This window comes from Dipodomys spectabilis, unplaced genomic scaffold (genome assembly GCF_019054845.1).
Source record: "Dipodomys spectabilis isolate Male_0828 unplaced genomic scaffold, ASM1905484v1 ptg000049l, whole genome shotgun sequence".
NCBI classification, from domain to species: domain Eukaryota; kingdom Metazoa; phylum Chordata; class Mammalia; order Rodentia; family Heteromyidae; genus Dipodomys; species Dipodomys spectabilis.
The window spans coordinates 1,737,910-1,809,998 of NW_024870726.1; positions in this window are offsets into that span (position 1 = coordinate 1,737,910).

Below are 72,089 nucleotides of genomic sequence, written 5' to 3' on the forward strand. Positions count from 1 at the left end.
GGAAGACCGGCTATGACCTGTGTCTGACGCACTGTACGGGGGCCACCCACAGTTCACGAAGCATGGGACAGGCCCAGGGCTGGAGTGACCTCAGCTTGCACACACAAGGTGCCAACTTACAGGACCCCTGCAGCTTTAGGGGCAGAATCACACCCACTGGTTGGGCTAGCTTCCCCCAGTGACAGCAAGACTGCCTGGCAATCCCTACAGTGCACAAGGCTGCTCACAGGAGCGAGTCTGGGTCCAGAGCTGGCTAGAAGGTGGACAGTGATGTTGTTTGCTTGCGACACTGTAGGAGGACTTCCCATCTCCCCTGCCCCCTTCCCGTCCCTCTCAGCTCCTTCATCCTTTCAAGGGTCCCTAACTAGCCCCTAGTTCTCCTAAAGCAATTACAGCACTTCTTCTTTCGCAAGGAAGCACCACACGCCTCAGTCCCTGGCATTAGAGCCCCTACGGGTCCACCCGCCATCCGAGTGGAGCTGTGGTGTGGTCTCCACCCCACAGGAGCTGCCGTGTGAAGGAGACCCCCCCCTTCCCTCCCCATCGGTGCATCTCAGGTATAGCTCTGGAGTGGCAGGAACACTTGATTGTAGGGCTGGGAAAAGAATCTTCTTAGATCTGGACCTATTGGGATACAACGCTTCCACCTTATGAATTTCTGGGGACCATGAGTCAAGGGAGATTGAGCAGAAAGACGCTCAGGGGCCGTCCTTGGGGGATGGGCAGGGGGCGCGGAGTGGGGTGGGGGACTGTGCATCTGGAAATGTCCTGTTGGGCTCCAAGCACGTGGGGTCGGTGGCCAGCCAGGCTTGGCCCTCTGCTCAGAGTTGAAGTACATCCAGAGTTTTCACAGCCCAGAAATCCCAGACTGAACTAGAGACTTCCAGACAGGGGCCTCAGCTCTGCCTGACAGTTCCATCCACAACCTGACTCTCCCAAGGACCAGGAATCAGACAGCACTCTGTTGCTTCTGTCCCTGGCCTTGCGGGGGCCGTCTGTCCTTCTATCCTGAGGACTCGGCAGCCACCCAGGCTGCAAGGCTGACGGCTAACTCAGCGACCCTCCCTCTTCCCCTGAGAGCTGCAGATAAGCTGCTGCTTATTCCAGCTTGTTTGCTCCTCGGAGATGTACTCCGGCTGGATTCATCACTTATTTACAGAGATAAAGCCTCAGAGGACTCTAAACGATGCTTTGAGGATTTAGTAACGTTAAAAAAAAGTTACAAGAGATTTTAGGGAATTTTAAAACTGATGTCAAACGCATTAGTATGTTGAACCTAGGTTGCCCTCACCTTAACCCTCACTGTAAATCTAACCCTGACACCAGCCTGAACCCCAACTTGAGGCCTGTGGACTTAAGTTCAGGGAAAAGAAAACAGAATTGTCCTTCTGTCCAGTGACATTTTTACAAAGCATCAGGGATTGTCTGCAATCTGGCATGTCACCCTATGAAAATAGATCTCCAAGCCAAAAAATAATGGTTTTGTCTTATTTTTCCAGTGAGTGGGTCTCAGAAAGCCAGGAGGAAATTCCGTCTTTAACACTCTATATTTTCCTTGGAAAGGGAAAAGGCCTCTCTAATGGGTGTCCTTGAAGGCAATTAAAGGCAAGAGAATGCATTGCCAGGTCTAATAGGGCATATTCCAAAACTCAACACCAGCAAATTGTGTTTAGGAACAATGCCCACTGCCGCAGAGTTATTTACTGAGGGTTGACATCTGGGGTCTCTGCATCATCTGAGCAATAGAAGAAACAAAACAGAATGAAGCTATACAGGAAAGGGAGGGAAAAATATTCTTCACAGGTCATCATAGTTCAAAATATACGAATGCTACTGGGCACTGGTGGCTCACGCCCGTAATCTTAGCTGCTCTGGAGGATGAGATCTGAGGATTGGGATTTGAAGCTGGCCCAGTCAGACAAGTCTGAGAAACCCTTAACTCTAATTAACCAAAGAGCCAAGAGTGGGTAGAATCCCAGCCTTGGGTAAAAGAGCGAGGGGACAGTGTCCAGGCCCTGAGTACAAGTATTGGCATGAACATACATGCTCAACACACACACACACACACACACACACACACACACACACAATATGAATCAAAATAATTGAATAACTGTGAAAGACAAAGTTGTAAAATACTAGTAGCATCTGAGTGAGAATCTAGTTGACGGAAGTTTCAAAATATCAGAGACATAGAAGTGATTTTGAGAAAAATAGATAAAATATAAATCAGACCTCTACATTCTATAAAAATCATAAAAGACAGTCAATTTGACAGGAGGAAAATATTCCTAGTTGTGCAGATGAATACTTCAAACAGTATTTTTATAAATTTGGCAAAAATAACTTTGATTTTTCTCCAAAAGAACAATTGGCTTGGATTTCCAAAAGACAATCTGAGAATTAAGAGAGTATCTGGGAAGATGTTTTGCAGTGCTAGCAAATATTAAAATATACTTTGAGAACACTAATTAATCTTGGCTTAAAATTTAAGAGTGAGGCAGAAAAAAATACACTATGTGGCCTTGAGCTAAGGCAATTAGGTACAAGACTAGAGATAGCCACATGGCAGTTTTACATTTCCCAGTGGTCACATTTAATATCAGTAAATAGATGTAATCAAGCTGATTTTAATAGTGTTTTTTATTTAACCCGATACATATAAAAGAGCATTACTTCAGCATGTAATCAATCAAAATACTATCAGCAAGATACTTACATCTTGATGAGACGTTGAAATTTGAAGTCTACTTTTAAGCCTTATAGCTAGGTGTGGCCAGTGGCTACCCTTCTTCCCAGCATAGATCACAGGACAGGGACTATTTTTTTTAGTGCCAGTTCTCAGGCTTGAACTCAGGGCCTCATGCTCTTGCTTAGCTTTTCCACTCAAAAGTCGGTGCTCTACCACTTGACCATAGCTCCATTTTTGACGCTCCGGTGGCTAACTGGAGAGAAGAGTCTCACAGACTTGTCTGCCCAGGCTGTCTTTGAGTCCTGATCCTCAGATCTTAGCTCTGATTACAGGCATGAGGCACCAGCACCAGCAAGACAGGGAGTTCAATTACTGAGCAGCACCAGGAAAATAATGAAGGAGAAGAATTGGTGTTGGATAAGTGGTGTGATGTCGGATTGGTGAGTGACATATCCAGAAGCATATCACAGTGAATCAAACCATACCATAAGCAATTGATACCATCTGGTCTGTATGAAGTAGATTATATGCTAGCTTTTAAACAGAAAAAAATGGGAAAGGCAACAATGAGATGTGTGATGTCATGGCTGGATGGCTCTGAGTGAAGACCTGCTGGTCCCAAGTCGGGAAGGAAGAGATGTCAGGATGATGGAGTGGAGCCGTCTGTGGACTTGGTTGGGCCCAGGGAAAGGGTTTTGGAGTCCACTGCCAGGACCCAAAATGTAGACACCCCAAATCCACGTCCAAGGTGATTCAGACAGCTTTGTGCCTTGGGCAGCCTGATGGGGTGGGGCAGTATACCGAAGATTCCAGGCACTGATCCAACTTGGAAATCCCGGAGGGTGTTGGTCTATGCGGAAATCTGTCCACAGAGGCCAGGGCCCACCCACGGAAGCTCCACCAAGGACAGCAGGGCTGTGTCCTGGGGAAAAGGCCACGGTGGGGTCAGACTGTCCCCAGAGGCCTCAGGGTCTGCCACATGACCTCAAGCCCTGAGGAAAGGTGGGATGGCCCCAGGACCCCAGACATGCCATCTTGTTAGGATCCCAGTGTGGGTCAGTGCCTGGGAATGAGACATGGGAATGGAAGCCATGTTGTGGGCTGTGTCCTCTCAAATTTCTAAGCTGAAGGTCTAACACCCAAACCTTGGGTGTGCTGTGTTTGGAGTCAGAGCCTTCAGAGAAGTGATGGGGGTGAGCGCTGGAAGGAGAGGAGAGGAAGGTGGAGAGGAAGGTGGAAGGTGGTGCAGAAGAAAAATGAGGCCCCAGAGAGAAGCCAGGCACTCCAAGCCCGCAAGAGGGGTTCAGAAAGTAGCAACAGGCTCCAGACCCCCATGTCAAACTTCTAACTGTAAAATTGTGGGGGAAATGGGTGGGTGTGCCTTGGTCTTTTCCATCTGTCATCCTTTACCACAGCAGTGTGAGCAAATGAATTCAGATCAGAAGCCAACGAGTGTTCAGCAGGAGCGCTCAGCCTCCACACCCCTTCCAGCCTTCCTGCTGTGAGAGATAGCTCCAGCCTCTTGGGTAGGAAAGCCACGGTCCAGGGCATAGCCCGCAGGACGTGCTGCTGTGTCTTGGTGGACCTGACCCCCAATGTTAATCCTGGCTGGAGAGGCCTAGCCTGGTATGAGCTGGAACCAGCGCTTGGTTGCCAGGTGGAGCACAAGGTCTCCATTTTGACCTGAGCCATGGTGTTCTCAGTGTTTCCCAATATTGCCAGGGGTACGGGGAAGGAGCCAGTTGGACTACAGATCAGGGAAGTGTCAGTATCTCAGTAGCCAACTAGGTAAAGGTTGTGACCAAAAAAAGAAAAATTATACCAAAGGACCTGTCATTACCATACAGCCAAAACTCTGGAAGTAGAAGTGTGGCTCAAGTGGTTGAGAGTCAGCCTGGAATAAAATAGCCAAAGTGCAAAGCCCTCAGTTCAAGCCCTATGACTGGCACAAAATGAAATTAAATGAAATAAAAATAACACTTAAAAAATGAAAAGCCTAAAGTACTTAAGCAAGCAGAGAACATGGCTCTGCTGCTGCTTTCTGGGGGTAGAAACAATTCACAATGTGTTTATAGTTTTTGATCCAAAAATAATCTCTGGGACTTTTTTTATTGTTTCTGGTGGTACTCGGGTTTGAACCCAGGGCTTCAAGTTTCCTAGGTGGGTGCTGTACCACTTGATTCATGCCTCCTGCATGATTTTGGGTTTTATCCTAAACCAGCGATTTAAAACAAAGGTGGAAAGATAAGATATTGTACATTAATCAATCATAAAACAAATATAAAAGTAGGAGTGCAGTGGAGTAATGACTGAAATGAAGAAAAATAAAAGAATGGCTCCTGTACTTACCCTTTACAATTTCACTTGGGCTGTTAGCATATTATTGTTTGTGGCCAAATATCAAAATGAAGAACCGTGTTTCCTCTTGGGCCCCCAGGGCGAAGGTCCAGGGCGAAGGCTGAGTGTACCCTGTGGGGATTCTAGGTGTCTCCTCACACAGGGAGGGAAGAGTCCTGGCCTTTCTGAAAGAGCTCTGAGGACTTCCGACTCGCTCAGAGAACAATTCCATGAAACTTTCTCTTTATCATCTATGTTTTTACATTCTTGGCTATGAGATTTTCTCTGGCTGGAGGTTCAGTGTGCTTCCCAGAGAACTGCTTCCGTTCAGTGAGACAGTGGTTTAAACTCTGCAGGAGGGACTGGGTCTCCCAGAGTTTTCTGAACTTGGGGGTTGGTTTTCAGTGGTCAGAGTTGGGGAGAGGGCAGGGGCACGGCAGAGGTTTTTAAGGCACTGGGTGCAGCACCGTCAGAAGGGATTGATGCTGGACTAGGGCAGGCTGGTGGAAAGCAAGGCCACCCCACGCAAGTGGCCCTTTGTGCACAGGGCTGGTTTTCATTTCTCTTTTACAGCAGGCTGTGAAGCAGCCAGTGAGTCTTCTCAGAGGCCAAAGATGTGGCCACTCAATTTTGCACGTTCAGTCGCAAAGCTATAAGCTAAAGAAACCTCTCTTCTTTAGAATGTACCCAGACTCTGCTGTTTGTTTGTTTGTTTGTTTGTTTGTCATAGCAAGAGAGAAACATCTATTCTGTACTTTTAATAAATGATTCTTCACATAGTCTTCTTCTAACCAATAGCAAAAAAACTATATGAACTATTATGATAACATTCTTTGTGTGGTCTGGGATAATCTTTTTTTTTTTTCCCCAGGTCCTGGGGCTTGAACTGAGGGCACTGTCCCTGAGCCTCTTGGTGCACAAAGCTAGTACTCTACCACTTAAGCCTCAGCTCTACTTCTGGTTTTTTGGTGGTTAATTGGACATAAGACTCTCACGGCCTTCTCTTCCTAGGCTGGCTTCTAACTATGATCCTCAGATCTCAACCTCCTGAATAGCTAGGATTACAGGTGTGAGCCACCAGCACCTGGCTGATAATCATACTTAATTGTCATTATGTCATTATCCAACATTAATGAGGAGCAAGAGAGGGCTTTGGGGTCCCAGAAACATCTAGGTTTCAGTTCTAGAATAGATAGCACCAACCATTACATGAGCAGGAGGAGGACAGTACGCTGCGGGCCAATCGAGTGGACCTATGGGAGCGGTTCCTAAAAACGTGTTAATGTCCAAAGGCACTGAGCCCGATGTGTGTGTGTAGACATGGAACAAGGAAACTTGGGGAGGTGAGGGGTTGGTGCCAGGGAGAACAATGGGAGGCGTGGTGCTGATCAAGATGCACTGAACACGTAAAACTGATATGTTGACTTGAAACCCTTTTGTTCAACTAAAGATAGTTTAAAAATAATGTTTTTATAAAAGCATAGCACTCTTTGCTGAAGTTCTCAAAGCTTTCCCCACTGTAAATTTGGGAACAAGAGAGCACTCATGTCCAACGTGGGCTCCTCACAACGAAGCACTGTAGATGAGTGGCTCAAGCCACTGACACTTGTTTTCTCCTGATTCTGGAGGTGAGAACTCCATCTAGGTCTTGGTAGGGCTTGGAGACAGGCATCTTCTCCCTGCTTCCTCCCATGGGTATCCCACTTATGAGGTCACAGGCCATAGTGGATTACAGCCCCTCCTGCTGTAAGGTCCTCTCCTGGAGAGAGGAGTCTGGCAAGCAGACTCCACCCTCCTCGCAGCAAAGTCTCCACCTAGTACCTGCGTTACCTAGGCAACTGGGACATCTGAAAGAGGTCACATCTGAATTTGATGTGGCCACACCTTTCTCCACTCATACCCTAGATAAGGCCTAGTCCCAGGCCCAGAAGCTCTCTCTCTGCTCTTTTCTAGCTCTTTCCTCTCTTTTCCTCTCTTTTTCCCAGCTCTCTCTTTCCCACCTCTCTTTCTCAGCTCTTTCCTCTCTTTTCTAGCTCTTTTCAATCTCTTTCCCAGCTCTCCCAGTTCTCTTTCCCAGGCCTTTCCCCCCCTCCACGTGGAGGACCAAGATGGCCTGGTGCCAGCCAGAACGATGAATAAATCTACCCCTTACCTGAATACCACGTGTGTGGTGTGTTCTTACTTGGCTACCTCTTTCTAAAAACCTAACACTGTGACCTCATTTTAACTTAATTTCCTCTGAAAATAACTACATCCAAATCGAGTCTCATTCTAAAGACGGGTTAGGCCTTCAGCTCAAGGACACAACTCAGCCTACAACAGGTCACGAGAAAGGACACGACCTCCTCTTCCTGGCTCCGAAACTGCACAAAAATTCCATGTGTGTTATAAAAGAATCCTAGCTTTTCCTGGAAGCAAGAAAGTTACCAAATGTGCCGCCAAACACCAAAGCATGCTTGTTCCAAGGCCTGCCTGGCCTGTCCTCACAGTGACCACATCAGTGCCTCATGCCTTTCTCTCCGGATTCCGGACATTTCTGACTCAAACTGGACGTTTCTCCTGGGAAGGGGTCCTGAGCTCAGGGCACCCGTGAGAGCCTTGCCAAGGCCTATAGGCACAGCCAGAGCCAGAGTGTCAGCACTATCTCCCCCGACCACACCCAGGGAGGCTGGGATGGAGTTATCCTCCGAGACATCTGGGGATGTTACATAACATTTGCAGCAGGGAGAAGAAACTAAAACTCCCAAGAAGCTGCACAGTTCCTTCGGCCTGTCAGCCTTGGCGGACGGGTCAGGGCACCATCAGCCTCGGGATGCAGGGAGGGCAGAGACAGTTCTATTTGCCTGTCAGCCTCTGGGTACAGGGCAGGGCACTGTCAGCCTCGGGATGCAGGGAGGGCACTGTCAGCACGGGACAGGGCAGAGCACAATTCTAGTTACCTGTCAGTCAGCTTTGGGGTACGGGAGGGCACTGTCAGCCTCGGGGTACGGGCAGGGCACTGCCACCCTGCAGAGTATACATATGATATAAAGCCTTAGGACGGTGGCATCGTGGTCACCGCAAGGCCCACCATTCTGCTGAGGTGCCAGCCACACCACAGATGTCTTTTGCACAACTAGATGCTGTCCACTCCTCCCTCTGAGCCTTCTGAGTGCACACTTGCAAAAGCATGACGTGTGTCGCCTGGGCCCTGTGGCTACACAGCAGTCCTCCACCCGACCCGGACGTGCTACCTGATTCTTCCAAGGTTGGGCAGGGGGCCTATCACCTGAGGATGGGCACTCGACCAAGTGCCCCAAAGCCGTCAGGGCTGAGGAGCCACCACCTGGCAGCACTGGAGTCTCAGTGCTGGGTGCCTGCCGCCGCCTTCCTCCAGGCTCCTACCTGCCCAGGACACACGGCTTACAGCAGGCCCCGCCCACCTGCCCAGGACACACTGCTCACAGCAGGCCACGCCCACCTGCCCAGGACACACAGCTCACAGCAGGCCCCGCCCACCTGCCCAGGACACACTGCTCACAGCAGGCCACGCCCACCTGCCCAGGACACACTGCTCACAGCAGGCCCCGCCCACCTGCCCAGGACACACAGTTCACAGCAGGCCCCGCCCACCTGCCCAGGACACACTGCTCACAGCAGGCCACGCCCACCTGCCCAGGATACACAGCTCACAGCAGGCCCCGCCCACCTGCCCCACCCACCTGCCCAGGACACACAGCTCACAGCAGGCCCCGCCCACCTGCCCCGCCCACCTGCCCAGGACACACAGCTCATAGCAGGCCCCGCCCACCTGCCCAGGACACACGGCTCACAGCAGGCCATGGCCTGTGCTCCATGCCTGGAAACTCAGCATACCCTGGCGGGTTTCCTTCTTTGAAAAGTGGTCTCCCCATCTGTTAGAGAAGAATGCTGGGCTGGAGTCTGCCTGAACTTCTCAGAGAAGGCACACACAGCTCTAGGAAACCTGGGAGAGCCGGGCACTTGTTTATCTCAGCATTGCACTAGTTATTACGCTAGAATAAGTATGTGTGCACACATTAGGTAAATTAAGGTAAGCTCAGCTCCTTGCAGGCTGTCATTGCCTTTCCCCAGCTCTTGGACACACACACACACACACACACGTGTGCAATACACACACAAACTGTGGCTGAGGATGCTTGAGTAGAAACATCTAACAGATAGAGCCTTGCTGGCCTCACAAGTGGGGCCCAGGACCATGCTCTGTCCTCAGAGAAGTTCGTGCCCTGAGCTTACCACTGCTAAGGCTCCTGGTGCTCTCACCCCTGTCCTGTCTCTGTCGGTCTCTCCCTCCACCTAGCACACTGTGTCTCTGCTCTCTTAGGAATAAAGCTTGAAGGAAGGCCGTACCTTGGCACCTTGGCTTCCAGAGTGGGCATGAAGCTCTGGGGCATCTCAAATTCACCAGAAGGGAAGCACCGTTTCCTGCAGGAAGCTAAACTAGCTTACCATGCCTTGGGAAGAGGCTTGGCCGGCACAAAGCCTTGCCTTTCTATTGCTGGTAAAGAGCAGGCTCTGGGAAGGGCCGTATCCACTACAGTGGCCGAGGGTGGCTCTGCACCTGCAAATGGTGGTACAGCAAGTGGTCTGGGTTACTCAGCCTCCTTCCCTTCCTGTTCTCCAGGTCCTGGCATGCCTCCTGTTCTTCAAAAGGCCAGCCCAGTGATGGTTCAGGTAACCTCTCCCCTAGGACCACAGTATGAAGCAGTAACCAGATGGTGAGCTGGCACACTTCGGTCACTGGGGACAGCGTGGTTAAACACAGATGGCTGGGCAGCACCCCCAGAGTTCCCGCCTTAGGAGGCCCAGGGAGGGGTGAAGTTCATGTCCAGCACACAGGTCCTTCCAGAAGGGGCCAAGGGCATGTCTGGTGCTCAGGTCCTTCCTGGAGGGCCCAGTAGACCCCTTTCTTGCAGAAGCTATATTGTTCCCTCTGCTCCTTGCTGCTCCACACAGAGCTTGTCAGACATTCAAACCTCGTTCCCACTTCAGCCATGAACAATCAGAGTCTGGATGTGAATGAGATTCTAGGGGCCCAGCTCCCAGAAAAGCTTGAGGAGACTTCTCCAGATTGAGATCCTGCGAGGCTTCTCTGGAAGGTCTGGAGGTCTCAGGACCTGGCACAGGACCGGATGAGGCGGAGAAGCTGGGCTGGGGCTGGGGCTGGGGCTGGAGCAGGCATTGCAGTGGTCACTATATCCATCCTGGTCATGTCTGTCTTCACTGGCACTGTTGAGGCCTGAGCAGGGTGCCTTGTCTGTGCATGCCGGACTTGCCAGGATGCCCTTTCTTTTTTTTTTTTTTGGTCAGTCATGGGGCTTGAACTCTGGGCCTGGGCGCTGTCCCTCAGCTCTTCAGCTCAAGGTGAGCACTCTACCACTTGAGCTACAGCACCACTTCCGGTTTTCTGGTGGATTATTGGAGATAGGAGTCTCACGGTCTCTCCTACCGGGCTGGCTTTGAACCGCAGTCCTTAGATCTCAGCCTCCTGAGTAGCTAGGATTACAGGCGTGAGCCACCAACGCCCGGCTCCAGGATGCCCTTTCCCTGGGTTATCAGAGAAACCTCTCCAATTACCCACTGAGTCCAAGAGTCTCAAAAAAGTGATTCATCCCACCCCCCATTCTCCACTTTTTTGTTGGGCTTGAACTCAGGGCCTGGGCTCTGTCACTGAGCTCTTTCACTCAAAGTTAGCTCTCTACCACCTTGAGCCACAGCATCACTTCTAGTTTTTGAGTGGTTCATTAGAGAAAAGAGTCCCATGGGGACTTTAGTGCCCAGGCTGGCTTTGAACTGTGATCCTCAGAGCTCAGCTTCCTGAGATGTGCCATCCCTTTTGGACCCCAGGATGCAAATACATCTCTACCTGTGTTTGTGCAAGTAGAGTATTTCAGGTGTCTTCACACATCACTTCCTGGAGAACTGATCTTCAAGTGATGCTTGGGGTCATCTGCTCAAGGCCTAACAGGGAGTCCACTTTGTTTACCTGTGCCAAAACTGAGCTCAGCTTTCCTTGAACAAGGTTTCCAGTATTATTTTGTTGATATTATTGCATATTGTTAGGCCTGCCAGACACCAAGAACCGACCACCACAAAACAGAAAGCGTAGTGGAGACACTGACACCTACCCAAGTCACCTCCACCTAATTATGTCTGGTGTGGAGCCCTGCTGTCCGGACGAGCATGGCCATCATTGTGAGCTGCTTAGCAGCAAATCAAGTCCAGGTTGGTGATGGTTGTTTGGGCAGGCATAACGGAACCCCCGGCCCTCTCAATGGAAGACCCTGGAGCACGGTGACCAGAGCCCATGCATTGTCACCATGCCACTCCTTCCCTCAGGGACTCCGGTGAGAAGAGGAAGAAGTTAAGCTTTGCCCACAAAGCATCTTGTAACATAAACAGGTGGCTATGGCCATATTAGAGTCTTCTTACCATGTGCTGGGATATTGTCACCATTGTCCTGCAGACAGAAAGTGTCCCTTCCCTTGAGAGAACTCACAAATCCTGCCAGCACAACTTCACCTCCATGCATATGTGTTGTCCCCTTCCATTTCTGATACATTAAGTAATTATTCCTGAAATATATACTGTAAGATAGAAAGGGGGGAAGAATTACCAGATAGGAAGGTTGGTGGTGGTGGTGGTGGTGGTGGTGGTGGTGGTGGTGGTGGTGGTGTATGTGTGTGTGTGTGTGTTTCAATATTGGGGTTTTTAGGTTATTTTACTTCTTTATTTCCAATCTCTTTTCTTTGTAGCCACCACCAGCCTTGGAGGAGCTTGCTGGCCTGGGGTACAGACAGTCACCTACCTCTTATCTTTTTTTCTTCTCCAAGTTTTTTCTTCTCCCCCACCCCCCACGCCACTCCCACGGGGACAGGAGGAGAGGTGGACACCTGTGCACTCTGGCCTCTTTCACTTTCGTTAGTCCAAGCTTTGCTGCGCTGAGTATGTCAATTTAGGGAACTCTCCTTTGGTCCTGAAAAGTACAAGGTGTTCTGGCTTGGACTCCATCTTCTCTCTACACTCCCTCTCACAGGATGCTCCCCGGCCTTGCCTTCCCATCTGCCCAGCTGCTTCGCCGCAGGACCGGGGGCGCAGGGACACCCTGTGTAACACTGGGGCCCCAGTGACTGTCCCAGCTCTCTTCCCAGCCTTCTCTGGATTTGTTTCACAGCCACTGACAACCAGTGTCTTCTGTCTGTCTTCTGGGGTGGAGGAAGTGACAGCCTTGCACTGGGCTCCAGCTTACCCCTCCTGGTAGAATGCTCTTCACTCTTCCACCAGGATTGTGATCACAGTACCCTGACCTCTGCCCACAAAATGCCCTGCACCACACTTCCCTCCTGCTGACCTTCCAGAAGCTCCCTGGAGCCCCTGGAGCTTCTCCACAGCCGGCTCCACCCTGCATTAATCAGCTCTTCCCAGTCCCCAGCTTGCTGAAATCCCCACGGCTCTCCCCACCCTGAGGTCCGTCTTAGTCACCGGTTCACAGATGTCACGAACTTCCCCAGCTCAGGCGTGTGTCAGCACCCGTGTCCGAGTTCATGTGTCACAGCGCGGCTGGTGTCTCCCTCCCATCTCTGCCTCTCCCAGCTCAGCTCAAGTGGCTTCCAAACTAGTAGGTGATTATAGCTTTGGCCTTTGTGACCTCCTCAGCATGCCTTGCTGATGTTATTCTCATAGGACTGGTTTTTTGGTTGTTGTTGTTGTTTTCTCATTGGATAATGAAAGTTGAAAAGTTGTGGGTTGGTTGTTGTTGTTTCCAAATCAGAAAGCAAGTTGTCTGGTAAAGGAAAACAAACTGTCTTGAAAAAACTTGTATCATGACTTATATATTTTGCTGGCGTGTGTGTGTGTGTGTGTGTGTGTGTGTGTGTGTGTGTGTGTGTGTGTGTGTATTCATCTGTGTTGTCTTCTCATTTTAGCCATATGGTGACATCGTTCTAGGAAGGAATAGTGGGCTCTGGTTTGGCAACCCCAACACTCATCCTCAACCCATTTCTCACTCTCCTGTCTAGAGACTCCTATCAGAGGGGTCAGTCTTGTGTGTAGTTCTGGCCAATGAGACCATATCAGCCAGTACATATAAGACTATGCTAGGATTGCAAATTAATCCTGAATTCAGTAGCCTAACACAATGGGACTCATTTTTGCTCACAGGTCTGGGGACAGAAAGAGAGAGAGAGAGAGAGAGGCAGAGACAGAGACAGAGACAGAGACAGAGACACAGAGACAGAGACAGAGAGACAGAGACAGAGAGACAGAGACAGAGACAGAGCAGAGACAGACAGACAGAGACAGAGCAGAGACAGACAGACAGAGACAGACAGAGAGACAGAGAGACTGTAGTGGGCCCTGGAAGCAAAGGAAGCACTCCAGATACATGACTGTTCAAAACAGAGTCAGCACAGGATCTATGCTGTTGTAACCATGGGAGTCTATGAAACCAGACTTGTCTTCATTAAGATCCTTCTCTGTAAGGACAGGCCTGGGCCCCAGAACTAACCAAAACACTGGTAGGGAAGTTCCTGAGCCCTCTTTGTCAACTGTACCATCATAGCAGTCTGCTAAACCATAAGAACATGTCATTGAGGGCCCATCTTCCCTGCAGATGGAGATGACACTGATTTGACCCACAAGGCCCTCCTACACCAAGTGAAGGCCTCCATTGAGTTCATCTGATTGAATGAGCATGCTAGCCAGCAGGTCCCTCCCCCGCACCATGTTTATCAAGAGGACTCCAACTCTTTTCTCTCAGTCTACACTGCGCCCCCCCCCCCCCCACACACACACATATACAGTCTTCCTAAAAATCCAGGTTGGTGGCTTTTGCACAGACTGGAAATTTACCAGCCAGGTTTCCTAATGTCTTAAAAATACTAGAATTTCCTTTAGCTAATGATCCATTTGACCATATCTTGGCTATAGGAAACAATGCTTCTACGAACATGGTTGTGCTGGTAGCTTTAGTGTGGCGTTGTTTGTGTGCTAATGGATAAATGCCCAGGAGTGGAATTGCTGGGTCATAATGAAGTTCTATGTTTAATCTTTTGAGGAACTTCCATACTGCTTTCCAGAGTAGTTGAACAAGTTTACAGTCCCATCGGCAATGTAGTAGTGTTGCTTTTTGGCCACATCCATGCCAGCATTTTGTTGTTACTTTTCTTGATAATGGCTATTCTAGTGGGTTCGGTGGAATCTCAATGCTGTTTTGATTAGCATTGCTTTTATGGCCAGTATGAAATCAACCCAGATGTACTTCAGTGGATGAATGGATGGAGGAAATGTAGTATATATACACAATGGAAATTATATGTTTCCATCAGAAAGAATGGCATTGTACCATTTGTAAGGAAATGGGAAGACTTGGAAAAAATTATATTAAGCCAAGCAAGCCAGGCCCAATGAAACATAAGTTGTATGGTTTCCCTCATTTGTGGTAACTAGAATGTGACTATAAATCTGCAAGTACACACACTAGATGGCAAAAGGAAAAAAAAACACCGGAACATGATAAATTATACAAGTCTCTAGACATTCACACAGAGTGAGAGCAAAGGAGGATATTCTGAGGAGAGGATCACATAGGTGCAATAGCTATGTGCATCTGAGCATGCCAAATAATAATAAGCTGACCATATAAAATAATGAACTCCAGGAAACTGAACAAGAGTTTTATTTCTCTTTGTTGCTTTTTGTTTTCAATGTTGTTTGTTTGTCTGTCTTTGGAAGGGGAAGGGGGCACAGAAATGTTGGGCAAAGGGTGAACAAATGCAGCAGTGGTACTCACTAGATGCTATGTTGAAAATGATCTATGTAACTTGTGAGTGGTGAGAGAGAAAAGCTGGGAGAGAAGGAGGGAAGGGGTGACACTGCTCAAAAAGAAATATACTCTTTTCCTGACTTACGTGACTGTCACCCCTCTGTACAACACCTTTACAATAACAGTAAGCAATTAAAAACAATCCATTTGGCCGGGCGCTGGTGGCTCATGCCTGTAATCCTAGCTACTCAGGAGGCTGAGATCTGAGGATCGCGGTTCAAACCCAGCCCGGGCAGGAGAGACTGTGAGACTCCTATCTCCAATAGACCACCAGAAAACCGGAAATGGCGCTGTAGCTCAAGTGGTAGAGTGCTCACCTTGAGCTGAAGAGCTGAGGGACAGCACCCAGGCCCAGAGTTCAATCCCCACAACCGACAAAAAAAAAAAATAATCCATTTGTCTGATTCTGAAGCTTATGCTCCAAGTTTGTCTTAGCTTCTCTTGTTCTCTCTCCCTCCTCCTCTTTCTCTTTGTCTCTCTGTCTCTGTCTCTCTGCTGCCCTTCTCCCTTGCTTCCAAGGCAGAGGCAGCCCGGCCCTTGTTTCTTTGTCTCTTGATGCTCAACTCCTGAACAAGGACAAGACAAGGGGAACAGCGCTGTTGGCTCTCTACCCCACATGCTGGACCCACTCAGCCATCCCAGCCTCAAGTAATGGTGGCAACTTCAGACAAACATCCGGGGCTTTGCAGGAGCTGTGACTAGGGACCAGCCCCGGTTCTCCCTCTGTTTCACAACACAGTGTTCCACACTCACGTCCTCCTCTCTGGAACACAGGTGTGTGCTTCCCTGGGCCTCGCAGTTGGTGGAGGCATTCGTGTCTTTTCCGCATGGGGCCTTGTGTCTCTGAAGGCTGCCCTCTCTGCCTTAGCCGCAGGTAGGAGATGCTGAAGGCCCCCACGTAGCCCTTTGAAGCAGGAAACCCCCCAGAAAAGCCGCTGAGCCCGCCTCTCCCCTGCAATCCCCTGTCTGCTGAGCAAGTGACAGGTTTTCTTTTTCTTTTTTTTAGGCGACTGGGACTTGGTACCTGATGCTTTTGCTCACTGGCTGGCACTCTACCAACTGAACCAGGTCTCCAAAACCCAGGTGACAGTTTTCATTTCACCTTTCAGGATCACTTTCCAAAGATTAGCCAGGCAGCAGTCAAGGCCAAGAGGGGTGATTTGGAAAGGGACTGAGCTGGGGCTGAGGAAGCCTGGGCTTAGGGGTGCTGCCTTGCTACACCCCAGCACACCAACCATGCCAGCGCACCTCATCTTTTTGGGTCTCCATCACTTCATTTAACTAATAAAATTATCTTCACTACCTAACACTAGTTTATTAACAAGTGTCTCCTTTCAGAAGGAAAGGACTTTTCCCTGATCTCCTGAGAGTCTTACTAAGATGCTAGAAGGTTCTAGGATGTTCCCTTTGTCTCTGGCGACGGACCCCACTGAGGACCCGTCTCTGGGGTGGAGGAAATACCACGGTATCTGGGTTTCACTGCAGTTGTGCTGCACTGTGGCACACACACCACTTTCTGTTTTGTTCTTCATTCAGGAGTCACCGTGGAGAATTTCAGAGAGATGAAAGAGGAAAGTCTCCCTAGGCTGCTGCTCAGCACAGACGCAGGCTGTAAGCCTTTGGGTGTTGCTTGCCAGCTATCTGGTACAGACATTGCAATACCTTGTAAGGAAGGCTCTGAACAGTACCAACAATGTGTCCTGCCCCTGAGGACAAGGGGGCTGCCAGCGATCTGCCCTCTCACCTGTCTCTACACGCCTTGATTCCTTGGGGCACGATCTCTTCAATTTACACATCTCTAAAGGAAATTAATCTCTATCCTGTAGTAGAAGCCGGGGAAGGTGAGGTGAGGAGAGGCAGTGTCCAGGGCCCAGGGAGTAGTGGAATAAGCTTCCTGTGTGTGGAACAAGCTGGAGAGACCCTCTCCCCCTCAGAGATGCCTCCTGCCCTCCAGCCTACAATAGAGCAGCCGATTACTTCCTTTCCAGCACACACAGTTCCAAGGAGACCAGACGTTGGGCCTGGCAAAAATCACTTGGAAAAACAAGAGGCAACTCGTGAAAAAATCAGTGTGAAGGGAATTCTCAACTTGAGAAAACGCATTGAAATCAGGATAAGAGTCCCTCCTCAATCAGGATATGGCAATAAAAGCATCTTGCAGGGTAATCTACTCTGGAGGAGTCTGCCCTCTGAACACAGCCCCAAGAAGCCACAGAAGCAGGGTCCTAGCCAACATCTTCCCAGAGTAAATAGCAAACACGCTGGTGGTGGTTGGAATCCACCACGTTTAGGGGTGGTTGCCACACAGAGAGGGACAGACAAACGTTCTGCTGAAGAAAATTCTAGAATAAAGGGACACAACCTTTGCAAACAACTCATCTTTTATTTCTACACTTGCCCAATTTTAATCTAATCACATGCTTGCAGTAATAAGCATGTTGAAAACATGGCCAAAGCACATGCAAGTTCCTTCCTTGGAGAAGTCTGACTGTTTTCAATGTTAACCATTTTAGTATCCATATAATTTCTATTCTAGCAATGCAGGAAAGAAAATGTGTCAAATATGGATACATCCACTTGGCCTAGAGTCAGTTTTTGAAAAGACTGTTCTCTACACACTGCCCTGCAGAGCTTCACTTAGCATGCCTTGGACACCACACGCATCCTCTATTTCTGAATGGACTATTCTCTTGCCACTGGTCATCCTGTTCATCACAGTCTCCGTGCTAGCTGAGCACCTTATTGGCTCGTGATGGCTGGGGACGTGTGCTCCTCTTCTTCAGGCTTGTCTTGGGGTTCTTGACCCTCTGGATTTCCGATATTTTAGAACCAACATGTCATAATCTCTTTTAGGTTGTGATTAAAATTCTTTTGCGACTATAGATGTCTAAAATGGATGAGCTTTTTACAATATGATTTTTTTCTATCAATGAACATGGTATAGTTCCTCCTTTTAAGTAAAGGGGTAGTTTTATTTTATTTTATTTGGGTCCAGTCGTGGGGCCTGAACTCTGGGCCTGGGCGCTGTCCTTCAGCTCTTCAGCTCAAGGCTAGCACTTGAGCCACAGTGCCACTTCCGGCTTTTTTCTTTTTGCTTATGTGGTGCTGAGCAATCGAACCCAGGGCCTCAGGCATGCAAGGCAAGTGCTCTACCACTGAGCCACCTTCTCAGCCCAAAAGGATAATTTTAAAACACAGGTCTCTTCTAGTGCTCCAATCTGACAGGCTTACAAGAAGCAAACCCCAAACTCACACATGAGAATGAAGAACGATATTATGTTACACTGAAAATGGACCCTTTCTTTCAAAAGTGAAATGTGGAAGCTAAAGGAAAAGCCTGAAATCCTAGGAGGGCCAGAAGTCACTGGAACCCCATGGACTCGTTTCCTCTTTAAAATCCCTCCAATCATCAAACCTTTCAACTTCTTTATTAGCATTTATTAAGTGCATAAATAATGGGTTTATGGTGATATATTTAAATGTGCACATAAAGTACTTTGACCACATTAATCCCCCATTGCCCTTCCTTCTCCTTTCTTCTTCTTCCCCCATTCTCCTTCCTCTTCACTGAAAGTCCCCTTCCATGAGCCTGATCTCCCTTCCCCACCAGGTTCCACACAGGAGAGGAAATGTGATACCTGCCTTTCTGAGTCTGGCTTATTTCACGTCACACGATCATCTCCGATTCCATCTGTTTCCCTGGAGGTGTCATGATTTTGTTCTTTTGTTTTATGGCTGAATAATGCTCCTGTGTGAATTTACTCCATTTATGTCCTTCAACTTTTCAAATGTCGCTAAGCTATACACACCCATTCCCCTCCTCAATTCTCTGTCCTCTAACTGTAGGATCTTGACCTGAGTGACTAAGACATCAGAGTCCCTGCCTCCCCAAACTAAAATGTGCTACTATAGTGTTAGGAAATGGAGTTCCAGGGAAGCAGCAATCAGTAAGGAGAGGGCAGAGGCAGGGAAAGAAAGAGAACCTATCTGAGGGTGGGTGGTCCCAGTAAGGCCCGCAATGGCCTTTCGGGCTGGATCTCGGGGAACAGATTTTCTGGGCATACCATGGATGTTTGCATCTCAGAACAATCCTCCCTGAGGAAAGAAGGGAAAATGAGTTCCTCCCAGCTCTCTGCTGTTGCAGGGAGTTCGCGGCATCGGTCTGCCTTGTTTGCAGGGATGGGCAATGAGGTTCTGAGGTGAGTAGGGAGGCACAGGTGGTTTGTGTCCCTGGGAGCCAGCTGAATCGGTGCAGAGCTGGTGGTACAGAAGAAGTATCCGGAGGTCCCGCACACAGGTGAAGAAGAAAAGAATCGTCCGGTAGGTACTAGTGTCTCTCCTCTGCGTGGCTGCAGGAGCTTTTCCACATCCCATGCAGTGCCGAGCCTTAGTAAGGCACCCAAGGGACCTGCTGAATGGCCGTGCTGTTCTTCTAATCACAGCACTATCCACAGTACAGGAGTCCTGCTGACACTTCCGATGCCATCTCTCACCTGAGATCCTAGAACAGGAACGGGGCCAGGGTTTGATCCGCAGCCCAGATATCAATTGTATCTGTTCTTCACCGGCTTGGCGACCACAGGTGTCTGTATGAAACAGGACCAGCGTAGCTCTGCCACACGCGGTGTTGTGAGTGGTGAATGAGCGTGGGCACAAGCAAGGTCCTCAAGGAACACCTCAACGCCCTCCTCCCCGACGCCCTCCTCATTCTCTCCAGCACTCCATCGTCGTCACTATTTCCTGCCCTAGGACCCTGCCGCCCTGTTCTCCGCTTTTCGGTTGTGTGGTGTGCTGTCTCTGCACAGACAACAAACGTCTTCCTAAGACTTTCGGCAGAATGGGGCAAAGCAAGTTTGTGAAGAAGCTTTATCAGCGACGGTGCCCTCCGCATGACTTTTCCGCAATGGCCGTGCAAGGCCCGGCTCTGTAGTGTGTGAAACATCGGTCCCCTGGGAAGGGAGAGGAAGCAAGAGTTCCTGGTGGGAAGGAGAGGGAGATGCGAACATTCTGATGGAGACGGAGTCTCTGCACCACACGGGGTCTCTGGAGCACCCCTCGCCTCACCCCACCCCCAGACAACTCTCCAACACTGACCTTTTCATTTAACCTTGCTCTGCAAATAAGGAAAAGCAATGTTAGTGGAACAATAAAACCCATCCCAAGACCTCAGGCCCCGTAAATCACAGAGCCTTTGTCTGTGGGAGGCCCACCCCACGCTGTCCCAGCCCAACACCTTCATATTGCGAATGCTCTAAATCTCTAGATTCAAGCAGCTTCTTTTGCACACTTTGGAAGCCAGCAATGCATTCTGGGTGCTCCTGCAGCAGAGAGAACTCCACAGCTCACCTTGGGTATCCGTGCAGAGCATCTGGCTTCTACCTGGCCAGAGCTGTAAGTCAGTCAGTCAGTCAGCCTAAAGGCCCCTGGGGCTCTTAAGATACAGAAATCCAAGTCATAAATAGCAAAACTGTTAAGAGCAGATTAAAGTTGCCAAAGTGACTCGGGCCGAGTGAGAAAAGTGGACCCCCCTAGAAATGATCCGCTTCCAGCCAACAGTAACAAAACCCTGGAAACAAAGCCCCGGGTTTATTATTCAACAAGAAGAACACGTGTTTAGGAAGGAGCCGCGGCCAACGTCTAGCATCAGCAGAGGATGGGGAAATGTGAGCTGCACTTAATTTATTTTTCATTCTCTCTCTCTCTCTCTCTCTCTCTCTCTCTCTCTCTCTCTCCTCTTCCCTAATAAAATGACCGGCTGGGGAATTCTCTGACTTTTGACATTGGAACTCTACAGGGTCTGTCTGGGAGGTGACAAATGAGAATGCAATCCAGGAGCCTAAAGCTTGTGGTCTGAGGGAAGAAAGAGAGGCAAGTCCAAATGTGATAAAAAGAGGAATTAAGTAGGGAGGGAGGAATGAGAGGAGGAGGAGGAGGAGGAGGAGGGAGGGAGGGAGGGAGGGAGGGAGGGAGAGCAGGGGGAACTGCAGGCACTGGGAGACAATCCCATCTCCACGTACCTTTTTTCTTACAACTTAAAAACCAGAAAATAAATACTGGGAGGAAAGCTCCTTTTCTGGAGAATCGATTCTACTTTCTGAAAAAAAAAAACCCGAAAAACAAAAACCAACAAGCCCAGTCTGTCCTGACACGTAGTGTTTGTCATTGGTAAGACCTCGCGTGAAGCTGGGGTGACACGCCCTCAAATTCCTCTACAAGACGCTTTCATTTCAGCAGGTGAAGCAAACAACCCCAGCCATGCACACCCTCTCCCTCTTCTATTCTTGCTCCTTCTGTTTACCTTTGTTTCTGAAGAAGCCCTGGAACGTGGGGACATTCTTAGCAGAGGAGGGCAGCAACTCTAATCCCAGAACCAGGTGGGTGGCGTGGTGAGGCATTATTCAGACACCTGGGGTAACGCCCCCGGATCGGGCGGTTCTGTTTGTTTCTCTTTTCAGTTTGCAGTTTGTATTGTCACTAGCATTATGTGTTAGAAGAGCTAGGGCACTCAGCAGATGTGTATTGAATTTTTGAGTCCTCAGCCACAAGCCAGAAGAACCCCATGCTCCACCCGCCATGTAAGCAAAGGCTTCAAGCAAGCAGGTTTATGTTTGTTGGGAACAGCCTTTCTGAGTCTCTTTCTCTGTCTCTCTCTCTTTTTCTCTCATCTATGTGTGTATCTGTGTCCTAAAAGCTAAAAAAAAGTCCTCTTTCAGTCTTCCTTCTAGAAGAAAGCCTTTACAATAAGAAATCATGTCATTTTTGTGATTCCTAGGCCTTTGTCTCCTATGCTAAATAATATTTTTTAAAAAATCAGCTTATTTCAGGAATTGCAAAAGGTAGGAAAACTGATAGCAAACAAGAGTTCTTGCTTTACAGGAATCCTTGCCTCTGTGGTGATCATTTAACCTTGTGGTATGCTATTGTCTTGCTTTCCTTTCTTTTTCTTTTGGTGCTGGTATTTGGACTTGAACTCTTACCTGGCTTTTCCACTCAATGCTGGTGCTTTACCACTTGAGCCACACATCCACCTCTGGCTTTTTGCTGGTTAGTTGGAGATAAGCATCTCGGGGATTTGTTTGTCTAGCTTGGCTTGGATCTTCGACCCTCAGGTCTCGCTCTTGTGAGTAGCTAGGATTACAGGTGGGAGCCACCGGCGCCCAGCTTCCCCCTCCCTCCTCTGTAAGGACTCAATGTGTCTCATTACTCTGTTGTTGTACATTTGTATGAAGTATAAATGCAATTAGTTTCAAGGACTTTTACGGGCCTCTGGAAACAGGTGGCTTATAGCACAAATGCACTTTCCCTCACCTCCCTTTGTGTGTATATTTGTTTCTTTCTCTTGGATATTGGAGAAGAGACACCCTGTTCTGTGCTTACTCTGGGACGGTAGCAGTTCCCTATGACCAAAACACCCTCCAGCTGTGTCCTGTGGAGCAGAGACGTGACCTGCTGTGCTGTCCACCCTTCTTGGAGGTGTGCCTTCCACATGCAGTCCAGCATACAGCCTGCCAGCCCTTGGTCAGGCCGCAAATATGTGCAGGAACTGTGACCTGCTGTGGCTTCGTGCTGTCTCCTAGACCTCAGTCCCTGGGACAGAGGCCACAGCACACAAAGGGGGGCCTGAGGCTCCCAGGCTGCCCTAACCACCCCCTCAGCAGCCCCCACTCTGATGCTAATTTAAGAAGTTGACAGACACAATTTGGCCCAGTGGCTGGAAACTGAAGAGAGTAGGAGGATGATAAGCAAAGCTACGCCTAATTAAAAACACATTTGCAAAAGGTCAGGCCTGGCAGAAAATGACAAAGACAGTTAAAGTTTTAAAAATCAAGTCATTCTCTCTTGAGAGATCTCTCGCAGACCTGGGTGGATTCGGGATGCTGGGTTTTCTCTTCCAGCAAGAACCTGCCCAGCTGGGTCAGGGTGAGCCAAGGGTTAGCTCCTCGGTTGTTTCCAAGGGAGTAGGACTTTTTCCTCCCAAAGAGACTCCAGCTGGAAAGTGCATGGCAGGGGAGAGGCAGAGCCCTGCACACACCCAGTCACCATGCCAGCCAGAAACCCTGGCATGCGGGAAGCTCCCCGAGGCCGAGCGGGAGCAAGGTGCTCCTTCAGGCGATCACAAGGCCGGGGTTCTGTGGCAAACAAACTGGGTTCAGATGGGGAAATTCTTAGAACTGACTTGACATTTCACATCTATTTGTACAAAAAAAAAAGGACCAGACACGCAGATCTGGGGCCAGTGGGGAACCCACAGGAGGGTGGATTTCTGCCTAGGAAACCTTCCAACAACTGACAAGCACTGTTGTCATGGGGGATGGGGCTGTGGACCCGGCCTGTCCTCCTGGAGGTGTCAGGGAGGGGCTCCAGCAGCCACAGACAGAAGTGCGACATTGAGTTAAAATCCTCTGCTTCTAGATTATTGCAGGGCTCTCCGTAGAAAAATGTCTATTGCCCCGCTCTCTGGGAAACGATGGTTCTTGTGTGTCTTCACACGCATCTGTCACCTCCATTAGTGAATGAGGGTCCCCCCTCGAAGCAGAAACATTTCCCTGATCTCCACAGGCCCCAGAGCGTTCCGTTTCCTCTGTGAATCATTACAATGCAAGCACATGGATGACAATCTCGCTCCTGGCGCCAACAAATGCAATCAGCGGAGAAGAGTGTGTCTTAAATAAAAGTGGTATTTGCAGTTGGCAAAACATAGATTATTTTTGCTATTAGAGAAATTGATCTCTGAAGACATGATTAATTATGTCTGTAAAACAAAAATCTATCAAAGACAAAATGTTTCTCCCTTCAGAAAACACTTGCAAATTCCTACCATGTCATGGACTAAACATGACGCTCTATTTATGGGCACTGTGACTCGGAGGATGAAGTCAGGCCGCTGGCTTCCCACTGCACCCTCCCCAGGCCCTTCTGAGATTGATGACCTGTGATCACACCAGGGCAGCACTCCATGCCTCTCTCTGGGCTTTTGAGAACAGAGATGAAAGCCCTGCCAGAGCTGGCCCCTCAGAGGGGAGCAGGTTCCCGTGTGGTGTGAGAGGGGCCTCTGGGCCTTCCCCGGGGCAAGCCGGCCTGTGGCAGCCCCATGATTCCCAGCATCTTCCACCTGGGGTACTGAAGTCTTCTCCCTGTAAGCCAGGATCCCCGCATCCATCTGCTCTTCTCCCTTCATTCTAACCACAGCACCCAGAGTGATCCAGTTTAAACTACAGTCTGATATTGAGACTGACTGGTACCGCTCCATCTTTCCAAGGGTCTCTCATCTCAGTAAGAGTAAGACTTCCCACTGGCCTCAGCCCTGGCCACTCCCCTCCACCCCCCAACTCCTCCCCACTTCTCTGGTCCATCCTAGCTCCACTGATCTGGCTGGGTCTGTTTCTAGCATGGCCTCTGGATCTGGCTGTTACTGGATCTTCTGCTAGAAGAGTTTCCCCTTGGGCAGCCATCTTCTTGGCTGTCTCTCTTGCCTTCGTGAAAGCTCCAAGTCAAACATTATCTTCTTAGAGACAGCTCCCACTGTCTTTAGAGCTTTAGTTGCCTCCTCCTGCTCCCCCATCCTTCTCCCTGGCTTCTGGCTTCCAGGAATCCTCACTGCTCTGTAAACACACTGTGACTTATCTACCTGCCTCACAGGAAACAGCATTTCAGATTGTAGCAGGTGCTTAAGAGCTGCTCTTACTGAAAGGCATTGACCCCTTACTGGGGACCACAAATTAATTAAAAGCAGGAGAAAAAATAGTTATCCCAGCCTCTATTTTGGATCTATGACTTTTGTCCTGATCTGTTTCCCCCTCAACCACTTTGCAGGCATCTTGGAACCTAGAAAGGAGTGGAGAGGAGACTGGATTGCCTTCCAGGGAGGTGTCAATGACTGCTAGTGTAACAGGGCCTTTTCCAACTAATCCTGAGAAAACCTAATTTCTGACCCCACCACTAACCATCTCTGACCACTGGAACTCATTTGTGACTAGGAAAATCCAGCAACTCCCCTCCCCACCCCCGCTGCCTGTAGTTCTTTGTCTCTTTAAACCTATAGTTCAACCTATAGTTTGTGTCTGTCATAGGACAGGGGTAAGGATGGGCTCAAATGCTGTCTTCCTGTGGTATGCATGACAGGTAATACATTTTTTCTGTCCTTCACCATGATTTGGCATATAGAAGTGAACACCTAGAGTTTGGGCCTAGGGTTTAAAACTCTGGTTTCATGCTGGTGGGATTATTATCTCTGTTGCCCACTATAGGATCCCCACTTTCTAGAACGTGTCTGATACATAGTATACTCATGTAATCTTTGAACAAATGACTTTGTGGTTGGGTGGATGATAGAGAGGGGGGAGGATGGGTGAGTAGATTGTTGGGTAGATGGATAACTAGATGGATAGATGGATGAGTAGACAAGTGAATTAAGAGAAGGGGGGTTAATAGTTGGGTGGTAGGTGAATGAATGGACTGATGGATACACCAATGGATGGATGAGTAGATGGACAGTGGATAAATGGGTAGGTGGATAGATGGAGAATGGGCATATATATGTGGATAGGTAGAGAGATGATGTGTGGATGGGGATGGATGGATGGCTGTTTTGTGGAGATGAGTGGATGGATAGGAAAATGTATAGATGGAAAAACAAATGGGTATGTTGATAGGCTGATGGATGGCTGGCTGGTTGGGTGGATGGCTAGAAGGATGGATGAGTAGATGGATGGAAAGATGGATGAGTGGGTGGATGGACAAATCTCCATCTCTTAGGAGATGTGGGAGGCACAACTGGCTTCTTGAGAAGGGCAAACCTTGAGAGTGCTGGGACTACTGGTGGGGAATGCAAGTCTGCAGGCTTAGCACAGGGCCCAGGAATCCTCTCCCCAGGGTTTGTTCTGTACAGTGATGGCTGAGTTTAAGAGATGACACAGGAGTCTGCAGAGGCTTTCTCTTATCCTGAACACCTGGCAGATTGATAAGTAATGCACAAACTAAGCACGCAGGGAAAGATTCTATGGGAAGAGCAGGGTTTGAGAAGCAGCCTTCTTTTGTCTGAGAGCCCACCATCTGTCATCTGTCCACCTGCAGGCGTCTTCTGACGGTCCACAGGTGACTCGAATCCTGCCTGCAGTCAGTAGAGCAGGAGCTCTTCTAGCCTCTTCCTTCAGCGGTGGAAGTCCACCACTTATGCCCCGCTTGGGAAAATGGAAGCAGCCCAGAGTCCTTGTAGCCTTCGACCCGCCTGCTGTCTGTTAGTGGCATCAAGCTGCCTGGGAAACCTGCACCATTACTGCTCTCAACTGGCCACCGAGTTTTTTGTTATCTGTTCAGGAGTCACACCATCCATGTCCTGGCTGTTACTGTCGAGCTAAAGGATGCTGGCCCTTAGCCACACGGTGTGATGCTTTCCTGTTTCCCAGCACCACTCCACACAGCGCCCTGAAGACCAAACACCAATGCCCCTTCGTTTCCCACCAGCAGATCCTAATGTATGTAGGTGAATGTTCCCTGCCGTCTACACAGTGTGAAGAAAGGGGCGGGGAGGGCAGGAGAGAGGGAGAGCATCTGTCACAGAGAGGTGCCCCTGTGGTGACACAGAGGATGACATAAAGCACCAATTTAACAAGGAAATGAAAACACTAGCAAGAAGCCATCACGGACCGCCAGTGTCACCTGAGCACCCCGATTTACGGGTGAGCCGTGCGGTGACCAAGTCCCCGTGGTCCCTCTGCTCTGGCGTTGATGCCAAGCCAGGCATAGTGGAGCACGCAGGGGAGCAAACCCCCAGCTCGGCTCAGAGGGAAGTGGGTGGGTGGGTACATGGATTCCCAGCTTCCCTACCTCTCTGAGAGGACAACTTGTTCCTCACTGTTTTCCAGAGTTCATAGCTGGGAAAGGCTCAGAACACAGGCGGGACCTGATCCCAGGCCCCTCAGTCTGCTTCCTGCCTTCCCAGCAACCCACCCTCTCAGCAACTGTCATGGCGCTGCTCATATTCTAAATGGTAGTTTGCAGCGAGGAGCCTGTGGCCCACAGCTGTTCCTAGCTACCCAGGAGGCTGAGATCTGAGGATCATGATTTGAAGCCAGCCTGAGCAGGAAAATCTATGAGACTCTTTTCTCCAATCAACCAGCAATAGCCCGTGGTGCAATGGTAAAGTCCTAGCCTTGAGCAGAAAAGCTCAGAGACAGTGCCCAGGCCCGAAGTTCAAGCTCTAGTACAGGTACAGAAAAAGGGAGGGAGATACAAATTTATATTTGCTTTCATATGCTCTGGAATTTGTCTTTTAGTAGAAGTGTTTAATGCATTGGTTGTATTGTATTCACTGATTTGCTGGGTCTTAATCCTGTCTTAGTTTATGATTACTACTTATGCTTTCCCTTGTGTTTCTAATTTATTTCCTTTCCTTTGCAATCATGCTTAAAGAGTGCTTGTTATTTTTTAAATTATTATTTGTGATCTATGCCTTTTCTGTTTATTTCACTAACAACAGCAATGCTTAACTTTGACTGATAAATATATAAATTGTTTTGCTATCAGCGTCTGCATCCCCTGAGTGTTCCAGACCCCCGTGAAGGAGAGAATCAGCGTACAGCATTTTCCCCTGTCTCCTATCTCCTTCCCAAGATCTCATTGAGGTCAGAGGGGATTTGCAAAAGCAGATGTTTATCATTAAATTATTTTTTATGCAACAGATCACTTCTTTGTCGAGATTTTGCTTTTACTTTTACATGAAGGTCTTGGGATGTATTGTCAGCGTTCACCTACGTGCGACTGATTTTCTTCTGGCCTGGAATAAAGTTCCATTGTGGTATTTTGTGCTCTCCCATACCTATATCCGGGCTCTGTTCTCAGCAGATCCCTCCTGGTGGCAATGGCGAGGGAGTGAATGGGCCCTTACAGTACTAAGGAGTCACCATGTGTCTCTAGAAAAGGGTAAGAATTGGACGCTGGGCTGCGTATTTTCCCTTCAAAACACAGAAGGTAGGAGACCACATGGCCGGTGCCTCTTGCTGGGAGCTAGTCTAATGCCTGTTTGGTTTTGATTTTGCAAGTTACCTCTCTTCCTGCAATTTTTAAATCTTCACAAAGCAACACCTAGCGGCGCACTTATCTCTTTAAACTCCAAAATGCAAATGGCTTTCACTCCTTTTCTGCTTTCAAAGTGAGCCAGTGTCCTGTTGACTGCTTTGATTAACCACAAAATAAAACTCACAAAGCAAGCGTTCCAGTTCGCGCGGCTCTCTTTACTCTGCAGGGGGCCGTCAGATCTCTTTGCCAGTGTGAAGTCAGGATCTCTGGCGTCCTCGCGGGGACCCACGTGTGCACACAGAGCCCCTTCTTTGAAATCGGGGGGCTTCCAGACCCCGCACAGTGCCGTGTTTGCTGGCTGCTAGGAGCTGTGGCAGTCCCGAGTCCTTGGTCAACTCTCCTAACCCAGACAGTGGGGACACAGGTCCCTGCACCACCTCTGCCCCTTACAAGAGCAGGCCCTCAGGGCGCTCACAAGACCGGACCGCCCCGGCCACAGCTCACCCCGGCCTTGCCCAGACCTTCCCACCCAGACCCACACCTCGGGGCCTCTGCAGCTTCCCGAGAGGCCGCTCTGTCCTGAGCTGTGCAGGGAGGGCTTCCGTGACTAAGCCCCGCTCTTCTGGGCAGTTTGTGCCACCTGCTGTTGGGGTCCTGCCCTGAGCACACCCCATCCGCCAGCCTCCACACTCGTGTTCCCCAGGCTGTCATCCATGCCTGGGGGACACAGGACCCCTCAGCTACATGCGCTTCCCATGTGGTCAGGACGCCTGTCCTGGTTCTCGCCAGGCCGACGCTCCATTCAAGTTTGATAACTCAGACTTGCAGCACAGCTAGAGCCTGGGATTCAGCCCTGCTCAGAAGTGATCCAACTGTCTTCTCCAAGGCTACCATCACATGCAAACGCAGGCAGTCCCTCGTCATACTGCCTCCTTTTGTTTGTTTTGTATTTTTTCTGCAGGTACTGAGCTTGAGCTCAGTGTCTCATGCTCTCCCTCAGCCTTTTCTGCTCAAGACGGTTGTTCTACTACTTGTACCGCACCTCCACTTCCAGCTTTTTGCTGGCTAATTGGAAATAAGAATCTCATAGACGTTCCTGCCCAGCCTGGCTTCGAGCCAAGATCCTCAGATCTCAGCTTCTTGTGTAACTAGGATTACAGGCGTGAGCCACGAACACTTGCTCATTGTAAGTTAGAGCACCTCCTTAGCGCGCTCAAGAGATTGCATGTGAATGGATTCAAGCACATCTCTTGTTTGCACAGTAGAATTATGGGAAATACAAAATAGGATAGTGCTTGCATAAGAGAGATGTGATGTAATATTTTGGCTTTCCTTCTGGACAGCTGGGAAGAGGATACCCCCCCCCTTCCCTTCCTCTCCTCCCCCCCCCCCCCAGCCGTCACAGGATAAGCACTTATTCTCTGGATGGCTTCTTGGTGTCCCCAGGGAGAGCAGGGGACTGACAGGTGACCAGGGGGGGATCATGCCACAGGTCCTGCCTGCCACCAGGCCGAAGGGTGCTCCCAACACCTAATTTATCAGCCCTTGTTTGTCCGGCTGTAGCCAAACACGCAGACTTGTTCCACAAATGGAGAAGGAGGAAGCCATTCTTCACCTTTTCCAGAAATGTATTTTTGTTCTGGTCAATTTCCCCAAGAAATGATGGTCTTGTCCTCGGGCTGCATTTGTGGAATTCCTGCGAAGTGTTATTTAGTGTTTTTGAAAGCTATGCAGAACAGAAATGTATTTACAATGTCAAAGGGAAAAAAAAGCCAAATTGAAGAGCACATTTTTGTGTGCGTGTGCTGTTTCACAAGCTCCGCTCCAAGCTTAATCCTGGCGACCTTGCAGCCCATCAGGCCTGCTTCGCAATGTCACAAATCTAAGTGTCAAGTGTTTGGATGTTTTGTTTCCATGTGACTCATTAGGCTGTTACCCAGGTACCATGGTAAATGTCTGTCTCAGCCAGGAATTTATCTCACACGTGAATGTCTCTATCTTACTCTGAAGAACGTTCAAGCTAATGATGTCCACAGTTTTGAGACTTCACTGTTATTGTTTGTTCAGGATTAAAAAAAAAAAACAATGGAGAAGTTATTAAAAGGTTGCTGAGCAATGAAAACGCCACTAGATCTTATTATTGTTTATTGTGCCCAGATGTTGAGAGTTTCCAGTATCCCCAGGGATTAGCAGGGATGTCTGATACCGGAATCTTACTGCTGCTCATAGATATCGATTCTGAATTTTGCTCATTAAGAACAAAACATTGGCACCAAACTCACGGTGGATGTCGGATGAAACATCGAGCTCAACAGAGCGGCATTCTCTCAAATCAGACTCAGGACATAATTAGAGACCACAGCACAGCTTTGGCTACTGTGAGAAATTCTGTTCTGGAGGAAAATAAGCGCATGGTGTGCGTGCTCTTTAATTTTTATGCAATGTCCTGTTTGGAAAGGAAGCTAATGATGAATGCATCCAACATGAAATAAATCATGCTAGCAAGCATGCGGAGACACCATTTTAAAGAAATCTTTGTTTTTAATGAAAAGGAAAGAAATCAAAGCAAACCCAAATAAGTGTTGAAGTATATTAAATTCCTAGTAAGGGCCAGGGGCTCTGCTCATAGCTACAAGAGAGAGATTTCTGCTGCTGGGTATGTAAGGACCACTACAGGAAAATAAGTGGAGAAGGAAAAGGGGGATGGCAATTTAGAATCTGGCAGCAAAAATTAGTCCTACGAGCTCCACTGGATATTAAACCAAACTGTAAGGCAAAAATAACTGAGATAATGAGAGACTGGTTTTGTCAAAAGTTTTCAGATACTGGTGGCTCATAATCCTAGCTACTTGGGAGGCTGAGATTCTTAGGATCATGGTTCAAGCCCAGACTGGGTAGCAAAATTCAAGGGACTCCCCCTACTAAATGTATAACTGGACAGGATGTGCATGTCTGTTCTCTACCTACTGTGGGTGATGGTGCCTAGGTATACATATAGGCAGGAAGTGAGACTCTACCTCAAAAATTACCAGCAGTGCCGGGTGCTGGTGGCTCACGCCTGTAATCCTAGCTACTCAGGAGGCTGAGATCTGAGGATCATGGTTCAAAGCCAGCCTGGGCAGGAAAGTCCATGAGACTCTTATCTCCAATAAAACCACTCGAAAACCGGAAAGTGGCGCTGTGGCTCAAGCGGCAGAGCACTCGCCTTGAGCTGAAGAGCACAGGGACAGCACCCAAGCCCAGAGTTCAAGCCCCGTGACTGACCCAAGAAAAAATTACCAGCAGAAAATAGAGCTGGAAGGGTGGCTGGGTGTTTAGAGCACCTACCAAGCAAAGGTGAGGACTGGAATTTGAATCTCTGTCTACCAAAAAGGAAACAAAAATTCGGATACATATTGAAACATAGATAAACTGTGAGAATATTATACTGAGAGAAATAAAGCAGGAAAGGACAAATACTGCATCAAGTCCTCTTGTCAAAGAGGTCCCACAGATGGCTCACAGAGGGCATGTGGAAGGGAACAGGGGCGGGGGTGGGGATGGGCAGTTACTATTGTGACAGAGTCTGGAATTCTGCTGTAAAACAATGTGAGTATATTTAATACTACTGAATCATGCACATAAAATGGTTAATCAAAAATTTTTATGTCATGTGTGTGTCTATAACAATTAAAACTCTTGTGCTGGTATTTGGACTTGAAGTCCTGGCTCTTGCTTGACTTTTTAGCTCACGATAGGAACTCTACCCCATGAGCCATACCTCCACTTCCAGTCTTTTGGACTTATCTGCCTAAACTAGCTTCAAACGACAATGCTCAGATCTCAGTGTCCTGAGTAGCTAGGATTATGAGTGTGAGCCACCAGTGCCCAGCTTAAGAACCTTTCCTAGGGCAGCTTTTTAAAGGGCAACAGTAGCTATAGGTAAGTGCCACACTTTAATATATATATGTGTGTATGTATTATGTATGTATGTATCTATGTATGTATGTACATATATATGTGATTAAGTGAAGACAGTCTACTGAAGAGGTCTAAAAGGTAAACCTGTTAAAAACATAAGGGTTCATTTTTTAAAAGACCTGAAGAGCACAAATGTAAGAAAATGTACAGAAGTGAAAGATAGCCAATTAGTTAAAACAAGGAACAACACCATCATGAAATTCAAAATCCCATTCATAAAAGACACAAGGACTTGAAGGAGTCTTAAATAGTAATGCATACAAGTGACACCACCATTAAAAAGTCAGTGAGGAGGTCCTTGTAAACTGAGGCTGGCTGGATGAGCAGAAGCATAAAAATCCTTGTCAGGAAGTAGAAAGAGACGATGCATGAAATGTCCTATTTCACAGCAACAACGTGACTCCTAATAAAGTAGTGTCCATTGGACCAGCCAATGGTAGTAAATTGACTGACTTGGGTGGGGACAGAGCTGGACAGAGCTGGAGGACTGGGGCTCCTCATTCTTTCTGGTCCTGGCTAAAGAAACAAATGTGGACAGTTCATAGTCATAACTTTGCTTGCTTATCCTTAAAGAGTGCCCCTACCTTGTATAAGTTTTGCATTAACACCAAACTCCTAGTTTTCCCTGTGTGGACGCATTAGAAAAATTCTAAGTAGAAGCAAACAAGTTAAATCTCATCCATTTTAGTAAGCACAATATTGACTCCAAGACAAAAATAAAACATCCAAGGGAAATCCAACTAAACAGAAATGAAGATGGGCGGATAGTGTATGCCAGGACCTTGTGTGGTTATACTGTGTCTGAACAAGGATGAGGAGGAATTATCACACACAGTATTTAGGGATGAGCTGATAAGCATATGGAGAAAATCTAATTTGTATCCATATTTACACTAAAATTCCCAAATAAAGGAGTTATTTAATCAGCACAAATGTGTTTATGGAGAAAAAAGTCAGCAGAAAGTATCTTAGCTCTACATAAACAAATAAGTACTTCAATAGATATCTAGCTAGCTAGCTAGATTTCCAATTAAAGAAGATATGAAGCAAATTGATAGGCCATTTGATATCAGAAGTTTAGACTACTGATTAAAATGAAATTAACTATATGTAATGCAGAGAGAAACACATGGGATAAAATATTGACATGAGCTGGGTCAACAAACATGGCAGACTTTGGTGAGGCCCTGGGACAGACTAGAACATAACCGGAAGAACTCAAGACTCCTGTGAGAAGGAAGGCAAGGTCAAGTTCAAAAATGCACACATAAAAGAGAATAAAAATACTTAAACCAACACTTGAATGAACTTGAAATAGAAAAAAAAACACAAAATGGAATACAAAATAAGATCAAATAAAAACTAACATAAAAGCACATGTGAACTTTTTAACTTAAATGAGGGAGATATTTTAAATAAAAACATCTGTTGCTGGAGAAGATAGGGTGAACTCAGGCAAACACAAATGTTTGCTTCTGTATGGGCAATGTATGGTTAACAGTGGTGTACCTCAGTACCAACCATTCATAGATGATCTAGCTATGGAAACCAATTTTGCAGTACTGGGGTTTGAACTTGGTGCCTCGTGCTTAGAAAGCAGATGCTCATACCCCCAGCTCTGGCAAGTAAAAATGTAAACCTATTTTGCCCATTATCATCTCATCTGGAAGGAATAATTAGAGAATCATGAAGTAGGGCTGGGCTGCTTGCAGGCTCTGTCATGCGTAAGGTCCTGAATTCGACCCTTAGTACAAGAAAGAGAGTAGTTGTTGTCATAGTATTTGTTAGAGAAAATAGGAATGCCTTAAGTACTGAATAACAACAGATTGGTGATAAGTAAATTCTGGTTTTTCAGTTTGATGAGCTGTTATGTGATTTAATCCTTAAGAATAAAAGGTTTAAGACAGCCACCGGTGACTTGCCTGGTAATATTAGCTACTCAGGCTGACATTCAGGGGTGTATTGGCCTTGGCCAATGTGGACAGAAAGTCCAATAGACTCCATCTCCGTAATAACCAACAAAAAGTTGGACTGGAGGCATGGCTCAAGTTGTAGAGTGCCAACTGAGCAAACAAACCAAGCAACTGCAAGGCTTTGAGTTCAAACTCCAGGACTGCCAAAATAAACAAGTACTAAGTAAGTGTAGTTTAAAAATGTAGACATGTGAGCAGATCTGTATAGAATATGAAATGAACCAACTGTGTGAACACAGACCTAAGGCAATCAGGAGAGAAAAAACAAGGAGTCAACATTCTTTGTGCCTTGGTGTGTGTGTGTGTGTGTGCGCGCGCGTGTGCGCGTGCGCGCGCGTACGTGTGTGTTTGTGTGTGTAGGGGCTACTGCGGGCAAAGGGAGGGGGCAGCATGAAGCCTACTGAGAATAACCAGATACCATAACCACTTTAAGTAAGAAAACAATAGATATCTTATATTTTATTTTTGAGATCCCACTTTTCCATAACGTGGCCCTATTAAGATTCTACCCTTCAGGGTGAGGCTCTTTTAAATGTCAAAACCAGAATGAAGATGTCCATTACCCACGTATAAACCAGGACTCTTGGCAGGCAGTTCTTAAACATCAAAAGATGTGTAAGAAATACAAGGAACTGGAAATTAAAGCCCAAATTTACTTTGGTTTGCTTACAAGAGTTTCCCCTGCACTCATTCGTGGTCAGAGGCTGAGTTTGCTTTGGATAGGTTATTACTTTCCCACTTGGGGAAAATATGGCTCAGGGTAACTTTAATCTTTCAGACTTAGCACTTGGGACAAGTTCCATGTGGGAAAGGCCTTTTCGGAGCCCAGTTAAAGTTCAGCGTGGGTGCGCAGCGAAGCCCTTCCCCTGCTCTGCACGTGGTGCCCTCCGTGGGCTTCCTCTGCCCGGAGGATCAGGTGGGCACAGCCTGGAAGCCCACATGGCCTTGGGCACTGCAACACAAACCACACCACACTCACCCCACACACACCTGCACACGCAGTGCAATTGTTTATCATGTGCATGCTCTTTGGGGTTTTCTGTGCCCATTCTAGGGTTTCAACACAGGGCTGTGGTGCTGTCCCTTAGCTTTTGTCCTCGAGCCACACCTCCACTTCTGGCTTTTTGATGGTTAATTGAAGATAAGAGTCTCAGACTTTCTGCTTGAGCTGGCTTTGAACTGTGATCCTCAGATCTTGGCCTCTTGAATAGCTAGGATTACAAGAGTAAGCCCCAGAGTATGTCTTTAAACAAATGAACATATCATTTACTAAAAGCCAGGCCTCTGGACATATGTTTTAGCAAACAGGACTTAGTGTCTTTTCTATTGAAAATTCCTTACGGCGTGTGCAGGGACTCGGTGTCTGTGGTACAGCTGTCTTTCAACGCTCCCTTGAGATGCTTCCTTCACTGAATGGAGTAACCTTGTGATGAGATCTGTTGAGCCTCTAAGTTTCCATGAAACAGGCTCTTAGAACAGGGCCTGCAAGGGGCCAGCAGGGGGTACACAACTCTGCTACCTGGGGGCCAGAGAGGGAGGATCACTGCTCAAAGGCAGCCCGGGCCAAGTAGTAGTGAGACGTCATCTCAGCAAATGATCCGAGCAAGGTGATGTATTTCTGAGACCCTAGCTACATGGGGAGAGAGATAGCTACAGAGGTAGAAAGATCACAATCATGAGGTCAGCCTCAGACAGAAATGTGAGACTCTATTTTTAAAAAAAAAGCAAAAAAGGGCTGGCTCGACTACCTAGAAAGCATAAGATCTTGAGTTCAAACCCTTGTAACACCCCCCCCCCACACACACACACGCACGCACGCACGCACGCACGCATACACGCATGCACTTACAGACCATTACGTGCCTGTAACTGGTGAGCAATAGAGTGTTTAGCTGTTATTGTTGTTGTTGTGGGAAGCCTACAGTAAATGTTTTGGAAATGGATCAAAGGCTCAATCTGACTACCAAGGAAATTGTGATACTTGCACACAGGTCCTAAAGGCAGTGACCCCCAGAGAGACTGCAGGAGCAGAGCACACTGGCGCTTCTCAGCGGGGACCTACTGTGTTTTACGATACATGGCAAGTTTGTGATCATTTAATGCGAGAGAGAGAGAGAGAGAGAGAGAGAGAGAGCGCGATGCACTCCATGGTCTTAGAGAATGAAATGACATCATAGTCACGGTGGGGTGTGTCCCGAGAGATGTGGGTTCTAAATAGCTGGCTACTCTTGTGTTTCCATAACCGCATGTCTAGGCCCCCTGCTGGGGAGGACAGGGTGATGGCAGGGAAGACGGAAATGAAAGGCATGAGGGAAAGGGGAGATAAAATTTACCTTGGAACCCTGGCTAAGCGTAGGAAGGGCGGTTCGCTGGCGGCTCACTGCCCTGTGCTCCTCTGCTTTGCCCTCTGGGGCCACATGTGACACATGGAGTGACCTCACGCAGGCTGTGGACTCAGCTCGACCAGGGCGTGTGAGCAAAGAGGTGAACAGAGGTTTAGAGAGCATGGGGCCCTGAGCTCCTCACTCCGGGCCTCTGTGGCTCCACCAGGTGAACTTCCTACAGAGAAACCACCTAAGGGAAGCCAGGGGCCCATTTGTCTCTGCAGACCCTGGATATGGCCTCCCCCGCCACCCCGGCTGGCAGGGCTGCCTGGAGGGCGACTCATCCCAAACAGGCAGTGGTAAATGTCGATCCTTCCGCTCAGGTTGCTAGAACATGGGATCTCAGTGTCCCGTCCACTATGTCCTCTGCAGTTCCTCTTTGCTCTTGAGTGAAGAAAGTCAAGGGTTCTACGGAGTGACAGGAATGACAGGAGGGATGCAGGATGGATAACGGATAGATCAATAGATGACAGACAATGTGTAGAAATGAATTCAGAGGTGGACCACTTTTTCGAGGGAAAACATGTGGCCCTAAGCAGAAAATTACTGGTAGCTCGCTTGCGTAGTGACTTTCAGATATGATGAAACTCATGTACCCGGAAAAGCTCCTCAGCAGAAAAGGTAGACAAACAGCACATTAGAAAGGGGGCAACCAGCAGGGTGAAGAATGGACTGCTACAAAAAGATAAAGTGAGTAGGAAACTAGATGTGTCAGGGAACACATACCCAGAAATGAAGCCTGGCACGGTAGCTCGCACCTGTAATCCCAACTACTCAGGGGCTGAGATCTGAGGATGGGGGTTTGAAGCCAGCCCTACCATTCACTCTTGACCCCCGTCCTTTAGTGATCCAACTTCTGATCATCTCGTCTCTTAGCACAGAAACTTCACCATTTCTGTTCCTTTCAGTCAGTAAGGGTGCTCTCCCTTCAGTCCCCAGCTAGCAGGTGGAGTGTGGAAATCTATGTGAACTGGAGCCTGTTGTATCTGATTGCAAGCCCAGGGTCTCACCCTGGTTACTGATAGGACTGTGTGTGCACAGGCTCTGTCTCCGCAGCCTGAGCTGACGGCCCCACCCGCTCTGCTATCAGCTGAGCCAGGACAGGGGATCAGGCGAGGTCCCTGGCTCTGTGCGTCTTCAGGGTATAAAGACAGCTGCATACGCAGCTGCTCTTCCATCCAAGGACTGTGGGAGAGTGGGGCCCACTCTGTTTCCATCCATCTCTCTGGTGTGAATCTGCAACATTTGAAAAAGAGTCCCTGCCACGTAGGAGCCCATTAAAAGGCCATCCCTGCTCCAGGGTCAGCGGCTGGAAGAGGCCTGCCATGGTGGGTGTGGGGGTGAGCTCACTCAGCCACAGTCCTGCGGCATCGAGAACGTGATTAATGTGCTGCCACCATGATAGATGATAAACATAATAGAGCTTGAAGGAAATTAATGATATTTTGAATCTTTAATAATAGTACGTAACTGTCTAAAAGAGATATCTCCATCACAAAGTCATTCTTTTCAATGCCAAGGGAGCTTTGCTGACACCCAAAGGGAAACGTGGTGTGTGCCTGCATCGGGATTGGGGACAAAGGTGGCAACAGAGAGGGCTCCTTTTGCCGGGATGGAGGGACAGGGTCTCTCCAAGTTCCGTGGACACTGTCATGATCCGTTCGTGTACAGTCTAGAAAAGTGGAAACTCAACTGCAATCCCATCTTCTTCAAAACAGTGTTGTGGTTTTTCATGAGGAAATAAAGGTTGCGGTAATTTGCACCCTGTCCCCTATTTCCAGTGACAAAGACCTCCTGTTTCACCAGGCATGCAGAAGCTATACCGAGAGCCACTGTCCTTGGTTTTGTCTACTAGAACTTGGGGGAAAACGCATACTCTCCGCCTGGAGGAGGGGTCAGAGGTCGGCAAAAGGAATGTCTGAAGGAACAATGGGTCACTGTGGCACCCTGGGCCTCAATTAATCATCTCCATCATCAGGACATCCTGAGTAGCAGTGCTGGGGATGCCCCTAGACAAGGACCAGGGGCAAGTTCAGAGCAAACCTGCCGGGGCTGCCTACGGTCTGGGTACCAGCCTGCACCCAAGGAACGCGCCAGCAAATTCTTTCCTTCCTTCCCATCTTGGTTTGCTTTGTCACTCATCAAAGGGGACTATTCTGTGAATGCATTAACTTAGAAATCTGTGAAAATGCGTCATGTGACAGGCAGTGAGCTGTTGTATAAACAAGCTTGGATTTTCACAGGCCAGCCTGGGCCTTACTTCCACGCTCTGGATCCACAGGCTCTGAGCTCTGGGGAAGCTGGTATGGTTGGGAATATCAGAATATCAGGGCTTTGTGGCACAAGTTTGCCAACTAGTCCCCACGGTGCTTTATAATGATGTCGTCCTCTGAGTTTGCTAGCACTGTTTTGCTGGTATTAAATGAAGTTCTTCCAAGAAGCTGAGTTTTCTCATGGCAACAAATTCACCATCAAAACAGTTGCCAAAATGGGCATGGTGGCTCTTCTCTGTTATCCTAGCTGTTAGGGAGACTGAGATGTTGATTTGTGGCCAACACAGGCACAAAGCCCACAAGACCTCATCTCAATTAATATAAGCTGAGCATGGTAGCACACCTGTCATCCTAGATACAGGGGAAGTGTAATAGGGGGATTGGTGTCTGAGGCCAGCCTGGAATAAATGATATTCTATTCATAAGAATACCTAAAAGCACAAATGGGCTGGGGACAGAGAACAAGTACCATTGTGCCTGCCTAGCAAGTACAAAGCAAACAAAAGTTTAAAAAGAAAACAAGAAAGCCTCAACCATCCACTACACTTCACGCCTCCTGAATATAACAGACTGGCTTTGCTTCTCTCACTAGGGATACACTTCCTCATCAGCCTAAGATTTTTCAGCCAAGTGCTGGTGGCTCATGCCTATAACCTAGCTACTCAAGAGGTTGAAGTCTGAGGATCATAGCTCAAAGCCAGCACAGACAGCAAAGTCCATGAGACTCTTAAGTCCAATTAAACAAGAACATAGAAAGTAGAACTGTGGCTCAAATGGCAGAGTGCCAGCCTTGAGTGAAAAAGCCAAGTGTCTGTGCAAGGTTCTGAGTTCAAGCCCTAGCACCAGCACCCACCCCCCAAAAAAAGAACAAGAAACTCTTGCAATGATGTCTTGAAAAAAAGTGACCAAGTTTTATTTGATGCCAAACTAACCAGGAGCAGAAGACAATTTCTGGCTCAAGACCCCCGATCAAATGTCCCGGCGGCCTTGTTTGGCCTGACTGAGGGTTCGTGGCTCATGGTTCATTCAAACGGCTGTCGGGAGCACCACGCCGGGCTCTGTGATGGATTGTCATTCTCACATGTTGTTCCTGAGCTACAAGTGTTGTTTTACAAGAGCTGCTGACAGTCAGGTGATGGAGACAGAAGACAGAGCGGGAGCGGCTTTGGAAGGAGCCGAGAGGTGGAGCAGGCTCTCCCACCTCACAACCCTCCCTGAGCTCACCCAGATGTCTCCTGTGACTGGAAAGGGTGTGCCAGGAGCAAGAGGGTCTGGAGGGGTGATGGAGAGAGGGGAGAACAAACGCCTTGGCCAGAGACTGAGACCTAAGGAGGGAGTCTGCAAGGAGAGGAGAGTGGAAGTCTGCAGATGACAGATGTGTTGGGGACCAAGGCGGCTGAGTCCCGCTGTGCACCCTCGCCTCTTCTTGTGCCTTTCCTCTTCACCTCCCTTGGTCCCTGTCCCATCAGCCTATGCCCAGGAAGCCTGGAGGACGTGGAAATAATCGCCATGAAGGACTGGGCTGTACGTGGCCTCAGCAGGCCAGACCTCACTGGCTCCACTGAACACTTACCATGCTGGGCCAGGTGAGTGGTGACCCATCTCTGCCCAGCCCTTCTGTGCCATGACGAAGCTTGTTTTGCTGTCTGGTGCCAACATCTCAGCAGCTGTTCTGTGTTAGCAAGAGCCTTCGTGGTGGGTGGCCTGACATCCAGATGACATTCTGTTTTCTAAAGCATGTGGATAACTTCCATGCATCCTTTACAGCCAGGGTTGATGGGGATCTTTCTTTGCAGGCTCTGCTGACTGCTACGAAGGAAATTATAAGACATAGCTGTTTCTCCAGGGGTTCAGAATGGGGTTGGAGGAATAGCTGGGTGTTTTCTGTTGCTCTCATTGTTACAAAAAGTAGAGGTTTCTTTGGTTCACACTTGTGGAATGTGGGAAGTCCCCAGGCAGGGTACTGGCATCTGCTGGGGCATGGTAAGGCAGAGGTGGCACACGGGTGAGAGAGCAGGGAATGTCAGGGGGCGTCCACGCTATAACAAAGCCACTCGTGAACGAAAGCGTTAACCCATGGATCCATTCCTGGGGCAGAGACACACGAGCCATTGGTCTCCTGAAGGCCTCACCTTCCAAACACAACTCATACGAACTTGGTGATGGAGTTTCCAGCTCTTGACTCTAGGAAACACATCTAAGCCATTGCAAGAAATCCCTCAGGCCAAGAACAGTTGGAGAGTAGGAGACGATCAGAACCCAGTGAGGAGGTAGACACCGCAGAGTGGGCGGCTGGGTTTCTTCTGGCCTCGGTCTTCCGTCCGGCTGCCAAGGGACGTTGGGCTGTGGTGGACGACGTAGATATGGAGTATGTGTCCATGTGTTCGGGTCCCTCCCTGTGGCAGAGTCTGGTACCTGGTTACAGGTGTACCTGGATCACAGGCCAGGACAGCGGGGTACCTGGAAATCACTGAGGCAGAGAGCATAGACACCCAGAGCCCAGGAGTGTGCTGTTGCCACAGAGAGGGGAAACGGAGGGACCGGAGGACCTGACACCTTTCCGTGAGGACAGGAGCCTTTTCCCACCTCCCTCCAGCGCTGGGATTTTGTGGGGGATGGAAGATGAAGGGGTGTGGGATCTAGAGGGGGCCCTCTATCCTCCCATGTGGAAAATGGCCTTGCAGCTCCTCTGAGATTTATTCCATGTTCAGAGGAACTGACAGATAAGGAAGATTCTAGCAAATGGTGGGGATTTCATGAAAGCTGTAACCCAATGGAATTTCCACTGGGCAATATTTCTGCCCAATTTTGCCAACTTTAGATCATAGAGCTTTTGAATTCTTCTTCCTTTTCACAAACAATTTTTTGAGGGAGGTGTGGGGAGACAGTGCTGGGGTTTAAACACAGGGCCTCTCATCTGCCAGGCTGATACAGTTCCATTGAGCCACACTTCTAGTCCTGTTTTTTTCTGGAAGACAGCCTCATTTCCTGCCCTGGAGTGTGTCTGAGCTGTGATATGCCTACATTAAGCTTCTCATAGCTGCTGGGATTGCGGGCACTCACCTCCATGTCCAGCTTCCCTGCACAAGGGTGGCGTCTCATGAACTTCCCTGCTTGGGTTACCTTGAAACCACAATCCTCCCAATATCTGAGCCTCCCACTTACCTTGAGATAAGAGCTTTTAGGCCTGTTTTTGAGCCTAAAAATGACAGGTCAGGCAGGGCCATCTGGATCACAGAAAACCGAATCTCACACACACACACACACACTCCACAGAACCATCCCCCACTTGCCAACACAGATCAGATGCATGTATTTCCATGCAGTTATTCTTGGATCAAAGCTACAAGGGGGAGGGAGACAGGGAACCCCGACTGATTCTGGCACGGCAGTCGGAGCTTTGCTTAACTGAGGAGCCATAAAGTTGCTGCTACAGCCTTGATCGTCTACACATTTTCTCATGAAGACAGCCTATTACAAAACTTTTGCATCTAATGCGTGAGTACCTGCTACCCTTCTCCAGCACTCCGGGGTTCATAGCTCTTCTGTAAGTAGCAGGACTAAAATGACTTCAGAAGTTAGAAATGTGGCCTCAAATAGTCAAATATTACCTAAGTAGATCCATAACCTCCTAGTCATTTTACCAGAACAGACACAAGTTTCTTGTGACAGGTATCAGTGCAAGGAAAGATCTCCTTGCAGGGAGCAACAATCACTGGCACCTTATTAAAAGCTGCCCAGCTTCTCCATCTTGAAGAATTGAGAAAATGTAGCCCCATTTGGCAGCAGCCCAGCCACGACAGCCCTGGATCTCCAGCATTTCCGCAGCTCTTCCTCCCCTCGCAGTGACTTTTGCTCCCAGATGTTCCTAGATGATCGTGGAGGCTGCCGTGGAGTCCCATCTCCCCAGGACTGGCCATTCTTCCCCTGGCTGGTTCCTACGCCTTCCTTGGTGCTGGCCACAGCACACACCCTCACCACTGCTTGACAAGCTCAAGGAAGAGGATGCAGTAAGTTCAGCCGGCAGCAAGTTCTGCATCAGGAGAACTCTGAGCACTGAGCACTGGCCTCAAGCCAACCCTGAGCTCCACAACGCTGGGCCTAACTTCAGCCTTCTCTCCCCAACATGTGCTAGGCAAACAGTGCCTGTGTCCCACAAAAGAGCCTGAATGTGTGCATTGGGATTAAAGATAAGGGGAATGGGGGTGAGGGAAGCAGGGAGGGAAGGAGAAAGAAGGGAGTGGAAATGGTGGCTGAGTAAAGATGGTTTGGAAGCAGTGCCTGCCTCCCAAGGGCTTGTAATCTGGCACAAGGATATATAATGTGTGTGTGTGTGCGTGTGGTGTGTGTGTGTGTGTGTGTGTGTAATTACAAGGTAAATAGTGCATTAGCTGTCTGAGATACTCGGTGACGGACACAACCTCATTACAGTGAGCTCATCACTACAGTGATGCTTTAATTCTAAATCCTGGGAAAAGACAGCATTTTGTGTTGAGGGTAGGAAGTCTCCCCTGCTTTCTCCCTCGTCAGTGCAGACATTGCTAGTCAACCCCTAGTCAACCCCTAGTAGCAGGCATGGCTAATGGACCACGATCCATTTCCCACAGAGCTTTACAATCCTTTTATGGGGCCCTGAGCTGTGCCCTCAGGCCCACAGGTACTGCTCATGGTCTTGTTCCTGAGTGGCCATCCTAGGACCTTGGGCTGCAAAGCAGAGAGTTCCAGAAGCACTGATAGCTTAAAGGGGCCTGGTGCCCTCTCCAGGGTTGGGAAGCCTTCCACCTGCAGTATTTGGTTGGCATTATAAACCTACCCCTACTCAGGGCATCTTTCTATAAGGCCTCTGTGTGTCCGCACTCACAGAGCATGGAACCTGAAGAGCAATTCCCACGGTGGAGGACTCAGTGGCGATGTGTCATGAAGACCCACACTTCTGGGGAGAGAAGAAGAAGAAGGAAAGAAAGAAAGAGAAAGAAAGAAAGAAAGAAAGAAAGAAAGAAAGAAAGAAAGAAAGAAAGAAAGAAAGAAAGAAAGAAAGAAAGAAAGAAAGAAAGAAAGAAAGAAAGAGCGAGCTTTGGTTGACCATTGGCTCTGGGTAAGCACATCATGGGTCTTTTCAGATGTGGTGTCTTTGGTGTGCTAACAGCTCTGTGAAGCTCATTAATTATTCAAATCCCCCAAACACACCACTACAGACCAGGCATTAGGAATCGCAGTGGCAGCCGCTGGCCAACCTGTCTGACTCACACCAAGGTGTGGCGTTTCTCACTCTCTTGTTCGTAGAGGCTTTGGCTGCTATTGTTAGCGGCCCTGTCCCCCATTAGGCAGTCAGACCATGCCTAAGATTAGGAATTTTTTTTTTTTGCAATTTGCTATTCAGCGTCTAAACAGCAGGCAGACTTAAAGAGAACCTAATTGTGATTTAAATGCCATCGGGTGCTTTTGTCCCCCTCTGGCTCCCGACCATGGCCTTGTATTTTCAACCAGTCGCAATCTTTTCAAGTCCCTAACTTTCTTCACTTCAAAGTTTCCTCAATGCCTGAGTAACAGGGGCTTGGGGGCGGGGATGGACGCTACACCCGTACACTATGCAGAGGGTAAATAATATACATCTGAGGACATGGAAGACTTCAAAACCATTTGTGTTAATGTAGGCAGCGGCCGTGAGTTATTCCGCCCTGGTGGGATGCCCTATTATAAACACCACAGTGGAGGGAGCTTGGGGAGGGGAGCCCTTGTTCGTTTACATTGGGTTTTGTTCATCGTCCTCTACAATGAATCCACGTGAGACCCACGGAGCACACGGCCATGGCCTCCTGTGCCTCCGTGAAGTCTTTCATCAAAGGAAGAAAAACACTCGCTTCATTCTTTTATGTGGCTCATCATCCAAAATGCTCCTGAGACGAAGCCCTTGAACATTTAGAAGCTGTTCATTAGGACACAGAGGCTCAATAGACTCAACTTCCTCTGGGTACTTTCTTGTCTAAATAGAGATGTAATGATAATAAACATTCCTTTACCATAACCTATGACAATACTGGCTATTCTGTGCTTTGTGTGCATTAGCTCCATTTTTGTCTGATCATACCAGGGCTTGAACTCATGCTCACTTAGCTTGCTTGCCCATCTGATGCTCTACCACTTGTGTCGTGGCTCCAGCTTTCCTTTTTGGTAGTTGTTTTGTAAATGGGGCCTTGTGGACACTTCAGCCTGGGCTGTCTTTGAACCTGATCTTCCCAATCTCAGCCTCCTGAGTTAGCTAGGATTGCAAGAATGTGGGACAAGAGCCCAGCTCGATGAGTCTTTACACAAATCTCATCTTAAAACATGAAAATCATCTGTGGGAGAGGGTGGCCCAGTTTTCTTAGAGCAGCAATTAGTCATACCAGGAACCCTTTTCTCGCAATTGTCTCCCTTTGTTGTTTTACTGTAATACAGATACAGCTCTCTTTGGCTGATCACAAGGCAGTATGCATGTATTTATTTTACCTCTCTGTTGCTCTAAAATCTATACAAGTCCTACACACTCTGTGAAATAGGAAGTAGTGATCTTTTCGTAGGGCAGGTTGTAAATGACAGTCAGACAGAATCAAATCATTTCCCTTAAGCTCGGGGAAGCAGCCTCATTCCATAAGAGAAAAGAAAAGGAGGGAAGCAAAGGAGAGGAGAAAGAAAAGAACAGAAGAGAAAAAGCCCACAAAGCCCACTTTTGCCGCCATCCTCACAGACAGCGCTGTGTTTGCCCTGTCGCTCGCCCAGAGCTTCCTACAGGAACCTCTTCCCATTGCACTGTAAATATCTGACGTCAATTGTTTTCCATAGCACAGAGGACTTAGGGAGTGGTCACTTCAAACCTGGTGCAGAACTTTCTCTGCTCCTTTAAGACTGTTCTACAGATTACGAACATGGTCGCTGATCTCTTGCTGGCTCCATGCATCATTTTCTCCTCAGACATTGATGTCTAGAGGTGCTCAGAATTATTCATGTCTGAAGCACATGCAGGGAAATCCTTGTGAGCAGACAGGGGTCGCTCTTGCGCCTGAAATCCTTCCAGCCAGTTGTTCCACTATGTGGAGCTCTTCACTCCCCATGTTACTTGTTTGTTCATTCATTTATTCATTTTTGATGGGATGGGGTTTGAACTCAGCCTCACAGTCTCCAGATGGGTGCAAAACTGCTGAGCCGTATCTCCAGCTCTGTTTTTTCCCATTGGTTATTCTTAGGAAGAGGGGAGGTCTCCCTTCCATCTGGGTACCCACCTGAGCTGTGATTCTCTTCCTTGGGGCTTTCTGTGGTTTCTGGAATCACAGGTACCCACCCAGCCCCCAGCTCCCCTCTGTGGAGAGGGAGTCTCTTGATTTTTTCTGACCAAGCTGGCCTGGAGCCACAATCCTCCAAACCTCAACGTCCTACGTAGCTTGGAATAGCAGGCCCGGGCCATTATACCCAGCTATGGGTTGAGAAGGGGGTCTCTAGAACTTTCTTACCTGGGCCTGATCTCCTATACTCACCTTCACAAGTAGCTCCCTTTCCATCTTGAGTGTTCTGCCGCTGTCTTTCCCAGCACTGTGTTCACCCAGCCATGTGTGGAGTGCTCAATGTACCAGCCACAAGCCATCCCCTCCACCCCTCCTCTACCTGCCCTTTGCCATCACTGCCTCTGCCCGGCCGCCCCCCTGCCCTCCCCAGCCAGAGTCCAGCCCTAGAGAACCTCTCCTCTCCAGTCTGGCTTCCCTGGGGTCATTTTAAATTAATATGTACTAATAGCCATGTTAATATTAATACATCATGTTAATCAGCAATAAATCAACTTCACCTCATCTAACTTTTAAAAAATGATACTCATTTGAAGTTACAGATTGTTGTAAAATTTTGTTTTTCAATGCTTCATGAATTGAGAGCTACAAAGACAACAAAAATGTCTTCCCACCCTCATTCTAAGAAAGCAATTGTCTCATTTTTGATGTCACTCCTCCCGCTGCAAGAAAATAACAGTCTCTGTCACATACAAAATAGAACGCTATCATTTAAACCGTCGGTGCTTGTGGAAACACTCACACATGGCACCTAGTCCATCTTGCCAGTTGAGGAATTTCACTGGTAATGTGCTAACTTTTTTCAAATGGCAAGATGTTGATAAATAACACATTTATAAATGGCTCACATAATGGGTTTTTAACAACTTCTTTGGGAGATAATTTTAAGTCATTTTTCCTGCTAAATTTCCTCCTGAATTTCCTTTTGTCATATTCCATGACTTAGTAAGGTGTTGGGGTCACCGAGCTCCGCAGATCTCCAGCAGGGAAGGGGCAGAAGGGTCCTGGCTACTCAGAAGAGGAAAAGACTCACTGAGCACACAGTAAGACCCGCCCCACAGTCCATCTCTTCTCCAGACAAATGTCAAACGAAGCTGCACGTGTTCTCTGAGTGACTGTAAAAAAATCCTTGACACATTTTTAATGGAAAAGGCTCATTTTGCACAAGAGTCATATTGAAGAGGAACATTCTGGAACAGTCATGTGAGGCGCTTGTTACTGCCTCTTCTGGATGCTGGCCGCCTGGGGGAGCAAGGCTGGGGGCCGGGTTACCCTGTATCTGAAGCCCCATCTTTGACAAGGCTCTCGATCCACCTCCCTTCTGTCTTCTTCCTACCTTCTCTCGGGCGCCCATGTGGCACCTCTGCTACACTCTGATGTCACCACTAGCGACTTGGCTCTAGGAGTTCCTTGGCACCCTCATTCTCTGGATTTTCTCCACTGGGCACAAAATATTTGTGTCTTCTATTTTTATATTGTACTTTGGCAATTTGTTTTTCCAGAAATAGTTTGTGAACAGGGGACCCTAACAAAATGCTGCTTTCATTTTTGCCTGGGAAGAATGTAGAGTTGGTCCTCAAGAAAGAGGAAAAATGGGTCAGAGAAGGTTCCAGGGCAGCTGCATGGAGCCCCTGATATGAGTGCATACCCAGCCTGGCCCTCCTACCCCGTGTGCTGGCTTTCCTCCGGCTCCGCTCCAGCTCCGCTCCATGCCTCCTTCCTCCTGTCCCTCACTCTGTGACGAAGAAGGACTTGAGGGTAGAGACAGGCCTGCAAGCACAACGCAGGTCTGCTTCATGACATCGAAAATATGATGACAGCAAGGCCAATTCCACAGCCACGTCCAACTCCACTGTGTGGAGGACAGATGATCCACTTCTAGGTCAAGGTCTTTGTGAAAAGAGTGGGCTTCAGGGAAAATAGGAAAAACAATGCAGCTTATACAGCCATCCGCCCGATGGCACTGATCTGGCACAGCCCTGAGCATGGCGAAACGGCGCCAAGAACACTTGTCAAGGGAGACCAAGGACCTCACTGATTGTGGAGCAGGCAGACGCATGAAGGGACGAAGGAGATTCATTCTACAGATGTGTACTGGGGCAGGCTTTGTTCCTACTTCTAGAGAGAAAGCCTTCCCCTTGAAGCTTCTATTCCAGTGAGAAACTGGGGAGAGCCTCACTATACCAGACACATAATAAACAGCAGTGCTTTAGTTATTAAGTACTATTGGAAGACACAGAAAACAGAGACGCAGGCATGTAATTATTAGGACATAGGTTGACATTTTAATAGCAGGGGCCCAAGAAGGATACACCGAGAAGGTGCCCTTATGAGCAAAGACTCCTCCAGGAAGCCAGGACGGAAGCCACACCCATACTGGGGGAGTCAGTTCCCAGACAGGAGGAGCCTCGTGCATGTGGATGGGAGAAGGGGTCTGTTGGCACGTTCAGGGCACAGAGCACAGGGAGAGTGGCATTTGAGACACGAGCAGGGAGACAGGAGTAAGAGACAGGCCACGATCAGAGAGCCGGGCTGTGATGGCGGGGACTTCCACCATGAGCCGTGAGCTGGCCGCCAAGGGGGCTCTCTCTGGGATTATGGGATTGCTTTGGCTACTTCACAGCATGGAGGTGGGGGGTAAGGACAGGCATGGGGGGAGGGTAGACACTGAGCTGCTGTGTCAGGAGTCGGAGGAGTTGGAGGTGGTCAGCCACCGGGGGTGGCCCAGTGGGCAACACGAACTAATTCTGGAGCCAATGTGATTTGCTAATGGGTTTCATGCGAGGTGGGAGAATGGGGAGGCATTAACCTTGTTGGCAGAGATTTTGTTTAATCAACTGGAAGAATTCTCTGCCACTGGAGAAAGATTGGAAGAACGGAGTTGGTGGGAACATGGGGAGCTCTGGGCACTCATCATACGCTTCGGGTGTCCAAGGGAGAGGACACACTTCGAAGAGAAACCTGGGTCTGAGACACTGGGACCAGGGGCAGGGCTGGGACACATCTCCCAGCAATGGGGACGCGGATGGCAGCACAAGCCAGGAGGACTGCAGCTGCCTGCGGTGGAGAAGGACAGCCATGAGAAGGTCAGAAGGTGGAGTCCCGGGGATGCCCGCATCTGGAGGTCACAGAGTAGAGGAGGAGCCTCCGTCCACCCCGGGGAGACTGCACAGCGTGGAGTCTGCCCAAGCCAGAAGGCCCCACATCTGGATGGATCCACGGAGGGTTTCTGGACCTCACCGTGGAGCAAACGCGATATGCATGCATTCAATAGGAACCAGACCCTGTGCGCTGAACTTGGATCTGTTCCCAGGCTAGCACTATGCAGTCTGATCTTCTCCTGGGATGTGGGGTGGTGGCAGCCGGCACAGCGCCCAGGCCGCCCCACCAGACGCACGCCAGCCCCGGTGGCTCCGTGCATCTCTGCCAGGTCGCCGGGTGGGTTAAGACTAGTCAGACACGATTGATTTCCCAGCTTGTACCCCAACATCAGCCAGAGTGTTGGAAAGGAAGCTCAACAGCAAGATGGCGAAGAGAGGGAGGGAGAGCTCCCCCACGCCCGGGTCCAGAGCTTGAGGCCAGGGAGACCTGGGCCGGAGTGGTGGTGGTTCAGAAGCCCGTGATCTTGTAGTACTTTCAGGGCATGGCAGAGTCAAAGGCAGATGGTGTCTCTGTGCCCTTCGGGCCCAGGGAAGGAGCGGGGATGGAGGCAGAGGAAGCAGGTTTGTGGGGAAAGGAGGTGCTGAGCCCCCTGAAGGGCAAGAAAACTGAGTGTTGAAGCGCAAGAGCTTGGGAAGAGGCCTGCCTGGTCGGAAGGGAGACCATCCCAAGTGATATAACCCCCTTGACGGGGAGCTCACGCACGCAGTGGGGTGTGAGGAGGGAGAAGAAGCCTCCAGAAGCCCAGGGTATGCATTCACTCAGCGACTACCTCCCTGGTCATAGGCGCTCCCAGAACCGTATGAGGAGTGTGGGTGGACAGGGTCAGGGGGTCTATGAATGTCGTCGCAGTGCAGACAGAGTCTCTTTTGACAATCCCTAACCAAAATCTCATCCGGTGATGACAGGGCTCGAAGGGAGGCATTCACACCTCTGCAGGCAGCAAGAGCATCACGGGCCTCTGCAGAGCAGCGGCAGCTTTGTACACAGGGCCCTGCGGCCCAGCACAGAAAACACTAGCAAGATGTCTGCCCAGCACCTCTCTCTGCCAGCTCGGACTGGCACCATCTTGTGTGGCAGCCCAAACCCGTCGTGTCTCCGTGTGTGGCACAATCCTCCTCATTTCACACACAGAAGCTGCCCTAAGCCAGGGTCACTCTGTTGACACTGGTTCATGGGGGTGCTCTGAGACTCCCAAACAAGCACCATCATTCTCTCTAGAACGTCTCTCTGGTTGACCTTCAGCTGGACAGAAGCTGAAGTCACAGAACCCGTAACTCAACTGGGGGACAGATGAGCTAAACGAGAGACCCAAGGCAGAACTCCCAGGGAAAACCTTCTCATGAAAGGAGGGGAGAAAGGAGACGGGGCTTAAGCCCTGGAGAAAGGGAGTCTTTTTGGCCCCCAAACTCTACCCTGTCCCCTTGTGCCCCACAAAGTGTCAGGGAGAAGAGACTTTCCTAGGCAAGAAGACGTCATGCAGTCATGAGACTGAAGACAGGTCAGCTCTTGTCGGGACAGGCGGCTCCCCCATCCAAGCACGTGGCTCGGAGCGAGGATGGTTGGGGGTAGAGAGGAACAGAGGCCCCCGCAGCACCTGGAGAGAGGCTGAGTCCATCAGGTGGCCCGCAGGTATCAGGAAGGAAGTCCCTCTCCTCTCAGGAGACCCAAGGCAGGACGTAGCGAAGGTCAGAGCTGTGTAAGTGGTCCCAGTGGAAGGTGCAGGTAGAGACTTGGGCCTGCATCTCCCTGGATCCTCACTGTAACAGCGTGAGACGTGACTCTGCGTGGAGGGAAATGGGGCCGAAATGCAGCATAGGGGACTGACCTGGAGACACGGAGCTCCTTGCAGAAGACCCTAGAAGAACACAGGCAAACCTCTACACCATGGAAGATGGTAGTTATTTGGAAGCACCCCTCCCCTCAGGAGGAGGTCCTCTTCCAGACTAATTACTTTCTCATAAGCAATGCTCCCTTTGCCTCCTTCACTTTTACTGTCCATTGTAGAGGAAAAGTCGATCGGTACCCACCTTCCCCAAGACTGCCTGAGAGGAAGTTTCTAGAGAGACGGTGGCTTTCTTGTGGTGGGAGGTGCTGAACCCACCTCACGTGGGCTCCTTGAGCTCTTCACTGAAGCTGATGAGACATCACTGAGCTGGCTACAGATTCCACTAATGGTGACCAGGGTACGTGAAAGACATGGAGGTACAATCTAGATAAACGTGTGTTCATTTAACTAGCATTTTCATTTTCTTTTTTTTTTTTGTCAGTCGTGGGGCCTGAACTCTGGGCCTGGGTGCTGTCCCCCCAGCTCTTCAGCTCAAGGCTAGCGCTCTACCACTTGAGCCACAGCGCCACTTCCGGCTTTTTTCTTTTTGCTTATGTGGTGCTGAGGAATCGAACCCAGGGCCTTAAGTATGCAAGGCAAGCAGTCTACCACTGAGCCACCTTCCTGCCGCTCAACTAGCATTTCCTAAGGGACTAATGCACACAAAGGTGTGTGGGCAATTCAACTTTCCCATGTTCCAACAGGAAAGTGCAAGTCTCCAGGGAAGCATGTGGGCCAAACAAGAACCAAAGGCCTGACTCCCTCCTGACCACAGCGTCTCCTCCAGGAGGATGCAAATCCCTCCACACACCTTGCCACCTGTGCTAGCCACCATGTTGGCCAGTGGCTGGCAACCAGAAGTGCTCAGAAAAACCAGTGGCAGTGGTGGTTTTCTGGTCAGGAGATCATCTGCCTCATTGTGCTCTAGTGTAAGGAGGACCTATGCTTTGATCCACACTACAGAGCAGGGTTATTTTGCAAAGACCAGTTGTAATGACATAGCATTGCATAGCGTCATGGTCTCTTAATGACATTATCTCTGGAATGTGAGTCTCCCAATGCTCCCCAAACATCAGCAAGACTTGAGCTCTGAAGAGCAACTCTGATGCTTCATATGACAGAAGTTTTACAGTAGCCCTTTGGCAACAAACGATCCATCTTCGAGGCTGGAGCCAAGGGCTGAGCTGCCTTGTTTGAGGTGCTATCTCCTCTGTACTTCCCAGCTTGTTAGTCAGACAGCTCACGGTTACCTTTCATGCCACAAGTGCAGGAGAGGAGAAGGAAGGAGGGGAAAGAAAAGAAAGAAAGGAGGAAGGGACAAAAAGCAGGAGGGATATGGGGAGGGAGGGGAAGAGAAAGGGAAGAGGAGAGGGGTAGAAAGAGAGAAAAGGAGAAAGTATGCAGAAGTGAGAGGTGTCTATTGCCTTGCCTTCAATAATGGATTTAGCAGGCATAGACAGATATCCAAATTCAGCAACTTGTGTAATTATTAGCAGGATTTGAAGTCAATTATACCTTAATAAGTTGTTTTTCTTAAAAAAAAATCTGCCTCACACAGGCAAACTAGGGTTAAGGGATGGTAGAAGGGTGGGGTCTGGGGTGGGCTGAGGGGCCCATATGAGGCTCCTGCCAGAAGCTGGGTGCAGGTCCCTGTCTTCTACCTTGATCTCTCCTGGGAGCACTGCCTAGAACTTGATTTGGTTCACCAGAGCCCAGCTCTGGGGCCCCTTTGGTGAGCTCCTGTCCCAAACGCTTCCACTGCACCATAAATCAACATCCTAACCACAGCTGCGGTGCAGAGCCCCAAGCAAGCAACAAGGGTGCTGTTCTCATGAACTGCTACAGGTCAGAAAAGCACCAGCTTCCTTGGGTTTCCTGGCTGGCTCACCCCCTGTGTGACGGCCACTGGCAGTGGTAAGGTGGTTTAACTGACTCATAGCTAGGCCACAGAAGCGATGTGGAGCAGAATTTGCTTTTATTGGCCTTATTGTTTTCTGATGGATCCTAGATAGGAAACATCAGAAGATTAAACGCTACTTCTTAATGGAAAATTAACTCAGAACCAGACGTTGCTCGGGTTTCTGCTCCCTGGGGCTAGGCTTCCTGGTCTGAGTGGTAAGTGAGACTTCCTGGATACCATGGCTCTCTCCTTCCCTGTCTCCCAGCCACCCTGGGCTCCCAGTACCGCCTGCATTTTACATAAACCTCTCACACACCATTACTTGCCTGCCGTGTAAATATCCCCGCTGGGCCTTTGGGGCCACCAAGCTACGACTTCACATAAGGCTTTGCCATTATGTATTTCTCAGTCAAACTTCACGGATGATCGTCAGAATCCTCCCCCACAGGTAGTAGCGGGGAGAATTTTGTGCTCACTGGGTCAAATTTAGAACAGCTGCTCCCCAGTTTGGAGCCTTTGAGGGACACATTCTATTCCAGGTGACATATATTTATCATCAGAAGTTTACAGAGACACATGAGGTGACGGTACCATTGCAGTCCCCAAACAGACAGCTGGGGAGTTTGGGGCTCTGAGCTTCTTTTCTGATGGACAGCTCGCTCTGTGCATGGACCCACCTCTTCTAGTAATCTGGCACCCACCAATAAGAAAGCTACTCACTCTGTGTTCTGTCCCAATGCCACCATGCTGCCCACTCTACTGCTGCCTTCTACGTCGACACAGAGCACAGGGGTATGAGCCAAGAAACTTCAGGGAGAGGGGATACGATTGACCCCAAAGCCTCCCTTATCTGTCTTCTGGCTCCGGGGCTGAACTCTGCCTCTGCACAATACAATGCCCAGATGAACAAGTCATTGTTCATTGGAGATTATAAATGTAGGAATTCCAAACAGTAAGGCAGGAAAAGGGATCGCATGTGGAAGTGGCCTGGGGTCTTGGACTTATACAAGTATGAAAAGACTGAGCACATGTAAAGAAGGATTCAACAACCAAAACCCATTTCCAGTTCATATAAGAGCACTGGCTAGCCAGGATCCATGGGTATAAGGACATGTGTGTGCTGAAAGATGTGTGCCTATGTGTGTGTGTGTATTTGTGTGTGTGCTTGTGTGTGTTCTGTGTGCATTTGTGCCTGTGTGCATGTGTTTGAGAGGGTGTGAACGTGTGTGCACTCTAGATGAGGGTATGTGCATGTGTATGCATGCACGTAACTGTGTGCATATACTGTAAGACTTCCCTGCTACACCATTTAAACACTAGGGAGCTGTTAGTTGCTTAGTTCCAGTCTTTTGTGACCCTGATAGAAAAACCCAACTAGAGGCCCAGTTAGTCAGGACTTCTCCCGCAGGGACAGTGATCATCTTCTTGGAATCTCTAGCCCTGTTTAATTAACAATTCACGTGTACATAAAGAGAGAAAAGCCCACAATCCCAAAATAATAAAGAATAAGCAAAGCCGAGAGAGACTACAGAGAACATAATGCAGCTCCCAAGCCGGCCACACATCTGCGTTTGCTCATGGTCCTACCAGTACCCTACTTCTGAGAGGCCCATGGACCGCCCTGTTGGGGGCCTTCCAGCCTTCCACCAGAGCAGCTCCTCTTCGTGTGGTCTCTAATTAGCCCTACTGACGTCAGGAGGCTTTCATAATTATTCAAAGTTGATGGCAATTTTTTTTAGGTTTGCCAAGGTCATTTAAGCCTGATGGTTTGACTTCCATCCAAACCCTAAGCCGTTTCTCATTCATAGCTTTGATGTGGCCAGGATGTGACAAATGTGTTTTTTCCCCTAACCACCAAAGAATTTCTGTGAGTTGTTTTCTTTAGTAATGCACATTTTGAGTAATGAGATTTGCGAAAGTGTCAAAATCAAAATGGTGTCACCTGTCAGCCAACTCTAACAGAATTAGTCAATACACACACCAAGCAGAAGGTTTTTTGTTGTTGTTATTTTTTGGGGTCCGGTCGTGGGGCCTGAACTCTGGGCCTGGGCGCTGTCCCTCAGCTCTTCAGCTCAAGGCTAGCGCTCTACCGCTTGAGTCACAGCACCACTTCTGGCTTTTTTCTTTTTGCTTATGTGGTACTGAGGAATCGAACCCAGGGCCTCATGCATGCAAGGCAAGCGCTCTACCACTGAGCCACCTTCCCAGCCCAAGCAGAAGGTTTTGAAGCAAGGGTTCTCACACATGATTGTCTGATGGTAAAGACCACAGTAGCCTGTCCAAACCTCAAGCCTGCAAAGGGGCCACTAGAACCTTGCACACAAAAACGTACTTCTGTGAGGATCTAAGCTCAGTCACTGTCTTTTCAACCTGAAACTGAGGTCACCCATCCCAGGCTCTGCCCTCTGCTCTGCAACGCTCTTCCCATGGGAAACATGACTGTGTTGGTCTCAGTGACAGATTCTGAGGACCCTGCTTGTAAGAAGCCTGGGCACGCTCATCCTACTTGCAAGTCCTCTGTGTCCCTCCCAACTGTCTTCTTGCAGTGATTCCTTAGAAATTCCTCTTTTCTGTCCCTGTCTTCATCAGGTGCCCCACCCCCACCCCCATCCCCACCAGATTCAGGGGCTTTTTATACTGAAGATCAAAAGGGTTTGCTCTGTTTTGTTTGGTTTGTAGTACCTGGGCTTGAACCCAGGGCCATGGTGTTCTCCCTTAGCTTTTTTTTCCCCTCCAAGCTGGAACTCTATCACTTGAGCCACTTCTGGCTTTTTGCTGGTGAATTGGAAATAAGAGTGTCATGGACTTTTCTGCCCAGGTTGGATTTGAACTGCAATCCTCAGATCTCAGTTTCCTAAGTGTTTAGGGTGACAAGCATGACCACTTGCTGATGCCTGGTTTGATGATCAAAATCATCTGTTACTAGCTTAATAGCTAGTGAGATGGAAATATGGCATCCAGTAGTGTCTAAACAGAATCATGATTTGCAAAAAAAAAAAAAAAAACCCAAATACAAATTCAGTGCAGGCAAACACAGAACCGTTGTATTCCTTAGCCTTATTTTTTTAATTAATTGTGCTTGAAATACATTCTGCTACCCAAACCCATTTGTTGGGGAATTCCCTGGTACAGCACCTACCCAGAGCTCTGTCCTGAGCAAGCCTGCAGTTGCCCAAGTGCCTGTGACACAGTCCTGTGGCTCTCTGCAAAGATCTTCCCCCGCTTCCTTCAGCTGGGCCCCCAGCTGTGAGTCTCAGCAGCTGCTTGTCCATGAGGGGCAGTGTGCACGAGTAGCTGGGCTACCGCCCTTTTGTGTCATAGCCCCGGAGGGCAGACGGGAATACTCCCATTTTGTAGACAGGGAAATAAAGAGTCTGTATGCATCAGTGATTTCTCTAGAGCCTGGCAGTGAGTAGGAGAAGTAAAGCCAGGATTTAGATTTGCACTGTTATGAATTCAAACCCAAACCAGGCACTGTATCATGTACAGTATTTGATGAGCTCCAGAACTCCTCACAGACTCAGGAATCTGTGTGCCTCTCGCCCGTTGTATACAATGATGCAGTGTGTGCGTGTATCCGACGTGCCTACATCACGATCAGTGTCTGCGCGTATCCTGTGTACTCACTCCTGTACACCTGGACATCTCTAGCTAATGCAACACAAATGCTATGTAAATAGTTATTCCTATGGCATTGCTCAGAAACTAACAGAAACAAATCCAAGAACCAACTTTTGCTTTCTCCAACATTCCCAACTGTGGCAGGCTGACAGAACTCATCGCTAGGGAGGATTGATTATGTGTATCAAGTTTGCTCAGAATGGGCTGGGTAGACTCTCAGGAGGTGAGTGGGTCTAATGGCACGACCTCTGTTTCCATTTACCTCATAAAAGCTAAACTGACTCTTTGGGCCTCATGGTCGCCAGCAGAAGGGGTCACCCAAGCCCAGAGATTCCTCTCTCTCTCAAGGCCTCTTGAGAAATCTGAGCAAGAAAGAGAGGGATTGACCGCAGAGCTGGTACACACACACAAGGGCACGCTGGCCCTCACCTGGCAACCTTCAGCTCAGTTCTGAGCTCTGACATCTCCTCCGTTCTTTATGAATCGAAACAAAACGAAGAAGCAGACCTGAGGAATAAAACCTTGCCACTACAGTTTTCTTTGGAGCCTGTGGAATAGGGGGAGGGCTAGTCTTATCTCCATTTTAAAAGTCCCTCGCTGAGTCCCTCTACTTACCAGAGGTCCCAGGAGGGCTCCACAAGCCCAACAGAGGTCCACATCAACCGCTAGGACTCTGGCCATTCAGCGGGCAGGGGTGGGGTGGGAAGGAGGAGCTGAGGGGCTGGGGGGCTGTGGTCTGTGATTGACGGCAGAGTTGAGCCTGAGGAGCCACAGTGTTTGAACAGGTGTCACATTCAGTGCACACCAGATTTCAAAACTCCTTGCCTTGTCAATCCACCCACAGAAGCTTCACACCAGGAAATGGACAATCTTCATTTCCATATGTTTTGGTCCTTGAGTTCTCACTGCTATATCTGGGAAGGAAGATCTAAGGAACAATCTTTAGAATATATGAAATGAGAAGACAAGTAGTCATTTAAGAGCACTTACAAGGAGAAGTGCACTGACTATGTATCCCCTGACTGGGTTGAATCCATCATTTGCACCACATATTCCAGATGTCCCCCTGGTCAGCAGACTTTCCACATGGGCCATTACAGAGAGGGGCACATGGGAAACCCCTGTGTGGAACTTTCCCTTTGTCCACTCTCACTCTCCGTCCTTCCTGCTCTACAAATTCCACCGTGTGTGCAATCCAGCCATGTACAACTGCAAATAACAATGTCCTGAAGCAGCTCAACCCTTCCTGGCTACTGAGGAAGTCTTAGGCCCACTGGACTTTTCCTGCAGCCCCCTGGGACCCACAGGCTGAGCCCACAGCCCTGGGCCCTGTGACCTCCCCAGTATGGATCAGAACTCCAGCTCCCAGGATTACAGAGGACAAAGGCTGAGCTTCCTGCAGATCTGCCTTGTACCTGGCACAACCCATTCGTGCCTGGGAAGAACCCAGCACTTGACCAGATTTCCCTAAGAAGTAGTGCCGGCTCACCCAGCACCAGCCCTCATCCCAGCTGATCTGAGCCAGGATCACGCAGGGAAAGTCATTCCTGTCACTTCCCATGATCCTCTGCAGTGCTCTGCTCCCCTCTCGCCGCAGGGAAATCGACTCCTCCACGTGTGAGGTTGTTTGCTCTTGCTGAAACACCACGCGGGGGCATTGACAAAGGCAGATCACAAGGGAAGGTTCGGAGTCTCACATCAGCTCTGCTAACGTAAACATCTACGGGAAACTGCTAGAAAGAAGGGGTGCTAAAAGGGTGTGGGCCCTGGAGTTACCAGTACCAATTATTATTACTTTTTTGCAATGGACAGAATCACAGAAAGACCCTAGTGTGTCATTTCTCAAACCTCGCAGAAGAATGAAGACTGCCGTGCTGTACGGGCTCTGCTATTCCGTCCTGATTAATTTATCAGAGTCCGCGGCGGACACATTCTCTCATGGTAACATTACTCAAATATGTACAAGACAAAGCTAGTTATAAACTCCTGGCTCACTAGCAGTATGTATTTACAGAGGAAATTTTTTGTAAAGGGGGGCCTTCGGTAAGAGCACAGCTCAGACCAATGAGATGAGTAAGTCGTGACAGAATGCATTACTCTGCTCACACAGAATTGCTGGTTTGGAGCTTCGTCATAGAAAACCGTCCTGTGTGTGGCTGCACTTGTGTGCGTGCTGGCCGGGGCACCCTCCATTGTTTGGTTGATGGACCATGGCTTGCATCACCAGTGTTATCAGTGCCATCATTTGCCCCTTGCGTATTTTACATATTCCCCTACTTGTTTCTAACTGCCAATCCATTATGTTGACAGGCCAATCATGTTAAAATGTATTCCAAAATGCAATAATGTAAAATAAAAACAGGCCATTTAACGGAAACATATTTGTGGGCCATGTCCTGCTACATTGACTGCTAGCTGACGGTTACAATTGGTTATGTATGAAGTATTTGGAGCTGGGAGCGGGCAGAAGTGTTCCCGTGAGGGAGACAGCAGGGCTGGCAGCTGAGGCTCAGTCTCTACCCCAGGGCAGCAGGAAAGTCTGGGTTACTCCTGTCTTTCCATTTCCCATCTGCAAACACAATGGCTTAAACAAGCTTCCTCTTCACTTGGCCTCCGTCCATGGGGATCACAGGCCTGTACTCTGACTAATCCAGAATGGTTAGAGAAATGCTGCACAAATCACTGTGGCGAGGCAGAAGTTTGGGGCTCACAGTCGGTGAACTCATTCAGCTTGATGCAAAGGAAATCAGGGGGACCCGTGGTGGCGACAGGAGAGGCCGCAGGGTGTGAGTGAGTGAGTCGCCATGAACACACACGAGTCCTGACACACTCAACAGCTTTCCAGATAATCCCGGGTAAGCCTGCGTCCATCCAACTAGAAAGCAAGCATGCAAAATACTCATGAAGAGCTTGCGGATGGACGTGAAATTTCCACCTAATCCAGTTTTAGGCTCTGGAATCCAGCTGGTCCTGAGTTTGTGCGTGAGCCACTCCTGCGTCTGCGCCAGGCTTTGCACGGTCCTTTTTCTGTTTCTGTCTAGGGGTTTAAATTCCCCACTCCTCCTGAGAACACCAGAGGGACTGGATTGAAGACATACCCCATTCCACCTGACCTCCTCTGGATTATGTCTGCGAAGACCCTTTTCCCAAAAGACCACCATCCTAGTCTGTGACGCTAGAAGGAAATATCTAAGACCCTGTCATCCATAAAGAATAACTGTACTTCCAAAAGTTGTGCAGGTTGGAAAGTCCCGTGTGAAGGAGCTGACAGGCTCAGAATCTGCAGCGACCCATTTCTCATGTGTGGTCTACATCCTCACACAGCAGGAAAAATGGAAGGGAGTAAAGGAGACACTGCCCGGCCACACTCTTTTATAGACACCTGACCCCACCCACAAGGACTCCTTGTCTTATGACTCAATCCTCTTTGGAAGGCCTCATCTCTTTATATTGAATCTTCAATATCAAGAGAGTTTTGAAGACATTTGAGCTATAGCAGCCACATGCAGTATGTACTTCTTGAGCAGTTACTCAGTATGTAAGAAAAGCACTCGCACACATGGAAGTACAGAGAGGCACACTTACAGTATTTTTGAATGCAGGCTAGCTCTGTCTCCAAATCCAGGAGCTATAAAGGCACACTGTTTGGGGAGGTGAGAAAACATAGAAGAACCATTTGTTTTTCATTCAATTAACGGTTTTTGAGCAGTAAGTCATGATTTGCACTGATCCTTGGAGGGAAGCTTTTAAATAGGCCCAGAGTAAGATCATCTGCTCTCAAATCACTGATGAATGGAGCTGCTCCCTGGGCCTGCACAGCAGTATCAGCCTTCAACCGTGAGGCAAGAAATGGTCCTTCATTCTCCATTCCAGAGCAGCAGGGACCTTTGCAAAGAGAGCAAGAAAGGTAGCAGAGGGTTGTTTTGTGTTTGGGGACTGTGTCCCAAACCACCCCTTCTTCTAGACAGTCCAGTCCAGGGTTTCCCTGGGAGGACAAGAGAAAAAAAGCCTTCCTGTTGTCAGAAGAAAAAATCCCTGGGATTCGTCCTGCTCAATAAGGGGATCCCTCTAGTGTCATCAGAAGGTGTTTTAAACACGGTCTCAGAGTGGGTGAGAGGAAGTTTCAACAAGAGGACTCACCATGTGAAAAAATGAATGGTTTCACGTAGGGAAACACCCTTCAAAATATCTTCCAGCCTTCCTGGGGTTTGCTAGGTCTGCACATCTCTTTTATCACCAAACACTTCGTGTTTGCCCTCAAGCTGATACATTTGGAAATATAATTGATCCCTGTCCTAGGCAACAAAATCCATTTTGAGCACTTGCTTAATGCTCCAGCTGCATGTTCTCTCATCGGTATTAAAAATAATCACAAAACTGAGAAAATAAAGAATGTCTACCCCTCAGCCACATGAAGCCCCGTGGACTGTCACGGTGGGGGCTGCTGGGGGGCTGCAATCGCAGAATTCTGATTTCCAGCAGAATCCATGGGACTGAGTTTGGCCATTGGTTGTCTGTGGGCCCAACAAGAACAGCAGTGCTAACTCCAGACACGGATCCTGTGGTCCTTAACACATGGAACTCCACAGCCACACACCGCCCTGGCTGGAGTGCCAGGCTCATTGCTGAACACCACCTGACCTTAGAAAACCTCGGTTTGATCATAGACATCACTAGGCCGCCGTCTCCCACTTGGCCGTGCTAGTGTGGGCACCAACATCCATTGGTTCATAGACATCCACTGAACCCCTCATTTAGGACACCAGGCACTGGGCTTGGCTCTCTGTGCCCCAGGAGGGAGTACACCGTCAATGCTGTGTACAAACATCACCCACCATCTCTAAGTTACTTGTTTGGTCAAATTATATGTCCACTCATTAGTGGGACAATCTGAGGGGGACCTACGGGGTAGAGGAGATATTTGTTCACGCAAGACAAAGGCCAGGTTGGCAAAAAAGTTAGGTGAGATATAACACTCTTAGAGATGCTACTTGCTCGTGTGGCATTGATGACAAAATGGGAGGAAGAGAAGTCCCCAGTTTGTGCTCCTGGCAGGGGAGAGGCATTCCCAGGGGTCCAATAAAGAGCCTCACACGGTATCCTCACAGACCAGTTACCTGTCCTTACAGGCAAATTGTTTTCCCTATCACTCCCTGCACACATGGTCCCCTGACACGCAGGTGACTTTCTTTTGACTTATTTTCTCTGGGCTATATCATCTACAAAAGATGGCCTGGACAGTGAGCTCCCTACAGAGGAACCGGGGCTGCTTTTATGTTCACAAAGCACTGAGCAGAGTGCAGGGTCTGGGTCGTACAGATGCAACTGGCCTGACCCACAAGGACCAAGGCCCAGCAAGGCCGTGGGAGATGCCTCCGGGGCTGCACTTTGTCTGCCTCCGTCTCTGTTTCTCTCACTGTGGTTGTGAGGCGACTAATCGGATGGTGTAATAGGGATTTATGTATTTATTTTTGCCCTGACATAACGTTTATTCGGTTGTGCTTTGGAGCACCACCTAGATGCTTCCATTTTGCTTCTGTAATCAGGCAGCTGTAAACATTTGGATTATGATCTTATGACCTAATTACTTTGACATTTGCTGTTTGCTTTTAAATTTCCCTTTCTTTTACAAAGTTACAGGAAATAGAGTACTTGCCCTCCAAAAGATAAATCACCGCAAATTCCAAAGAGGAATTTGTAATATTTAATGACTTCAGATTTACTGCTTGGAGTCCACCTTCTCCTGCCAGTGACAGAGCCAACCACGGAAGCCACAGAGGATTCTTTGATGTCTGAGAAATGCAACGTGAATGGCAGGGAAGCGGGTAATGGACATAAGGATAGGAGTGACATAAGCCAGGACATGGAGGTAGGAAGGAAGCCCAGCCTCGTCCCTGTCTCTTTACGTTGGTGTCAGATTAACAACCCTAAAAGTAAACATCCCACCATCCCACACTTTCTTTTTCCCCAGGACGTCCTCAGGGCCTTTACAAATAGATAAAAGTGAACCAACTTTCACAGGAAGAACTCAAAAATCCCAGCAAGAACAACATGATTTTTTTAAAGAAGATTTACTTCAGTATAACAGGTTTAAGGTAGGAAGAAATAGACAGAAATACCACCTGCTCCTCATGCAGGATATAGAAATTAAAGCCTCAATCTGGCACCTGTTATCTTCTGTCTTTGTTCTTTCTGAGCTAGGAGGAATACAAGTGGCCATGCTGTTTAGAGACTCCTAATCCTTAGACAATATCCTAAGTGGATAAGATAGGAGAGACCACCTAAACACAGGCAACTTTTAGAGCATCCTTCAGCCAGACATGTCTTTCGTTCTTTCTGTCTTTACTCATCCAGGAAGACTTCCCAGATTTTTGCCGTTTCAGGAAGGCAGATTTAGATAGGCCTCTGTGAAATCTCCTACTCTTGTAACTGACCATTGAAAAGGAGGCATGATAGGAAGAGAGCGTATCTGCTTCTCTCAGTTTACTTTCTGCTTTTAACTTTTGGGTCTAGCTCTTTTGACAGTTATTGAGAATAATGTAATTTCCCTGTCTCCTTGTCTACCTGTCCTGCTTCATTTCCCCTCTAAATGACTTTGGTCCCTTTTCATTTTAACGGGAGTTCAGAAGAAAAGTGGTCGATGATCTGTGACTTCTACGTCTACCACATCTGACCAAGACCAGAGAAAAAAAGTTACTCTCTGAAAAGAAATTAAGGAGAAATTAGGGAAGATCGTTAACAAATAAAAGTATTTCATATATTTATGTCTAGGTCTATACTTGTCTATATCAATCTATCCTTATTTATATCTTTCTGGTTCTTTCTTTTTCCATGTCTGTTGTTTGTATGATGTTCTTAAGAAGCCAACAAGAAATATACACAATTGACCAAACATTTAGCCAATAACACTGGCAGGTGGCTTTCTCCAGGCACTTTAGGGGATTTTGGAAACAATGGTAGAACTGAAAATGTACTTCCCTTATGGCTCCACAATTTCCCCCTGGATGAACATCCTAAAACTTTCTCAAATGGGAAATATAATGTGTGTGGGCTGCTAACTGCAGCATTGTCCTGCAAGCAAGGAGAAGAAAAGCACTTCAATCCCCATTCACAGGAAAATGGTTAAGCAAACTATCGTAATTTGCACAGAAGAATCACTATCACGGTTGAAAAATGCTCCTTAAAGCACCTCTGTTTGGGGAAATGTTCACATGGGGTACAGAATTGAAGATTGGCCTGCTTTTATTTGTTTGTTTTCTTTCAAGCCCTGAAGGATACTGCTCCAATGTCTTCCGGTGGACATTGTTTCTTATGAGAAATCTATGGCCATCTGTATATTAAGTTTTTCTTATTCCATCAGCCTGCTATTCTTGTCTTTGCTGTATTGCTGCTTTTGAGATGGACTCTTTAGCATTCATCTTAAACAGTTTGTGCATTTTGCTCCCTGGTGCATATTGCTTCATGTTTGTTGTGATTAGGGTTCTTGGGGCTGCAGTTTTATAATCTTCATCAAATTTGGAAATTTTTACATTGTCACTGTGTTTGACATTATCCCTCAGATGATTCTTGTCGTAGTCATTTTTTTCAGTATTTTTCTACTTGACTCATCTTTTATATGTTACATTTTTCAATTCACCACTCTCTTCTATTTTTTTCATCTTACAGATTGCACAATTTTCACCTCAGGTTTGTCTGGTATCATTTTTATATCTTTAAGATTCTATTTAATAGGTGACAGTTGTTATCATTGCATTTCAATGTCCATGTCTACTAATTAATGAATCACTGTCCATTCTGGGACAATTGTCATTGCTTTCCTTGGCTATTATAGGCTTTGTTTTTCTGCTTCTCTGAACACCTGATGGGAGTATTGGAAGATTTTGTGAACTTCTCAATATTCTTGAGATTTATTCTCAGATGCAATTAAATTAGTGAATTAAATTAGTTGGAGGGAGAGGAAACTCTTTAGACAGGAGCTTCGAAGGTTACATGATGTAACAATTGTAAGAATGTCTCCTGATATTTCTATTTTCCCATTATCCTTCAAAATTCCATATGTCCTGACTTAATAAAAGTTAGAGCATGGTCTTTGGTATGCTTCATGAGTCACGTTTTGTTTTTGTTTTTGTTTTGTTTTAAATGGAATCCATAAACACCTTGCCTTAATCACTACAGAGAAATTGCACTATCTAGTTTCTCATGGCCCTACCCCAAACATCTTAATAGTATACCAAAGACCATGCTGGTGGGAATGGGGCCATGCTCAGGCTATGGTGAGCTCCAGACAGACACTCTCACTTCTAACCCTGAGGGTGACTCTTTCTCCAGAATCCAGAGTTGTCTTTTACCACAGTTAATAATCAGTACTTGGCTCAGTACTCAAGGGGCATCTTCTGCCCCTCTCCAGAGTTTTGTCTGTGCAACCTTTTCCTCCCTGTAAGCTCCAGACATTATGCTTTTCCTGCACTCTTAGTATTATCTTTCCAATCCAGAAGCCACTAGCCTGCATGTCCCCCAAACCATCCCACCCCACAGCTGGAAACACTCTCAAGTCCGGAGAAGTGGAAATCTCGTTCCACGTTGCTTGCGCTCTCATAAAGATCACGATTCCACCTCACCTCATGCCCATGTCTTTGAAGGCACCATTTTGGGAGGATGGTCAAAAATTCAAAGTATGTCCTGCAAAATTCAGAAAAGTGAGGGAAGGGGTAGGTGGAGAGGGCTAGCTGAGAATTGATTAGGAGGCCTTGTATTCATAGACTGCCTTGTTGAACGACCACTCCTTTGTACAGCTACTTAACAATAGTAACTTTAAAAGGCATCATTTCACATATTTTCGACTGTTTGCGGGTTCGTTTCAGGCAGGAGGGTAAATTGAAGCCTGACTATTTCCTCTCACCTGAAAGAGCAAGATCATTTGATTGGAAGGAATCATGGTCCTTTAATGAATGAACTAGACTGATGAAGTCTGCACATAGTAAGGAATCTAATGATGAATGAAAAACAATTAAACTGGCAGAAAATATGTGTCGAAAACCACTCGCATGGTTTTAAAACATACCAAGGTATCCTGACATCACTTTTGTGCATAAGAGTATGAACAAATAGGCAAATCTAAATTCATGTGAGCACAGAGATGGCCCTGAGAAGAGAAGGTTAGGACAAGGACCCATAAAAAGAGAGGAATAGCCGATACAAAATCAAAATAAGAAATAGGAAACAAATGGGTAAAATGTTAGTGTATTAGCATTACATTAGCCGATGGCTGATTGCAAGAAGAGTTCCTATGTCTTTTTCCATCTCCAAATTATTTCCTGATGTAAGCAATCTATCATTTAGGTTATTAGCAGCTCCCTCTGTGAAGAGGAGATATTTGAATTTGCCTTGGAGCTCTTGTCCTGCTCACCCCCCTTTGCTCACATTTGCTTAATTAAATAGCTCAGAGAGAGGGCTTCCTGGGGACAAAGAAGATATTCCCCTGCCGAAGGAGTCCTTCTGATGACCGCTAGTGATTTTTTAGTGTAGAATTTAGTGTCGAATTCTAAAATCACATCTGCAAAATAAACAAAGTGTATTTTGGTAAACATTCATTTAGACTTCCCCACCACGAAAATGATTGCTCACACTTGTGCTTTACGGTAGATGAGTGCGTGCACGCACGTATCTGTATGTGCATGTACCTGTGAGTAGGTGTGAAGACATGCACACACACACACACACAACATTTTTCTTGCTTAGGAAAATAGGATGGAGAATCCTAAGATTGTTAAGGTTTTGGTGTCCATTCTCAGGGCTTTATAAAAAAAAAGCCCTTGTGGGCTGGGAAGGTGGCTCAGTGGTAGAGCGCTTGCCTTGTATGCCTGAGGCCCTGGGTTTGATTCCTCAGCACCACATAAGCAAAAAGAAAAAAACCGGAAGTGGTGCTGTGGCTCAAGTGGCAGAGTGCTAGCCTTGAGCTGAAGAGCTGAGGGACAGTGCCCAGGCCCAGAGTTCAGGCCCCATGACCAGACCAAAAAAAGAAAAAAAAAAAAACCTTGATTCACAATGTCCATTATTTAATATAAATTACTACCTCAACAAGCGTTGAGGTCAGGGCTGTTGAGTAATTATCTTGTTGGGACCTTTCAGGGCTGAGCTAGCCCACACACCCGTCAGAGTGGTGTTTTCTGTAAGGTGACTAGATTGTTCCATATCTGAGATACCAGAAGAGGCCAACCTGGGGGAGAAATTCAGAACTGCCCCATTTCTGTGTGTGAGCATTCCCACGGAGACCCAGAGATGTTTTAAAACATGGATGGAGGAGTCATCCGGCCCCGCCATGAAGAACTGAGTCAGAAGCCACGAAGAGGATGCCCTGGGTTGGGCGCTCTGGAGGTGGCACAGGGCAGCAGCTCTAAGCCTCTTTTATTGACCCTTCAACTTCCCATCATCCTCTACTTCCAGAAGCCCCGACTTACTAAAAGTGACAGCCTGGGCTCGGCTGTGCTCTGACGGGTTAAGGACAAGGACAGCCAGAACGGGCGGGAGGAGCTGCTCTGCTCTCCGTGGTGGGGACAGTGGGTGCCGTGGGGTGATGGGCACAGGGGCAGGGGGCGGTGGCAGCAGTTTGGCAGGAGCAGCATGCCCTGCAGGCCCCGCGGACCCTCGCCAGGGAGACTTGAGGGCCCTCACGGAGCACTGCTGTCCAGCACATAGAGCAGCAGAGGCCTCTGGTGACACAGACAGCTCTTGGTGGTTTGTGGGAAATGTGGGTGAAGATGGGTTGGGGAGGCCCAGGTCTATGACAGAAAGCGAAGTCCTGACAGGAACGTGCACACTGTGCATCCCAGCCCAGCAGCACGGCAGCTCGCGTCCGCGTTTGTTCTCTTTCCACGCACGGAACAGACCCGTGCCCATGCCTTCACTCACCTGTGACTACGCTTTTCTGGTGACCAACTTGAGAATGTGAGTGTGTGGTGGTCTTTTACAGCTAGCCTTGAATCCACTTAAACTTGGACTATTAATAATACTAATTGCAGGCTCGTCCCGGGGGCTCATGCCTGCACATCTAGTTATTTGGGAGGCAGGGATCTGGAGGATTATAGTTAGAGTCCAGCCCAGGCAAAAAGTGGTGAGGCTTCATCTCAATCAATAGTAACTTGGGTTTGGAAGTAGATGCCTGTTGTCCCAGATAATGTGCTAAACCAAAACAGGATCATGGTCCAGGACAACCTAGGCAAAAAATACAAGACTCTGTCCCAAAAGTAACTAAAGCCAAAAGGCTAGAGTGAGTGGTAGAGTACATGTCTCACAAACACAAGGCCCTGAGTTCAAATCCCAGTACCTCCCCAAATTAAGTAATAAAAAAAATGATGCTGATGCTGATGATAAATGGCTCATACCTGGCCACAAGGAGCCAAGGCAGCTGGGAAGAAGGGGGAGGGGAATGAGCCAAGACAGCATCTGTGCTGGTCTGAAGGAAGGAGAGCCAGGGGTCTGAGAAACTGGACAGTCAATTGCCAATGCACTTCTCAGTCACCCCTTACTCAGGGAGGCAAACTACTCTGGAGGTTCAAACAGAGGGAGCAGAGCACAGGCCGCTGCTCACTCGAGTACCGGGCAGGTGTTGTCTGTCCACAGCGGATGGCAGACCATGGGAAGATGAGCTATGGTGGCATGTGCTCTGTCCCCAGGGCCTGGGTGTCACAAGGACTGGGGACCCCTGGGGACCCAGGAGAAATGGCAACCAAGGCAGGCAAAGCATTGTCTGCTCTTCTTGGGCTCCTGGAGCGGCTAAGCTCCCGGGGTCTGGAGGACCGGGAGCCCTTGAGACTGACTGAGGAGCAGAGCAGGCCCAGGGCCGGGAGGAAGGGAGTCAGATCAGATTCCCATACGATCCGAACATCAGAAGCACCGTGAGTTACCTGTGGTATAGCTATGCCCGATGTGATACTTGGTGTGCACTTATAGAAAGATAAACTTGTTTCTCTGCAATTCAGATTTTCCTGGGCACTCTGGGACCTGACTGGGAAAATGACAGCCGAGGCTGAGCCAGACAGGGAAATTCCTGATCCAATATGGCCTCAGGACTTCCCTTGGCCTACCAAGAAAAGGGAAATTTCCAGACAAATGGAGGCTTATGGGAAGAAAAAAAGAAAAGAAAAGAAAACTAGGGAGAGAGGTAGCTAAGGAGTGAACACATCAGAGTCTTCAAAATGCTTCCCAGGCAGGATCGAGGGCCAACGCTGCCACAGATGTGAAGAAAGGCAGCCTGACACCGAGGGACTGGGACTCCAGTCAGGGATTCTTGATAATGAGCCACGCTCCTGATTGAGGCCTGAGACTAATCAGAGACAATAATATGCTTATATGCTTAGTCCCCAAATTCAATCAGAGCTAAAAATATGCCTTGGTTTTGGAAGCATGAAATGGTACACTTATGCGTTGAGTTCTCCCGCCATCTTGCCACCCGGTGGTGGGAATGGGCAAATAATCCAGGAAGGAATTGGAGACAAGGAGACTTCAGAGCTGAGTTCAGCCATGAGCACTGCTGTCTGTCCCAAGAGGGCATTGTGTGGAAGTAATGGCTAGCTCCGGAATGCCAGACAGCCGCTGCGTCCACACCAGATCCCGTCTTAAACTAACCCTACTCTGGCAGCTGTGAAGGAAACTGGGAAATCACCCATCCTGCCTGTCCAGGAGGACACACGGCATGCCTTCCTCCTGGAAAGCAACGGAAGTACCCTGATTCCCAGGCTTTTCCCCTCCACCAAGAACCAGGATGTTGGTCCCACAAGGACCCAAACACATTGGCAAAGCTGAGCCATGGGGAGCAAACTGTAGCAGCTGGATTCAGGACCGAGCTCTTTCCACACAGAGATACTGCTGCAGACTTTATCTGCATGGCTTTACCTCATCAACCAGGGAGAGAAAAGGAGCAAGGCTCGGCTCACAGACCTGCCATCATTCCAGCAAGGCCTGGACTGGAAGGAAGCTTTCCTGCCCATCGTGCTATTTGCATGAAAACCCAAAGGATGTTGTGAGAACTTTAATGAGGAGAAAACAAAGCCAAGTTTAGGCAACTCATCTGCAGAAGCAAACATGGGAAATGGCGGCTGGTGTCCGAGGTCATGGGATCTACAGTGAGCGAGGCTCCATGGAGGAGTCTCGGTTGGGGAGGGCGGGGGGAGCACATACAGAGGGCTTTGAGGTTAGAGCGGATGGTGCCAGCATGCCTGGGATCAGGCCTCCTGGGGTCTGGTGGCGCTACCGCTCGTGGCCAAATAGGCTCTGGTGCTGGTATTAGTGCTGCTGGTGTTAGTGCTGGTGTTGGTGTTGGTTTTGCTGGCGTTGGTTTTGCTGGTGTTGGTGTTGGTTTTGCTGGTGTTGGTGCTGGAGCTGTGCTGTTCTCGGCGCTCTGCATCCATGCACATGTCCAGTGTGGTCATCTCTCCTATCTGTGGCTACTGAGAACCATGAGTACTGCAATGGGGAGACTAGATCTTTTACTTCATTGTAATTAGTTTGCGTTAACACTGGTCCTCAGGGCTGGGTATGTCGGCTGAGTGGTGGAGGCTTGCTTAGTGTGCACAAGGCCCTGGGTTCACCCCTAACACCACAACAAAAAGCAAACAAACCTCACACTCCGTGATGAGAACCACTAGGGCACCTGAATGTTTTCAACAGGAAGTTTAACGGAACTTAAGAATAGAGTAAGCAAATACATTTTATGTGTGAAACATACCTGAGATTTCAAAGACATGCTACAAGAAGAAATCCAGAAGATCTCATTAGTCATATCTCATTCGTGCTGGTCATGAGATTCAGCAGAATTCTGGATATACTGGATTAAATAAGATGCCATATTTCAACATTGCATTGACCCCCACCTAGTTTGCTGAGGAAAGCCTGAAGATCAAGAATATCTGTTTGACTTCTAGATTTTTACCTTGACGGTGCTCAGAAGCCAGGGCCACCTCACATCTTGCTGTGTGAGGGCAAGTAGCCCCGGCAGGAGGAGCCTGCTGCGACTGAAGGATGAACAAACACGAAGCCAGAGAGAAGGAGGCAGAGAAGAAGAGAGCACCCCGCCCCTCCCCAGGGTGGCCTGGTTTGAGCTGGGTATGTTGGACTGGGTAACCGGAAACACGTGTGTCTGTTTGTATATGTGTGTATGCGTTTATGAGTGTATATGTTTGTATGTGCGTATGCGTATAGGTGTGCATATATCTGTGTGTGCATGTGTATATTTTGCATATGTGCGTAATGGTATATATCTGTGTGTTTGCCTATGTGTGCATGTGTATGTATATGTGTACATATACATATATACACATATATGGTATATACTTGTGTGTTTGCCTATGTGTGCATGTGTCTATATTTGTGATTGCACATCTGTGCATGTATGTATGTGTTTTCATAGGTGTGCATGTATATGTGTGTGCATGTGTGTTTTCATGTGTGTGCGTGTATATCTGTGTGTGTGCGTATATTCATGAATACTCTCATTCCGGGCCCTAAAACAAGAAGTAAATGGAAATTCCCCAGTCTTCACCCAGAGCTGGCTGCCCGCAGTCTTAGGTAATGTGTAAGGTTGACTTTGGCCAGGCGTCTCCCAGCCCGTGTACGCAGTGTGGTTCTCACGGGTGCACAGGGAGCCCAGCCCGCCGCCCATGTCCACTTTCACCCCTCCAGGAGCGATGATGACAGCTGGGATGTGTAATGCACAGAGAGACTGTCAAGGGGGCCAGGCCCCTAATTACACCGCACACATCCATTCTATTAGCAGCACAGCCACGAGGGGAGAGGCTGGTGCGCATCCCGTACGCCCGGAGCACAGCGGAGGCTGCGCAGCAGGAGACGAAGCCAACGTGGCCAGATGCAGCTGCCAAGTTTCCTCTGCAGTCAGAACAGAAAGGGGCCAAAGGCCTCGCAGATGAAATGATGTGCTTCCTGAAAATCCAGATCACTGCGAGAGAGTCATACTACAGCCCACAAGAGTAGTTAACAGAGGGGGGCTCTTTGTTTATAAAACCTCGTGGATAGGAGCAGAATTTATTCCTGGGAGTCGCATTCCACTGGACCTGCCTGGAGCCTAATGCCGGGATGTTACGGGCCTGTGGCTGCTGCTTAATTAACAATGTCAGCGGGGTGGCCAAACACATCTGCATCAGGCCATGACACAGAACGAAGCCTGCCCGGTGGGCCAGCTAGCCTGCCGGCCAGGGCCAAGTAGAGGTGCAGCCAGCAGGAGGTTGCTCCCAGTGCTGCCTGGAGGCACCCACAGGCAGCTCTGACAAGGGGGACTAGGAAGGCAAATCCAGCACCCAGCAAGAGGCCCTAGAGAGAGAGCGAGGCCCTAGCAGAGGCCCCAGCCAGAGGGTGAGCTCCCACCACCTTCCTGTTATATCCATGGGAGGATCAGACTTGTGGTGCTCACAGCTCTGCCCTAGTTGGTGCTCAGAGGAGGGATACAGGGTCAGATGGGGCCCCATCCTGCCCAAACCCAGAAGAAGCACCCACTCACTCATTGCCCTGGGGTGCTGACCCCACTTCCTGAAGCAGGAAGCAGGTATCCACAGGAGAACCTGCCTTTTCCATGACGTTCTTACAATATTTTAAAGGCGAAAACAAAGATGTGTGTAATAAACGTAATCATAGTGTTAGCCACAATGTTGTACACCTGTAATCCCAGCTATTCAAGAGGCTGAGATCTGTGGATCATTGTTAGAAGCCATCCCAGACAGACAACTCTGAGAGAGTCTAACCAACCAGCAAAAATCAAAAGTAGAGATATGGCTTAAGTA